Source organism: Peromyscus maniculatus, chromosome 7 (assembly GCF_049852395.1).
Source record: "Peromyscus maniculatus bairdii isolate BWxNUB_F1_BW_parent chromosome 7, HU_Pman_BW_mat_3.1, whole genome shotgun sequence".
Classification (NCBI taxonomy): domain Eukaryota; kingdom Metazoa; phylum Chordata; class Mammalia; order Rodentia; family Cricetidae; genus Peromyscus; species Peromyscus maniculatus.
Genome location: NC_134858.1, coordinates 62,907,523 through 62,968,470, shown reverse-complemented (window position 1 = coordinate 62,968,470; position 60,948 = coordinate 62,907,523). Strand labels below are relative to the sequence as shown.

The window sequence follows — 60,948 nt, the reverse complement described above, 5'->3', positions numbered from 1 at the left end:
GGTACATAATGAGTTCAAGGCCAGCCTAGCCTAAATGAGACCCTATCTCTTCTTTAAAAAAAAATTCCATTAGTGAGAAAGATAGAAAGAAAAGCATGTGGCACACAGTGGCAGTGAGCAGGTGACAGCAACTCACTGTATCATCAGCAATGTGTGCCAAGGTGACAGAGCAGTTCCCCCCCCCAAAGTCACACCGCAGTGGTCAGCAGCCCAGATGTGCAGCAGCCCAGATGTGCAGCAACACTAATCACAAGAGCCACTCACTGAAATTCCATTTTTATTCCAAATGACTATAATGTCTAGAAATACAACAGCTAACCCACAAAATGGTGTGCTTAACTGGAAACCAAAGTAGCAGATTTGTGGGGGAGTGGCCAGCAGGCTGCCGGCCTTGGCACCCTGGTTATGCCCAAGAAAGCATAAAAATAAATGGTGTTCTTCTTCCAATCTGGAGGTGTAGCACTTACAGTGAGGAACACAGGGAGCAGGAAGAAGACAGAGAGAAAGAAAAATGCCACATGATCCCAAGCCTTCGAAATGAACACACAACGGTGGAGAAGACTTTTGGTAGCAAAATTTTAACAATCCTTAAAATGGGAGTCTTGAAAAGTTCTTCAAATTCAAAAGTTAAAAAAAAACAAAAACAAAACCCAAACAATCCCGGAGAGGGGACAGTCACACTGGCTTGAAGAGCTGATGCACGTCATGTGGATGACCATCAGTCCTGCTTCCCAAACAGTGAGGACCAGTGTGCCTGGTGGACCTGAACTGATTGTACAAGACCGCGATGCTGCTGGCTGTCCAGCGCCGTCTACGGCTCCTCCTGGCTGAGGCCGAGGCGGCCTTTCTGCACCTCTAGCTCCTCCGCACTGACCACTGACGGGTCGATGGCGGCATATTTGGTTCCCTGGAACTGCAGCAAATGTATCTGGAAAAGGGCAGAAGGACGTTGTTAGGGCTGCCTCGTGCACGGCGCTGACGTCGATGGAGGGTTTCGGCGGTGCTTGCAAAGCGCTCCACCCCGAGACCCCATCTCCAGCCCTGCTCTCCTTTGTGAGTGTATGTGGAGGCCAGAGGTCAACACCGGCGGTGGCGTCACTCCTTAGGACTCTATAGAAAATTATCTTTTCCTCCTTCTGTAGACGTGTGGGGGTCAGGACAGCCTGCGGGGGTTGGCTGTCTCCTCCGTGTAGGTTCCTGGCGCTGAACGCGGGCTGCCAGGCTGGTGGCAGGTCTTTCACTCGCTGGGCCATCTCACCGGCCCGCCACCTTGTCTTAGATAGTCTCAAAGGCCTCGAGAGTCTGACAGAAGGCTAGGCTGGCTGGCCAGCAAACCCCAGGTCTGCCTGTCTGTGTCTCCACACCCCCCCTTTTTAAAACTTGGACTATGGGGACTGAACTCAGTCCTTATCCTTGTATAGCAGCATTACCAACTCAACCGTCATCTCCCCAAGCCCAGCACCTTCATTTTCCAAGGACTGTGTTACAGAACAGAAGGCACAGCATGTTATTAATGAGCATGGCGGGCGATCATGAAAATTCCCTACAACTCACACTAATACAGAGTGACTGGAGAAGATCCGGCAAACACAAGAGCATGGGTCTCTATGCAGCTCAGACGGGCCTTGAACTTACAGCAATCCCATGTCAGCCTCAAAGTGCTATGGGTACAACTGTGTACCACTGTGCCTGACCAAGGAATTGACGGGACCTTTGACCCCAAATTGTTTTGTTTTTTAAAGCAGCTTCTCCACATCTGGCCAAGTTTTCATGGACATCCTCACCCACTATGACCCCCATATTTAGTGTATATATATGCACTCTGGAATTTGTAGGCACAAGTGTGGCTTGTGTGTGTAGAGGTCCAAGGTTGATTACTCTCCACCTTACTCATTGAGGAAGACAGTCTCAATCAAATCCAGAGCTCTCTAATATGGCCAGTCTTTTTAACACATACAGGTGATTTGTGTGCATGTCTATGCATCTTCATGCAGTTCCCCCTGGAGGCCAGAAGAGGGCGTTGGATTCCCCTGGAGTTGGAATTGTGAGCTGCCACGTGGGAGCTGGGACTAGAACCCGGGTCCTCTGGAAGAGCAGTCAGTGCTCTTAACTGCTGAGCATAATCAGATCAAGTCGTTTTCTGAGACTCACTGTCCCCACTTAGATGTGGTGTCTTGCTGTGGCTGAATTCCCTGTCTCCAGGAGGCAAGGTCACACCACACCAAGGGCCGCCACCACAGTGTGCGGGTGCAGGCCGCTAATCTAGAGAAGGGCTGTTAGGGAGAGTCACCTCGGGGGTCTCTGAGGCTCAAGGGCTCCCGGGCTGGCCTTACCTGCACATAAAGATTGACCTCTGCACTCCTGCACAGGTACGGGAAATTGCCCCCTGTCTTGAGGTGAGCTCTCCGGGCGTTAGGGTAAAGTTTGTACATTTCTTCCTTGGCTTCTGTTGACAGTGCACTCTGGTCAAACACCTTTGAAGACACACAGAGCTGAAACCTCATGGTATTCTCAGTACAGGACAAAAGTGTCCCTTCGCGTCCCTGAGTGCCAGAGCAGTCAGAGCCACCTCCCCGTGCTGTCCCTGGTCACATCCAACCCAGCAGGTGGGAATACAGCTGTGGGGTACGGTGCTTGCCTAGTGTGTGCAAGACCCCAGTCTCACACCAGAAGAAAATTCTAACCCCAACCTACGACTTCAGTTACAGATTCTGCTGCCAAATGTCTCTTGCAGCACTCACCTGTAGCCAATTAACAAGATGTTAATAGCGACTAATCACTGGAAATGCTAATTTCAAGGAAGATGAAGTCTCAGGGCTGGAGAGATGGCTCAGTGGTTAAGAGCACTGGCTGCTCTTCCAGAGGACCCCAGTTAGGTTCCAAGCACTCACAAAGCAGCTCACAACCGTCTCTAACTCTAGTTCTAGGGGACGTGACACCTCTTCTGCCCGTGAGCACTGCACAATACACTTACGTACACGCAGGCAAACACACATACACATAAGCATATATTTTTTTCTTTGGTTTTTCAAGACAGGATTTTTCTGTGTAGCTCTGGCTGTTCTGGATGCAACCCTGTAGTCCAGGCTGGCCTCAAACTCAGATCTACCTGCCTGTTTCCTGAGTGCTGGGATTAAAGGTGTGTGCCACCACTGCCTGGCTAAAATACTCTTTTTTAAAAATTAGAGACTAAAGGCAGGAAGTTCAGACTTTCTGGGAGTGGGGCTCTGGCAGCTGAGCGCATGTGGTTTTGGATGTCTTTCAGGTGTCGCAATGCAAGCTTGCATACAAGGTAGTTTTTGAAAATATTTTAAAGCTAAGCATATCTTTAATATATATGAGTGTGTGTATGTATACATATATACACACAAACACAGATAAATTTTGTGTGTATATGTATGCATGTTTATGTGTATGTGGAGGCCAGAGGTCAACGTCAGGTGTCATTCTCTTTTTATTTTTTATTTTTTTATGATTTATTTATTATGTACACAGAAGAGGGCACCAGATCTCATTACAGATGGTTGTGAGCCACCATGTGGTTGCTGGGAATTGAACTCAGGACCTCTGGAAGAACAGTCAGTGCTCTTAACCTCTGGGCCATCTCGCCAGCCCCAGGTGTCATTCTCAAGAGCTTGTTTTTTAAGACGGGGACTCTTGGTGGCCTGGAACTCACTAAGCAGGCTAGACTGGCAGGTCAGCATCAGGAACCTGCCTGTTTGCACCTCACCAGGGCTGCTATTGTTACAAGCATGTGCCACCAGGCCTAGGGTTTGTTTTTGTTTTGTTTTGTTTTTTAAAATGCAGGCTCTGGGGCTGGAGAGATGGTTCAGCGATTAAAGGCTAGGCTCACAACCAAAATGTCAGAATGGTAAACGAACCAGAACCCTTGTGCACCACTGGGGGGAAATAAAAAATGACACAACCATTGAAGACATTGTGTCAGTTCCTCAGAAAGTCTGAAGTTGAATTCCATGGGTGCCACTGTGTGTGTGAGTGACCGAGGGGGTGTGGGGCACAGGTGTGGTGCCCAGAAGAGAGCACAGGATCTCTTGGAACTAGAGTTATGGACGGTTGTGAGCAACCATGTAGGTGCTGGGAACAGAACCTGGGTTCTCTACAAGAGCATAAGTGCCCTTAACCAGTGAGCTCTCTCTGCAGCCCCAATTACAAGAGTTAAAAGCAAGGACTCAGATCTCTTTACTCCCATGTTAATAGACACGTTCATATTAGTCAGATGTCCATTGAAAGGTGACGATATCAACAAGATGTAAAGTTTATGTAACAGAGTATCATTCAGCCCTAAAGGAATGATATTCAGATACATTATGGGGCCAGTGAATCATTTTCAATTTTTATTTTGATATGAACAGTTTTTTGTCTGTGCACCACATGCATGTAGGCCAGAAGAGGATGTCAGATCCTCTGAACTGTAGTTAAGAACGCTTGTGAGTTATCATGTGGGCGCTGGGAACTACACTCAGGTTCTCAGGAGCAGCTAATGCTCTTAACCAATGAGCTAGCTCTCTAGAATGAATTTTTTTTCCAGTTTTTTATTTTAAATTATGTGTACATGTGTGAATCTTTGTGTGGGTACATGCATGTGAAATCAGTGTCTTCATGAGAGGGTTAAAAATCCCCTGGAGCTGGAGTTACAGGCAGCTGGGAAATACCAGATATAGGTTCTGGGAATTGATTTCAGATCTTCCAGAAAAGCAGCGAGTGCTTAGCCACTGAGCCATGTTTCCAGCTTGGCTCTACTCAACCTTAAAAGCGCTGTGGTAAGTGGAACAGTCTAGACTTGAACCAATGGTGTACCCAGAGCAAGCAAATTCCCAGAAACATGTAGCCAGTTGGTCATCCACCAGGACATGGAGCATGGGGATCTACTGTCTGGCCAAGAGGTCCTGGCTCAAACTCAGGCTCTTGGGCCTGGCAGCAGGCAGTTTGGGCTGTGGAGCCATCTTGCCAGTCCTACCTTACAGAAATTCTCTACTCTTGTGAGGCAACCTCTTTGTGAAATGTTTAAAACACAGTACCTATCGATGAGGAAATAAAAACACACCAACCCAAGGGCTTGAGGTGTACAGCTGAGCGGCAGAGTGACTGCCCAGCACACGGAAAGTCATAGGTTCTGTTCCCACACCCCAAAGCAACCCTCCCCAAATGGATAAAGATTACTAGGCTTATTGAAATTTGTCTTTGTGTGTTTTATTTAGCCTGCATGAATGTCTGCGCCACATACATGCCTGATATCTGAAGAAGCCGGAGGAAGGAATCAACCTGTGGAACTGGAGTTACAGATGGCTGTGAGCCACCATGTAGGTGCTGGGAAACAAACCCAGGTCCTCTGCAAGAACAGCCAGTGCTCGTGACTGCTGAGCCATCATCTCTCCGGCCTGTGTGTGTGTGTGTGTGTGTGTGTGTGTGTGTGTGTGCGTGTGCGCGCGCGTATACATATATACACATACATACATACACACACATATATTTACTTTTGGTGGCGGGAGAGTTGAGACAGTGTCACTACCACTGGCTGGCCTATGGCCTGCTATGTAAACCAGGTTGTCTCCAACCAGAGTATCTCCCTGCCTCTGTCTCTCCAGTGCTGGGGTCACTGGCATTCACTAGCACGCCCAGCACAATGCTGTCGCTCTTATGAGGAAAAATCCAGGATGAGCAGTGGATTACTTTGTAATTGAGAAAGCCAAGGTATGTTTGCAGAAAAAAGCATGGTTAACATCACAAAATAACTATATCTTGGCAAGCACCTAATATTACTTCAAAAGAAACTTACATCCATGATGGTTACAGGGATGTCCCGAATTTTATGAGGTTCCACGTAGGAATTTTGACAGTTGAGAGTGAGTCTTGACGCCAGTTCACTTTGACCCAGACTCTCCAGCTGCAGGAAGAAACACAGGGAACAGCTGCGGTCATCTTGTTTTTATGCTCACAGTGGGTCCCCAGGTGACATCTGTGCTTATGATGTTGGGAATGTGCATGGGGAAAAGCCAATGTCTGAGAGACTGATCTGGGACTTGAGGGCAGTGGCCTTTTTCCGACTGTGGCACCTAAGTCAGGCTCTGTAACTGGAATGTGGTCTGAAGTTTCCTCTGGCTTCAGCCTGTGCCACTGCCTAAGCCAGGTGCCTACGGGCACAGCACACTAATCTGTGCACCTCCAAAGCGACAAATAACGTGTAAGGATCTCCTGCACCTTGGTCCTGGAACACCAGCTTGCGGACTCATTTATCAGCTTGGCCTGAGTGGTAGGGAAGGAGGTCAAGTGAAAACAGATTCTAGCCGGCCATGGCAGCACACCCCTGCAACCGGCACTCCGGAGGTGAAGTCTGAGGTCACAAAACACCTCGTCTCAAGAGACAACAGAACTTAGCCAGAGGTGGTGGGGCATGCCTTTAATGCTAGAAGCAGGCGGATCTCTGAGTTCAAGGCCAACCAGGGCTACACAGAGAAACCCTGCCTTAAAAAAAAAAAAAAAAAAAAAAAAAAAAAAAAAAAAAAAAAAAAAAAAAAGACAAAACAACACATCTCCCCACCCTAAAGGAGCTGGATTCTCGGATGCCCAAGAACTGCAGATGCATTCTAGTGTGGTCTTGGGAGCTTTTGTTTTTGAAGACAGTCTTGCTGTATTATCTAGGCTGGCCTCAGGTGGAGACCATTCTGCCTCAGCCTCCCAAGTGCAGAGGGGACAGGTATAACTACCATAGCCAGGCTGCAAAAATTTACTTAAAAATTAAAGATTTAATTTTATGTTTAAACTGTATGTGTACAGGTGCCTGTGAGGCCAGCTGAGGGTGTTGGATCCCCTGGAGCTGGAGTTTCAGGTGGCTGTGAGCTCCTTGACATGGGTGCTGGGAACGGAACTTGAATCTTCTGGAAGAGTAGTACACACTCTTAGCCATCTCTCCAGCCTCTAACTTTTGTTTAAGATTTGTTTTATTTTTATATATGACACAGACAATATGTGTATCAGTGAAGGGGGTGTGTACGCATGAGAGAAGATGCCCTCAGCAATCAGAGGTGCTGGAGCCTCCTAGAGCTGGAGCCAGCACCAAGGGTGGGTGCTGGGAACCAAACTCACTTCTGGAAGAGCAGCAAGTGCTCCTGGCCACTGAGTCATTTCTCTGACCCCTGAACTTTTATTTATTTGGTTTTTTGAGACAGGGCTTCTCTGTGTAGACCTGGTATTCTGGAACTCACTCTGCAGACCAGGCTGGCCTCAAATGAGTGCTGGGATTAAAGTGTGTGCCACCATCACCTGGCCCTTAAATTTTAAACTAATTAATAAACAATGTAATAAACGATGGGCACCATCCCAATGTATATACACATTAGGCGATGCTGCATCAGGTTAAATGATCCATGGCCTTAATGCGCACAGTAAACCTTAAGAAACCTACCAGTTTTTAAAGAATCTGTAGTATTTTACTATTGCTGTACATTATAGAAACAAATAAGGCTCACTCCGAAGCCTGGCTGTCCTGAACTCACAGTCATCTGCCCGCCTCTGCCTCCCCTGCCGGAGCTAAGCCCTCCCCAGCAGTGGGGTCTGTTTGGAAGTATTAGCAGAGGCCTGAGTATTAACAAAGACCTCCTCTACAGACCCGGAGACAGATGCACCTCCTTTCACCTGTGCACAAAAAACGCCCAGAACAAAGTCTCCAGCAGGATCTGGATCCTTACCCTGTCCACCATGAAGTCAATGGCATCAGCCATCATCGGGTCCACTGGGCCAGAGGAAAAGTTCCCAAGAACTATTTTCTTGAGCATAAATGCTGGCATCAGCCAAAAGCTGAAAGAGAGAAAAAATACAGAGGCTGGTGACCAACACTGAAGTCTGCACATAAACGGTGAGTCGTCTTCAGCACTGAAGCTCCGTCATGGCCGGGTGGCTGGAATCCTGAGGAAAGCTGAACTGCCTTCAGAAAGCCCACAACCAGCTCCTATGGATACCCCAAAGCCCCCAAGAGCTGCACTTCAACTCAGGACTCAGCAATGCTGCAAAATACCTCAGCACTGAAAGCATTCTGATGACAAGTTTTTTTCTAACTGGCCTCATTTCCAGTGGCTGTTCAGAAAATTCAGCATTAGGAGAAAGATTCCTGGCCAGGCAGTGGTGGCGCACGCCTTTAATGCCAGCACTCGGGAAGCATCAGCAGGTGGAGCTCTGTGAGTTCGAGGCCAGCCTGGTCTCCGCAGAGAAACCCTGTCGTTACATTTCTTCACTGTATGTGTGCGCCCACAGTGCACACGTGGGGGTCAGAGGAGAACTTGTGGGGGTCAGTTCTCTTTTTCTAGCACGTGGGCTCCAGAAGTGAACTCGGGTTTGGAAAGGCTTAGTGGCAAAGCTCTTCATCTGCTGGGCCATCTTGCCCACCTTCTAAATATGTGACCTTTAATTGGTAGGTAGTCCATGAATTTCAAATGCTGAGCGTCACCATGGGAAAACACTCATTCCTCTGAACCTGTGCTCAGGGTTACTTCCCAAAGGCCCAGGCCGTCTCCTGACGCTTACTGAAAGCTGAGCTTCCTCCTGGAAGAACCACTCAGCAATGTCCCAATAACCTTGTAAGCTCCCTCCCGCCCCGACCGCCTCCTGCTCTTAAAGCCGAGGACGCCCTCTGTGCTCTCTTGGCCCCGACAGCATCTTGCTATGGAGCCCAGGCTGGCCTTGAACTTGTACTTCTCCTGCCCCAGCCGTCTGAGTGCTGTGATTACAAGTGTGCACTACGACAGCAGGCTTGACCATTTTATCTCCCCGTCCCCCTCCCCATGCTGGGATCCAGTCTAGGCCCTGTGCATGCTGGGAAGCACTGAGCAGGCACCCTGCTGGGAAAAGGGTGCAGCGCTGGACTTAGGTTTCCACTGTGAATTAGCTCATCTGTGTACATCCTTTTTTAAAAAAGGAAGACGTCTGTTGGGGCAGATTTGAAGCCAAGCGTGGTGGCACATGCCTGTCATGCCAGTGCTCAGAGACCGGAACCGGAAGATCTGGGCTACAAAGCGAGTCTTTCCCAACCTTCAGAACTGTGAGCCCATGTCTTCACAAACGGCATTTATGTATTTACCCTTATGCACAAGTTAGATGTCACAGCGACATGGTACAATCCTGAGGAAACGGAGTGTGGGAATACATGCTCACAATCTCAGCACTCTGGAGAAGGCACCAGAAGAACAAGAGTTTGAAGCCCTCCAGGGGACATAGGGAGATGACTAAAGAAAATCACACAGAAATTCCTCTAGTTGGTTACAGACACATGAATGCTTAAACAGAACAGAACTGATCATTCAACTAGAGGTCTTGTTTACATGATGGGTACATTTCAGCGGTAACCTATAGATCTTGAATCTATTAGCAAAACTGGGTGAGAACTCCATCTGGGTCTGTTAATACAGTTTAGGATTGCTTCATTCTTGATTGTCACCCAAAAGTATGGTCACTAAAAGTTGAGACTGGAATGAACATGTAATTCAGTAAGCAAATACTGCAAAAAGAAATTAAGCTGCATTTTGATGAAAAAACAAAATCATAAAATCATAAAATATATTTTACTGAGACAAATCTTGTTTAAATTTGGCGATTCTGTAACGTCTGAGACTGGGTCTCACTAGATCGCCCTGGCTTGGCTCGGAACTTGCTGTATAGCCCAGCTGGCCTTGAATTCACTTCCTCCAGAGTGCTGGGGTTAAAGGCATGTACCACCACACATGGCCTGAAGACATATATTTTAAGGAATGCAGTAAGGCAGGAAAGAACCAGTACACATGGAAGAGAGAAATATAAAGAAAAGTGTAAGTATGAAGATATATTTTGTGGTGTGGTGAGAAGAGTTTTTTCTAAGAAAGGATTTGTTTGGAAAAATAACATTTTTGTCCTAAAGAAGAATGGTTGGATTGCTCTAAATGGTACAAGAAAGGTAAGGAAACATCAGAGAGCCCAGCAAGTAACAAAGTTTGTGAAGGATAACTAAAACAAACAAACAAACAAACAAACAAACAAAAAACCTAGGAGCGATGAAGTCGGACAGAGTTTGGCCAGGCAGCCACCTCCCCGACAATGCCTGTGGAGGTCTCTGGGTCCTGGACACTTCACGACATCACGCTTGCTTAACTGATAGAACAACAATCTTCCCTACAGAAAGACTTCCTTCAGAGGAACAATTCACCTCTGTCTGCAATGCATCCACTGTACATGCTGTTACCAGATGAACGGAGCCAGTGATTGACAAGGCTGGCAGTGGGCACATCAGCTCTAGCCAGGTAGCCCCCTAGTGGCTGCCTTGATAGAGTACATCTCCAAAGGAGGCATTCCCCTATTAAGCTTTAGCAAGGGGGTGAAGGGGTTTCCAAACAAGACTCATGAGCTACAATAAAGCTCCAAAGATCCATCTATTCCAGTCCCTAGAGAGGATACATCAGTGCTGACCATGAGATGATCACAACACCTGGGAAAGGCGAGCGTGGCCTCTTTCGTTTCACACAGGGTCTCACCATGTACATACAAGCCCAGGCTGATCTCAAACTTGTGATCACCCTGCCTCAGCATGCACCAGATCACGTGGCATGAGCGTGACATTAAGAACAGAGTGGGATACGGCTCAGTTGGTAGAGTGCTTGCCTATCATGCAAATGCCCTGGGTTCGATCCCTAGGACTGCATAAACTTGTATGGTGGTCCACACCTATAACCCCAGCACTTGGGAGGATCAAGACCTCTAGGTCACCTCTAGAGAGTTGGAAGCCAGTCTAGAAAACACGAGAACCTGTCATAACGGAGTGCTGGGGAGATGGCTCAAAGGTCAAGTGCTTGCCCTGCAGATGTGAGGCCTGGGGTTCAGTGGGGTTCAGATCCCCAGTGCCCGAGCCAGTGCGCGGAGCACACGGGAGGTAAAGGCACGGGATTCCCACGGCTAGCTGGCCAGCTAGACTAGCTCTTCAGAAAGTCCTGGAGTTCCAGAGAGAGATTCCGCCTCTATGGGAGACGGAGAGGGTAAGACTTATTAGCCAGGCATGGTGGCATGAGCCTTGAGTACCAGCTCTTGGGAGGGTGAAGCTGGCAGAGGCCGAGTTTAGTGAGATCCGTCTTAATAAAGTACAATTTTAATATTTATACAAATACAGTCCTACCAGACTTGATATAATGTCAGCACTCAAAAAAAACAAAAAATAAAACAAAACAAAAAACAAACAACAACAACAAAAAAAACCCGCCTTCAACTGAGTCTCAAAGTCTAAGGGAAACAGAACTGTCCCGAATCTGCACCCTAGTGCCTTTCACTCTGCTGCCAACTACTACTCTTGGAGACAAGAGCTATTTGCATTCAAGTGGCAGGACCTGCTCAGCAGAGCCTTGCCAACATAGAAGCGACCGAAGGTTACAAACTGCCATGTGCTAAGCCACAGACAAGCACACAACTCCCCTACTTACAATCTTTGTTCTAGAGCAGTGGTTCTCAACCTTCCTAATGCTGCGACCCTTTAATACAGTCCTCATGGTGTGCTGACCCCCCCAGCCAGAAAATTATTTTGTTACTTCGTAACTGTAGTTTTGCCACCATTATGAATTGTAAATATCTGATATGGTACCCTTGTGGGGTCGTGACCCACAGGTTGAGAACCACTGTCTTAGAGGCAGGGAAGTATCTGCCAGGGTATAAACAAGTCCAGACAGCACTTGACTGGATCTGGGGTAAATGGCTGTTTTTGTTTTCTTCCCTTGCAGAACTTGGAATGCCAATTACGGGTTTAATGTAAACCACTGTAGGAGGCTTTTGTTTTGTTGTGTGAGACAGGCCCTTGTTAACCTCTGACAATTTCTCCGCAGTTTTCTGGGTGTTAGGATGTCAGGTTCATACCACCACATCTTGGTTCTACCATGTCATTTTAAGTGACATTAGAGTCTAGAAAGGCCGAAGCCCCGAGGGTGGGGCTGTAGTTCGGTGGCTGAGCGCTCGCCTGACATGCACCAAACCCGTGGGACAACCTTTGAGCATGTCCTCTACCACATCCTTTCCTCAGGAATGGGAAACCACCCCGCCATACGACTGGCCAGTCCCAGTGTGGGATGAGCTACCTCTGCAGGGAATTATACCTCTCTGATGCCACCACCCCAAGTATGACTGCCTATAGATTATTGAACTAGTATGTTCAGCCGTCTGGGCCTCTGATCAGGCTTTGCCTACTGCTGGGACGGGCACATGGTAAAAGCATTCTGGGGAACCCAAAGACAAGAGCGATGGTTCAGGAGGCAAAAAGCATCATATGGGGTGCTAGGCTTAGCCAAGGGAAAGCAGGTTGCTGAAAATCTTGCAGTTACTAGTGGCTGCTCACAGCATCCCTAGGTGACCATAATCTACTGTTACGACCACCAGAAGGGATAATCTAGTGAGTGGAAAGCTGGCTCATAAAGCTGTGAAGAAGGCTGTTGGAGTTGGTGACCGCTCAGTTCTAACTGGACCTCGAATTGATTTATGTCAATATAAACTTTCATATACCAATAAAGAAAAGAAAGGCCTGAAGAACAGGACTTTGCTGTGTGTGTGGTACATGCCAGAGGACACAGCTGTCTTCTATCACTCTTGGCCTTATGCCCTTGAGACAGGGTCCCACTGAAGCTGGAGCTCACTGTTTTTAGGCTAGGCTGTCAGGCTAGCAATCCTTCTGTCTCCACCGCTGCCCCACCCAGCACTGGGGTTATAGGCAGGTGTGGATGTGTTCTGCCTATACATGGGTGCTGGGGACCTTAACTCGGGTCCTTATGCCTGCTGCACAGCACTCTTCCCAAGCCCTAGGATTTCACTGTTGACCTGTAGTCCTGGATGGAAATGCGGTGCTCTGGAGGTCACTCAGCTCTAGGAAGCCCTTGCCGAGACTGTGACAATACATCCCACTGCACAGCAGTCTCCCGATGGGTATGACGATGTACACGGGACTCTTTTTCTACAGGACTGTCTAACACGCCACCCTAAGACTTCATGGCGTGGACCAGGTTTGGTGGTAATACCTGTAATCCCAGCGCTAGGGGAGCAGAGGCAGAAGATTCTGAAACCAGTCTGGGCTACAAAAACTCCAACACCAGGTGTGGGGATGCACACCTTTTAATCCTGGCACTCAGGAAGCGGAGGCAAGCAGACTTCTGAGAGTTCAGGGCTATAAAGTGAGCCCCCCCCCCATCTCCAAACTCCCAAAGCAACAAAACTAGTATGTGTTAAAAATCTGAAGAAGGGAAAATTAGACCTCTGTGCTCCAGCAAAGAGTGGCAAGTTAGTGTCCCTCCAGTGCTCCAAGACCTTTGTGAGTTTTGTAGATATATATTTTCTAGGTGGGTAAAGGCCTATTGGACTTGGATTATCAAAGAACTCGTAAAGAAATATCCTGGAGGCCAGGCGGTGGTGGCGCACGTCTTTAATCCCAGCACTCGGGAGGCAGAGGCAGGCGGATCTCTTTGAGTTCGAGGCCAGCCTGGTCTCCAAAGCGACTTCCAGGAAAGGCGCAAAGCTACACAGAGAAACCCTGTCTCAAAAAACCAAAAAAAAAAAAAAAAGAAAAAAAAAGAAAGAAAGAAATATCCTGGAATCTGGCTTCCTTAAAGCCAGTGCCAGGGGTTGGGGAGGTGCTTGGCAGTTCATAGCACCCACTGCTTGGTTCCCATCACCCATTCCGGGCAACTCAGAAGTGCCTGTAACTCCAGGGGATCTAATGCCCTCTTCTGGACTCCATGGGTACCCACACTCACATGCGTGCACATAGTATTTTTAAAAATAAAACCTTAAAAGAACAATGGACCTTCTTGTGCCCCAGCTGTTACCCAATCAGTGTCTAGAATACTACCTATTACTTGGAAATTACACTCTTCTAGGAGGCCCTGGGCAATGAAAAAGACCAGTAAGAAAACCGTTACAAAATCTGTCAAGAAACCATCTTGGAATAAATAGTATCTGGGGTGGCTCAGTGGGTAAAATCATTAGTTGTGTAACCTGAGTTCTGTTCCTAGAACCCATGAAAAAGTCACACATGGTGGCAAGCACCAACTCCTACTGTGAGATGGGAAGCAGAGCCAGGAGAAGGACCCAAAAGCTTGCTGGGCCAGTCAGCCTGGACTATGTAGCTTGTCAGAAAGAGAGACACCCTGCCTCAACAAGGTAGGAGAGAACAGACTCCTGAAAGATGCCCTTTAACCTCCCAAAGCGCTCTGTGGCACATGTGTGCCCTACAGTCACACATCATATACAACAATAAATGTAAAACTCTCCTATAGGGCAGGCCACTTGAGATCTCTTCCTCTGTAGGAGAACAAGCTGACTTAGTCAAGGACCAGGGGAGACTGGGTAGGAAAAACACTGGAGTAATAGTAACCTTTATCCGAGTTTGCCTCTAGCAGGTCTGTATAAACCAGGGCCATGCCATCCATTTCTGCCCGGTGACCAGGTCCTACAAACCTCCCAGGAACAGGGAGCAGACCATGAGCATGCAGCAAAGTGAACCAGCCCAATTCAAGTACTTCTGAGAAACCCATCTGTCAAAGGGTCTAGACCTAGCTTAGATTGTGGATCCATCGCCAGGACAGTCAGATTCCCGAACTGTCACTCAGCAGAGGCTTGGTGACACACACTGGTGGCACTTGTCCTTTCCCTCTGCTAGCAAACCCCTTGCATTCTGACACAACCTCCTATGTTTGGCTAGGAACACCAGCCTTGGGGAAGATGGCTTATGCATCAAAATGCCGGAGTCCTACAAGACTTCTGCTCACTATTTCTCTTTAGTGTGGGATTTATGAGATATATTTACTAAGGAAGACATATGAACAAATGGAGACGATCTCTTCTGAGGCCTTACCCAGAAACTATACAGTGAATGGGGATGGTGCAAATCCATCTCTGCCCTGGGCTTATTCCAAAGAGGAACTGTGGGTGCCCTTAGGACAAGGGAGGCAAACCTGACTTCACCTTTAACCTGGCCTGTAGTTAAAGCCCCGAGCCAGAATGACGCTCAGTAAATGAGGCCAAGAGTTGGTTTTGCTGGGATGGTTACAGCAGAAGTTCACCTACCAGGGCAGACTTCTACCTCCAAGTGAAGCAATTCCGTTTTGAAATCACCTCTCTTTTCTCATTAAGTAACCCCTGGAGTCAGTGCCCTGTCCCACAAGGCTGTGGACTGGAATCTAACACAGGAAGAAGAGAATAAACGCACCACTGGAATCCTTGGCTGGAAAGGCCCAGGCTTCCTTGAGGACACAGCTCTTTCTCAGCATTTAAACCAGCACTGCTAATCAACACATTACCAAGTTTCCACAATAAAAGCTTAAAACCTGTTCTAACACATAGTAAAATAAAAATCTCTGTTAAGGTGATCGTTCAGGACCCTAGCCTTCAGATCTTCTGGGTCTTGCTGACTTACCAAGTAAATCCTTTCCTCACAACTTGTCCTTAATTCACTGGGTCTTTTTCTAGTGGAAAGTAAATGGACTTGTGTTCAAAGTAGAGACTAGCCTTCCTGACAATAAGTACACACTGGCCTTAAGATATCATTTAATTTATCAAGTAAAATGTTAAAACCGGGCTGGGGAGACGACTCCATGGAGTAAGTGTCTGTCATGAATTTGGCGAGGATCTGAGTTCAGATCCCTGGAACCCGCACAAAGCCAGAAGCAGTAGCACCAGCCTGTAATCCTACAGCACCCACAGCAAGAAGGGAGACTCCCCAGAGGCTCATGGGACCAGCTACCGTGGCATACACACAGCAGGGAATGTCAGGACTCAGACCCAAGGTGTCCTGGTTGCCACAGTGCACCGTGGCTTGCACTCACACACGCAAAGATTAAAAATAAAACGTTAAAAGCAATGAAAGGATCGTTGAGGGGAACCTGGTACCTCACTGGTAGCCCCTAAAGTAATTCTACTATGTAAATTCTGAAGCAATTCTGAAGAATGGGACATGAAGTATCACGATCACACCACCACGAACTAAGTGTTCTTCACCTTTGTGCAGAAGATCGCCCCTCAGGGCAATAGCCCAGAAAGGAAGGAGAGCAAATTGTAAAGACTTATAGCAGAGCACAATAGAAAAATGGGAAAATCCACACGAAATTGTCAATTTAGAGGAACCGATCTTACGAGGTAAGCAGGACAGAACAGCGTCTGCTACTGTAGACCCCCAGAGAGAGACTGTGAAAGCACGTGACTACACGCTGAACCCAGACTCAGAAAGAGAAGAGCGGAGTGTGGCATGCACAGAGTTCTGTTCTTGTCCATTTTCTGTTGCCGCTGAATCAAACTTCCCCACAGCCAACACTGAAAAACTCCCGTTCTTACCTGTTTGCAGTCCACGTTTGGTTGAAGATGGATGTGTCACTGAAGGCATTGCAGAGGATGAGGGAGTGGACTCTCGGAGACTTGTGCGTGTATTCTGCAAATTTCTGTGCCAAAAAGCCTCCCAAAGATGCCCCAAACAGATGGACCTAATTATAAACAAACATAAGGCAGATCCTAAAACACTGAGTTGTTTCAATTTTTATGAATCACGGAATATGCCATCACCACCTAGCAGGCTGAAACAGCTGCAGCAGTTAGAAATTTAACAGACATTTAAATACATGTATTTGCCCCATCAAGAAAACAATGCACAAGATTAAAACATGACTCAGCAGCTAAGAGTGTTTGCTGCAGAGTCTGGATCCTAACAGCCATGTGACAAGCCAGTGTTCCACACATACCTGTAGCCCCAGACCCTGCCTCACAGGAATAGGTGGAGAATGACAGAGGACACCCAACATCCTCTGCTGACCTCTGCAAGTACTTGTATCTGTGCATACACTAATACACGTAAGTCTCGAGCAAACAAACAAAACCCCCGGAAACAACACACTGGATATGGTTGTGGGGAGCGGAGGTGAGGGAATGTGTACGACCGACGCCAGCACAGCTTGTCTAGGACCCATGGGAATGGCAAAGCCTTCCCTTGGACCAAATGTAAGTGTTGATGAACAACTGACCTTCAGCTGTGTGCAGACACTATCAACCACGGCTTCCTCCTCCTGGGTAACTACAACCTGAAACTGCTCCCCTCCACCGCCTCCTTGTTCAGGGGTATACAACCAACTGAGTTTTTCTGGAGCATCTCCATCAGAGCTCATGGCCCACCCGATCCCAGCTTTTCTGTACACCTGTCTGTCCTATCATTCCCTCGTCACCCCAGTCAGGTTTCTAGGATCCAGTCTCATGGGTTGCAGAGTGTGGTGGCTCATGCCTCTAATCCTCCCAGCACTGGAAGGTAGAAGACCTGGAGTTCAAAATCATGCTTGGCTATATAGTGAGCTTGAGGCCAGCCTGGGCTACATGAGACTGTCTCAAACAAAACAAAACAATGATCTAATGCCCTTTCTTAGTCAGGGTTTCTGTTGTTGTGACAAAACACCATGACCAAAAAGTTGGGGAGGAAAGGGTTTGTTTGGCTTACACTTCAGCATTGCTGTTCATCATTGAGGAAGTCAGGACAGGAACTGAAACAGGGCAGGAACCTGGAGTCAGGAGTTGGCACAGAGGCCATGGAGGGGTGCTGCTTACTGGCATGCTTCACATGGCTTGCTCAACCTGCTTTCTTATGGAAGGCAGGACCACTAACCCTGGGTGGGCCCACCCACAATGGACTGGTCCCTCCTTATCAATCACTAATTGAGAAAATGCCTTACAGCTGGATCTCATGGAGGCATTTCCTCAACTGAGGCTCCTTCCTCTCTGATGACTCTAGCTAGAGTCAAGTTGGCACACACAACCACTCAGTACATGCCCTGAAACCAAACCCTTGTTGAGGACATAATTCTGATAAAATCTCAGATTTTACAGCATTTTGGATCTTCAGATCAGGGACACTCAACAGATAGAGTGTATGCAACTACTCCAAAATTTGAGACACCATCTCAAGCATTTCAGATAGAGATACTCAACCTGGGCTGACCCATGCTACATTGGAAAGAACCTTAGACACATTATGCTAAGCAGAAAAAGCTAGTTACAAAGGGCCATATCTCATATAATTATACTTAGGTAAAATGTCCAGAGCAAATAAGGTCATAGAGGTTGCAGAGCTAGGAGGAAAGATGGGGTGTGACTGATAACTTTTCTACTTGCATTTAAAAAAAAGTGTGTGTGTGTGTGTGTGTGTAGACGCAGGCACACTTGTGCCATGGCATGCTTGTGGAGGTCAGAGGATGTAGGAGGCACAGAGGCCCTTGTGCTCTAGATAAGCACTAGGGAAACCAGGAATGTTAAATACGAAGGGTTGTCTCTTCAAAGGAAGAGATGTATAACATGTTTTCCGCCCCGAAGGCTGGGAGGTGGTTAACAGCTTGGTGACCTTTGTGATACCTGTATGACGGAGACCACACCAGATCCTCCCGAGACCCTTATGATGTCACACGTAATCAATCTATAGAACCCATCTTTATGGAAGATGTCAAAGGTACTTTCTGAAAGTTTTTGATGTACTCGTGCCTTAAGCTTTATTGTGCACACAGGACGAGTTAATTATTACCAGCAAACTTTTTTTCAAATGGTGCTGTGCTTCAATATGCCTAAAATAAACTGCCCGGTGTCGGGCTCTACACTCGATACTGAGTTGTACTGACCCTAAATGCTTTTTTTTTAAAAAATCTCACTTGGACTGTTATTCTACTAAGCTTGGTAGTCACAGAGACCCCCACAACTGGCGCCCAACGTGTAACCGGCACCATGACAAGCTACAGTTCTCATTTACCATGTGGCCCCTGGGCTGGCTTGGTGGCAAGTGCCTTTACCATCTCATTGGCCCAATAAATTTCCTTTTAGGGGGTGGAAAAAAGGCTCCCAAGTTGATAGTACTGACAGCTACAAATATATCTTGGAATTTTAAATATGTGACTGCCTACTACTTTAAAAATGATACACTGTGTGATATGTGAATCATATCACAATAAAGCTATTATTAAAAAATAAAAGACAGCCTTAGCCTTTATAAGATGCACAGTACAATCACATGTTATTAGTTTAGGGTACTCACTTTATCCAACTGTAAGTGGTCTAAAAGTTTTCTGAATCCATCACAGAACTCAAGATGGTCCCAATAAACTGGATACTGCAACTGAAATAGAAATTTTATGTTAAAAACTTAAAATGCAACTCATTTTTTGAATAGTTCAGGAATCACATAACATTTCCATTGCCCAACCTTTGCTTCATTTTCAAAATGTGTGAAAATAACATCTTTTAATTTTTTTTACTTTTTAGACTTATCTTTGTGTTTGTGTTTGTGTCTGGAACACACATGCATGTGGGTACCAGTGGAGACCAGAAGAGGCCGTCAGATCTCCTGGGGCTGCTGCTAGGGATGGCTGTGAGCTGCCGTGCTGGTTCCGAGAACTGAACCCGTGTCCTCTGGAAGAGCAGCCAGTGCTCTTAACCAGAGAGTCATCTCTTCAGCTCACACACAACAAGTTCAGTACACATCAACTTCCTTTTCAAATAGTCTGAGGGTCAAGAGCAACTACTCCAGAATTCCTCAGGTAAAGAAACTCAATTTCATTCTGAATTGAGAACACGAGGTTCAAAGAGCCAGGAGAACTGTGGATAAATTGTTTCTCAAGACCCTCCCTCGATTTAGTAGCATTTCTTTAAGGAATTATTCAATAAAATGATCCTTTGCAATTTTCTTAGTTTTTTTGAATTCCTGTACTTTCACTATGACAAAAAAAAGTATGACATGGTGATGACAAGGACAAAAATATAAATTCATTTCTAGGGACTGAGACTTGTTCCCTAAGAATTTCTGTGTGTGTGTGTGTGTCTCTCTCTCTCTCTCTCTCTCTCTCTCTCTCTCTCTCTCTCTCTCTCTCTCTCTGTGTGTGTGTGTGTGTGTATCACTGAGCTCTATCTCCAGTCTCCTCATTTAAAAATACTCAAAACTCACCAACAGTCTTGTTTTAAGCCCTCAGATTTATATTGCCATTAAAAAAATCAATGGGATAGATACTGCTGTGTAAATCACAGGATAACTTTGAATTTGATATATTTTATTATTAAAATTCTCTTTGTGGATAAGGCTTCTAAACTAGGATGTAGACAACACCCTAAAAGAAAGGGGGATGTATTTATAAAGGCTTTAATTGAAAGTCTTACATTAAGCTAAGGGCATGACTCAGTGGTAGACTGTACGTTCAGCATACACAGGCTCCGAGTTTAACTTCCAAGACTGAATAAACCAAACCAAACCCAATCCCATATGTAGGTAATAAAGCTGTACACAATTTAATTACCGCCCCCTCCCCCCACTGAAGTCTTGGTAAAGCTGAATAAATCTGAAAGACTACATTAACATGCTCCAGGGCTGGAGAGATGCTCGGCGGTTAAGAGCGCTTGCTGTTCTTTCAGAGGAGCCACGTTTGGTTTCCAACATCCACACTGGGCAGTTCACAACTGATGATAAGTCCAGTTACAGGAACTCAACCCCTCCAGCATACACATGTGCACAGACAGAGACCGAGACAGAGATAGAGAGACAGGCAGGCAGACAGACACACACACACAGTCTCTCACGCAAAATAAATCTTTTTTTTTTTTAAGAATCCTGTTTTTTTTTTTTTTTAAGATTTATTTATTTATTATGTATACAGCATGTTTGCCTGCAGGCCAGAAGAGGACGCCAGATCTCATTACAGATGGTTGTGAGCCACCATGTGGTTGCTGGGAATTGAACTCAGGACCTCTGGAAGAGCAGTCAGTGCTCTTAACCGCTGAGCCATCTCTCCAGCCCCTCAAAATAAATCTTAAAAAAATAAATAGTATGTTAGCAGCAAATTTACATTAGCACCTCAGCAGACAGACAATTCAAACACAGGCTGCCTATGGGATCCGGCAGCAAAGTATGGTGCATGGCAGAATCTACAATATATGAATACTAACACCACTTCACGGCTGTCGGTGAGAACTCTGTTTAAATTCAAAAGCGGGCTGGGGACGTGGTTCAGTGAGTGAGGTGGGCGGGCACAAGCATGAAGCCCTGAGTTTGGATTCTCAGCACCAACGTGAAAGCTGGTGTGGTGGTGTGTGTCTGTAACCCCAGGGTTGGTTAGAGGCAGATCCCCAAAATTCGCCGGCCAGCTAGTCTAGCCGAATCCTGAGTTCCAGGTTCAGTGAGAGACTATTTCACAATACAAGGGGGAGAGGCCAGCAAGACGGCGCGGCAGGTAAAGGTGCTTGCCGAGGCAGCAAGAGCTCTGTCCACTGAGCTTTCCTGCCAACCTGCTAACTATCAAATCTTGCCAGTTTTGAAGATACTTCTGGCCTTTTCTGCATTCACCCTAAGGCTACAGGAATGGGGACAGGGGCTGGAGAGACGGTTCAGCATGGACAGGGGCCTCAAGCCTGAAGACTGGAGTTGTTCTCCTGGGATCCACGTGGTGGAGAGAGAGAAGTAATTCTTACAAGTTGTCCTTGGACCTACACACACACACACACACACACACACACACACTACACATACACACACACACTACACACACATACTACACACGCACACACAGACACACACGCACACACACACACACACACACACACGCGCACGCGCACACACACACACACACACACACACACGCACACAATAAACAAGCAAACAAACAAACGTCATTTTAAAAAGAACCCTGCACAGTATGCTGCCTCACACCTTTGGTTCTGAGGAAACAGAGGCAGGTGGATCTCTGTGAGTTTTCGGCCAACCTGGTCTACATAGCAAGCTCCCGGACAGCCAGCGCTACAGAGAGAGAACTTGTCTTACTCTCCACCCCTTCCCCCGCCCCAAACCAAACCCAAACAAAAAAGAACCTCAAAGGCAAAGAAAATGCGACAGAACTAAGGCCTCGGAGCCTGGAGCCGGCCAGCGTGAGGCAGGAAGCCATGCCGGTAGCTGTTTCCTAGAGGACAGATTCCTGAGGGCAGCTCAGGCTCCACCCACGGCTGTGGAGGGCTAGGGTGCTCACGCTCCTGGTGTGTGTGTGTGTGTGTGTGTGTGTGTGTGTGTGTGTGTGTGTGTGTGAAGGATGGCTGGACACCCAGGACACATGACGATTACCCTCAGGCTTGCCATCTGAGGAATGGCGGAAGAAATGAGAGTTGAAGCCAGAGGAAAGGCCTGGATGCAGCTCGGGTACCACACGTGCCTTCAAGAGAAGGGCTGTCAGGAGAAAGAGGACTCGGGTTTGTCGGATGGGCCCCCCACGCAACCCAGTTTCCTTCCGTGATAGTTAACACTTTGTGCTGTCACCTCTGGAGGACCTCGGTCACCCTGCAGGTCAGCCTCGGGGCATGGTGGTGAGGGATTATCTAGGCTTGCTGAGGAGGGCAAACCACCCTGGATGTGTGGGGCACCATGCCCTGGACTGGGGTCATAGACTGAACATATAAAGGAGAAAGCAGGCTGGGCACCCACGTTCTCTCTGCTGCTAACTGCAGATGCAACGCCAGCACCTGCCCCACGCCCCTGCAGCCTTTACACCCCACCATAATGACCCGCGCCCTTGACTGCGAGCCAGAACAAACCCTTCCCTCCTCACTGTTCTGTCAGGTGTTCTGTCCCCGCAACATGGGGGTAACTAACACTCTTCCCACAGACAGAGAAGACCCCTTTCTCTGCCCCCAGACGGTGACAGGAGCAGCGCTCCACAGGCAGCTGGGGAACATAACAGTGCAGGTCCCAGAAGCCACCGTGGCTACACCACCTCACCGACCTGTGCTGCGGCACAGGCATCACAACCCCGTCACAAGCAACGGAACCTTCCCCACAAACACTCTTATTCTAGAGGGAAAAATTCAGAAGGAACGGAGGGAAGTGAGATCAAACCCCAACTCTGTTAAGAAATAACTCTCGGAAACAAAAGGCCTTTTCGACGATGACGACGACGACGCCTTGAGGAGACTTTAAAAGGGGAAAGAAGGGCACTCAGCTTAGTGGTGAGGAGCTCTCAGCCAAGGGTTTGATGCCTCACAAGAAAAGTGAAGCAGGAAAATACGATCTTACTTCGGACGAAAAGCTCCCGCTAGAAAAGTCAGTGAGGAGCAGGAGGACAAAGCCTGGGTTTCGGTGCTGAGGCAGGGCACACTTACAGCGATCACCCGGTAACCCCATCCAGTCAGAGCCAAGATCTGCTGGAAGAACACGTCTGCAGTCCCGCTGACCGGAGGGAGGAAGATGAGCGGGCACCGGATGCTTCTGGGGCCGGCGTCGTAGAGCGACCAGATCTTACTGTCGTCGTCGTCCACGATTATCTGGGGGAAAGATGAAACTCTGCTGACCCGGAGTTTGAAGGCGCTGGTTTATAACAGTCACTAGCAACTCTAACAGAGCTGCGTGTTTCTTCCAGGGTAACGTGGGGATCACCGACTAGCATCCCGCAATAAACTGTTCTGGTTTCCTTTTCTTTCTTCAGTGTGCTTTATAAACTTCCAAAGAGCCACCTTTTCTGTTTTAAATTGACCTGCCTACCCAGAGTAACAGGGAGTCTATTTGGTTTACCATTAAACAGTAAACTCTACTTCATGGTGTTTTATGTTTTCCCTGCGAGTGCATGCGTGAATGTGTGTGTGTGTGCACATGTGTACATACATGAGAGCAGTTTGCAGTCATTCTTGAGTGCTGGCCCAGAGGACTGGCTAGGGTCAGCAGGGTCAGAGACTGAACAGGGCAGACCAGGAGGAACTGAGAATCCAGGCTCCGGGGAGAGGCTAGGCAGACCCCAGATGCTTCAGGATCCAATCTAGAGCAATTTGAGAGGGAGATGAAGGACCAGGTAGGTAGGTGTGTGTGTGTGTGTGTGTGTGTTTGTGTGTGTGTGTCACTGTCCTAGGAAATGCTTCAGACTATTCACTTGAGGTTGGGAAGTGGGAGAAAGTCTTTTTTTTAGGAATGGGAGGAAGGAGAGGTCATCAGAGGCCTTTGTGATTTAGTGTTCTTATCCTGTCAGGGAAGAAAGAGCATGAAATGAGGGAGTCAATAACTTGGCCAAAGCTTGGCAGACAGGGAGGTAGTCAATGCCAGCTAGCTGTTATTATACTTTATTGCCCCCACACTCATCATCAAAGTCAGTATTCACCCACTGTTTTTCTGAATTCTCCTAGCTAGTAGGACTGTGAACTCCACAGTGTCCCTCTGTGGGTAGCAGTTGACTACCCAGGGTTACTGGTGTCACCAAGAGATGACAGATAGGACAAGGCAAAGTCCAGGGACTCAAAATAATTTCCACCTGGCCTTTCCCAGACAGTGACCATATAGCTCATGGTTTTGACCTTTTGTTTGCCATTTGTTTTGAATCTTAGGCATCCTTTCCATGTGACTGTGGTTTTAAAAAGCACACAACAAAACCAATGACCTTTTTAGCCCACACAACAAATCCCAGTCTTGTAAGAATCATGTAAGACCAAGCAGAGACCTCAATCTCCGAGGGCTTGGTCTCAGTATCTAACCTGGAAGGAGAGTAACACAAATATCAGGCTCTGAAATAGCTGCTCATGCACATATATTCTGAAGCAGCATGTTCTATGAAGTGACAGAGGCATTCTGAACATAGGCCATAAATACCTAAGAGTAGTCAACTTCAACTTCCTCTGAGTTCTCTGGATGGCAGTTTCAAGAGAACTTCTTCAGAACACACAGTATCTGCTGGACAACCTTTTTTGTTTTGTTTTGTTTTGTTTTGTTTTGCAAGACAGGGTTTGTCTGTGTAGCCCTGGCTGCCCTGGAACTCTCTCTATAGGTCAGGTTGGCCTCGAACTCAGAGATCTGCCTGCCTCTGGGATTGAAAAGTGTACCATCAATGACCGGCTCTGCTTGACAACTTAAAAACCAAAGCACTGTGAAATTTCAAGCAGATTTATCATGATAGACAATTGGGAAGAAAACTATCAATAAAAAGACTTCTAATAATATTTAGGTCAGTTTGGGTGTCTTGGGGCTGGTGATCAGCTTGCTGAGGGAGTGAGTCTACCAAGAGAAATTCATGGGAATTACTTGAAGGGATGGGATGAGGTAGATGCCACTTCTTCAATGATGGCAACAGTCTCTTAAAAAAGCATAAAGGGAAGGGGACTCCCTTTGTAAGAAGCCCGAGTCTGTCTAACTTTGAAGCCAGATTAATTTGATTTTCAAGCCAAAGTCTAGTAACTAGGTGATCTCTCTATGCTCATTAACAACATGGACCTCAGGTTTCTTTTTTCTTTCTTTCTTTTTTTTAAAGCTTCTTCTTCTTCTTCTTCTTCTTCTTCTTCTTCTTCTTCTTCTTCTTCTTCTTCTTCTTCTTCTTCTTCTTCTTTTTTAAAGATTTATTTATTTATTATGTATACAGTATTCTGCTTACACACCAGAAGAGGGCACCAGATCAAATTACAGATGGTTGTTAGCAGCCATGTGGTTGCTGGGAATTGAACTCAGGACCTCAGGAAGAACAGCCAGTGCTCTTAACCTCTGAGCCACCTCTCCAGCCCAGACCTCAGGTTTCTTGTCTGTGAAGTACGCACCCTAGCACCCACCCTGTCAAACTGCTGGAAGAATTAAGTAAGCTAGCTGGGGAGTTTCTAGAACAGTGCCTGGCCTATCAGCAGGAAGCCTATGTTTGGGCAAAATGTAGATCAGATGTCTCTATGAATTCAGACTTGCACGATACTTTCTTAGCTGTCTGTCTTGCTAAAATGATTATAACACACAACACAGATGGTCCTGAGACCACATTCTAAGCGAAAAGGCTCCAGAGGATGACTAGGGCTGAGTAAACATGCATCTGTGGTGTTGGGATGAGGCACTTGAACACTTGGTCCCCAGTTGGGGAAACTGTTAGGGAAGGATTAGCAGGTGTGGCCTTGTGAGACGTGATGTGTCACTGGGGGTGGGCTTGGAGGTTTCCAAGGATTCTCAGTGTGTCTTTCTTTACCTCAAGGTGTAAGCTGATCAGGATGTAAGTACTCAGCTACTGCTTCACACCATGCTTGCCTACCACACTCCCTGTCACGAGAGTCAGAGACTCTATCCCTCTAAAACCAAAAGCCCCAAGTAAACTCTTTCTTTTATAAGTTGCCTTGGTAATGGTATTTTGTCACAGTAACAGGAAAGCAAGAAAGCATCACTGCACACAGAGTTCTATGAAGCTTCAGTTTCAGGAACAAAGATAGAAATGACTGAACTTACTATATAGATGTTGTTGTAAGCATTTCACTACATTATCCAAGGTTGAGTATGTAAAAGGAATTGTAAACAAGAAAATCATCACACTTGATTCTACTCCAGTCAGTCTCCAAAGCTGACTGCATGTGACAGGGAACCAGTGAACGTTACACTCTGCAACATCCAGTCACAATATTTGGCAATAACCTTCCGCACTCATAGTACTAAGGCCCAGCTTCTAAACCACACACAGATATTAGCTTTTGTGACTATGAACTGCAGGAAAAGCATACTTGCCTTTTTAAGGGGAACGGTACTTCTAAACCAATTGTAATCTGGAGAGACTTTGATCTCTCCCATGATGAGCAGAAATGGAGGTGAACCCTGAAATAAAAGCAGATGACAGTTTCGAGGCAAGAATTCTCATTACATACATCTCAACTCAATGCAGAGGCTGGCCTAGCTGCACCAACAATACTTTAACCAAAGAAACAGGTTGTTTACCTCATCAGTACAGACTTAAACTAGAGAAGACGACAGGGTAAATCCCTTTAGCACCTCCAAAAAGAGGACTCCGTTCTTGCAGAATTAAGGAACCAGATTGGGTACAGAATACTCCTTTCCAAGCCTGTCCTGCCTGTCCTACTTAGGAGACTCCAAACTGCAATCTGGCTGATGTCTTTTGACAGCATCTTAAGAATCCATTTTAAGTGGGGTGGTGATGGTGTACGCCTGTAATCCCAGCACTTGGGAGGCAGAAGCAAGTGGATCTTTGTGAGTTCGAGGTCAGCCTGGTCTAAAGAGCAAGTTCCAGGACAGACAGAGCTGTTACATAGAGAAAATGTCTCAAAACAAACAAATAAAAAGAATCCATTTTAATAAACTTCCCATCTGCCTATAGGACATTTATGATAAAGGGTTAGTAAACCTGTCACAATATGCCATGAATCGAACTTTAATTCACATGTAGTTAATACCCAACGAGGGAGGTGGGGGTCAAATATATCAGTCTCACTGCTACTAAAAGGTACATAAGTTGAGATGTAACTGGGTGTGATAGAGCACTTGCCTGGCATGCACAAAGTTCAATCCCTAAGTGCTGAAAAGTTACAAAAAGTCTCTGAAATGCCTGTGATATAAATGCAAATGTTTGTCTCTAGTTTTGATGGCTCTGTGACCTCTGTGCTCCTCTGCCCTCTGTGGGCTTCATCTTTGTTTCCCTGGAGTCTGGAATGGTTTGGCAGTCAGCCCGCCTCATCCGCTGACTAAGGGATGACTGAGTCCTAAAGAGACTGACCTAGGCCCTCGAGAACCCCTCCTGCTCCTGTTACCGCCAGGCTGGGAACTGGGTATCCTTTGCTCAACCGTGTAATGCCTAATGTCGTAACACAGACTCGAACAGGTTCCTTTTGCAGATTTTTATTGCCAGCAGAGGCACTTGCACCCACCTACCTGGAAAGATGGTGCCCCCTGCTTCGAGGGCAGAACTAGGGTTCCTAGCAGGGTTGAGGTGAGAGTCCAGGACTCAAGTCTAGGCTGATTTTGAATTTCCATTTTAGAAAAAGCTCTCTGGCCTGGGAAAGGGCAGAGGATCTAAACTCAACAGAACACTGCCTCATTATTTGGCCCTCTCTGAGGGACACAACACTGGACTGCTACCTTTGAGAATCACTAACCTGAACTTCTAGGAGACAGTAAATGTAGACAGTCCAATGTTAAATTCTAATTACAGTACTGATAGGATCACGGTCTCTTATCTCAGAGCAAAGGAGATACTTTAAGAGAGGGCTGTTAAAATTGTAATTTGTTTTGTTTTGTTTTTTTGAGAAAGGGTTTTACTTCGTAGCCTCAGCTGTCCTGGAACTCACTCTTAAGACCAGATTGGCCTTGAACTCACAGAGATCCACCTGCCTCTGCCTTCGGAGTGCTGGGATTAAAGATTGTTTTAAAACACAAAATAAATCACCACCAATCTTATGCTGAAACCAATATGCACAGATTTGGTTATTAACACTAAAACAAAGAACACAATCCTTTACAAAATCCATTTCATCTTAAATATTAACATGTTAAAAAATATCTAAGCTGTTTAAACTATTTTTGTAGCAAAACTTTCACTACTTTTAAAAATTCTTATTAGTTGACAGTTTCATGCATTTATGTAATAAATTTTAGTCAGTTTACCTCTCCTGTCTTCCTTAAGCTATTACTTTTTAAATGAAAGCAACTAGCAGCACATACAGTGAATTCTGGAATATTTTATACAGACTTGAAATACCACCATACATAGCATTTACACACTACCAACTGGAGACAATTTCTAGAAATAATTTCTGCAAGAGGGAATATTAAAAATATGTGGAACAGCCAGGTATGATAGCACACATCTTTAATCCCAGCACTCTGTGAGTTCAAGGCCATCCTGGTGTACATAGTGAGTGAGTTCTAAGCCAGCCAGGGCTATACAAGTGATAGGTGGGACCTTGTCTCAAAATAAACACACAAAACCAAAACATCAATCAATTTGCTCAAGTTTACTTCTAGAATCAACCAACTTACAATAAAAATTATTCCTAGTTTTGGAATCAGCTGCAGTTCGCAAACCAAATTACAGCACGCACACACACAGGCAGGCACACAAGGGCACTGAGTTACCCGCTTCTTTCCCACAGCAATGGGCAGAAGGGTAGTCCTTACCAAAAGCCTTCAGTATAACTCACAACCACCTCAGTACCGCAATTCGTTACAACTAGAGATTTTACCCAGCTGCGAGTCCACTTCTGCAAAGACAAGTGATCCTAACACTTGTGCTAGTTTGGCTGTAAGGAAAGGCGAGACAGAGACCAAATGCTGCATGTGACCAGCTGACGGCTATCAAGGGGGAAAAATCTGCTGCAAAGGGAAAGCAGCTGTAGCATTATGAAAAGGAAAGTTTGTTCTCACTCTTTCATCCACTTAAGTCGGATGCTTTTCCAAGTCACAAGAGAAACATTGTGTCCACCGCCCATAAGGTTAGCTGAAATTGTGACCAAACCGTTCAGGATGAAGAAAGAACGTGGGCAGTGAGTTCAGGACAGACTTGACCAGTTCTTTACAAAACAAAAGCACTGGTTCAGGCTGGTGAGCAAAGGGCCAGAGATAAGCTTTTATGTGATTAAAGAAACCCCTCCTCCAGGATGCTGAGGCCACCAGATCCTTTCTGGACTTTGTGTTGCTGGACAAGACATCCGCTAGTTATGAGCATGCACTTGTCCTTCAGGGTTTCAGTAGAACCTGCCCTTTACAGTTGAGGAAATCACCTTTACAAATGTCTAACTCACATGGCCAGTCACATATTGCTGGTCCTTTATCTCAGTCTATAGCGGACTTACATAGGGACAATCTGTGATTGTTATTACAACCAATAAAAAAGTATTGGAACTTGGGAGCTATTGACACAACGATTCTCAGTGCTGGGGATTGAACCTGTGGCCTCGGGAAGGCTAAGCATGAGTTTTTGCCACTAAACTACACCCAAAGCCCTGAAGATCTGCACCCCTCACCACACCCGTATGTATTAAATAGCTATCTTTGGGGGGGGGGGCGATTTCTTCAGGGAAGAGTTATCCCTCTTTCTCCAGGAACCTATCCACTTATCTCTAAATGTCACGGCAGGAGAAGCTGCCTGCATGGCATCTTTTGACACCTCAAGTTCCTGTTGTAAAAAGGCTTTTGAAAACTCAGACATAGCTATTAGATGACTTCCCAGTCCGTAGAATCCTTGCACCAAAAGGAGCTGGACAACTGCAGATAGAGACAAAGCCAACTGCCTCATCACCTAACTTCTAACTCCCTGGGAGAAGAGGGGAAATGAGACACTCCAGCCCTGCGACGTTCCTCATGACTCATTAACGAGCCCCACACTGGGTCTAAGGCAGGATCTCCAGAACAGTTAACCTATACTCGCAGTCCTTAAAAGTTTACGGAAACCAAATGTTCCTGAGCGTCTGCCCCACGGCCCCAGGTTGGGTTGGTACCAGAAAATGAGGACGTCCGATGAAGGCTTTTGTGCACCAACCCCCAGAGGGGCCGCCCTGAGTCCTTAGCCATCGCCACACAATAGTGGGCTCCAAGGCACACCGACCATCCGCAAAGGATCGAGGCTGGGCCTTAGACACAGACACACACGGATGTGGGTCACGTGCATGGTCACAAGGACCGGCCCACTCGTGGACTACGCTCACAAGTCACGCATGCTCGATACACACCCACCCACAACCCTACACGCAACCACACACCCACACTCCGGCTTTCCAAGGCCTGCCCCTCACCTGCCGTGGCCACCCCCGCGTCCCTTTCTCTCCAGCCCAAATGGCTCTTCGCCCCGGTTCGGGCGCTGCGGAGGCAGGCGGCGGGGCGCGGGTGGGCCGGGCGGCTGCAGAGCAGAGGCTCCGCGGGCGCAGCAGGCAGAGGGGCGCGCGGCCGAGCAGCCAGAGGCCACCGCCTCCCAGGTCTGAAACCCTTAGCTCCCCGGGCGCGCCTCCCGCTTCCGGGTTCTGAAGGGGCGGGGCCGGACGGCGAGGAAGGGGCGGGGAAATCTGGCGGTAACTATGACGACGGGGCTGGCGTGGAGCCCCGGATGGGAGCCTCGGTGCTCGCCGCCGAGTGCAATTGGTTTGGAGGGATTGCGGAGGCTGGAGTTGGGCAAGGGTCGATCCGAGGTGACATGAGCACCAGGAGGAAGCCATGGCAGTGGAAGTCTGGGCGGTAGGCTCCGGGGACCTGCTGATGCCTTCGGTTTTCGGGTGTCTTCATGCTTTGAGGACGACACCTTTGGGTTCTGGCTTGTTTGGTGAATAGGGTTTGATATATTCTTTGTTTGGTTTGTTTTTTTGTTTTTGTTTTTGTTTTCCGAGCCAGGGTTTCTCTGTGTAACAGCTCCGGCTGTCCTGGATCTCGCTTTGTAGACCAGGCCTCGAACTCACAGAGATCCGCCTGCCTCTGGCCCCCCACCCCCACCCGGCTATGTATTCTTTTCTTTTTTAATTAGTATATATAAATTAATTCATAACGGTGGCTTCGTTAGGACATTTTCATACCTATTTAAAGTATTTTGATCATCACCCTGTTAGTCTGTCTCCCTTTCATGCTCCCATCTCCTTCCTCCTCTTCTCAACTGCGTACTTTTTCTCAGCAAGACTGTTTTCACCTTTGTACAGTTACAGAGGCCCTCCTCGGATCTCCTTTCGAAGCCCTGTCTCATTTTGCGGCCTTTTCCTGATGTTGTGGGGAACATACTCAACACTAGGCTTCCCCCAGGCACAGATCCTCTTCTGTAAGGCACGTTCTAATCATTGTTATTACAAAAGGTGTTGCAGATGTTGTGATTCCTTTCTTTCTTTCTTTAAAAAATATATTTTATTTTGGTTTTATGTGCATTTGTGTTCTTGCCATGGGTGTCGGGGTCCCCTGAAACTGGAGTTTCAGACAGGTGTGAGCTGCCACGTGGGTGCTGGGAATTGAACTCAGGTCCTCTGGAAGAAGTCTGTAGCCCGGTTTGGCCTCAAACTCACAGAGATCCACCTGGCTCTGCCTCCCGAGTGCTGGGATTAAAGGCGTGCGCCATCACTGCCCGGCATTGTGACTCCTTTCAATAAATACAGTTTTGCTCCGAAATAATAATGTATGATCATATTGAATGACGTGTAAATCTTGTTTGAAAAATTGTAAAAATCCTAAAGCAAACCCAATGTTTTAGGGAGAACTTAAAAAATACATTTTTATTATTTTTAATTGTGTGTGTGCTGGGCAAATATGTGGTCCACACACAGTGTAGTGTGTAAGGAGGGCGGAGGAGGGTATTGGATCCCCAAGAGCTGGCATTACAGGCATTTGTGAGCTGCTCAACATGGGTGCAAGAGCAATATGCACTCTTAACCTCTGAGCCTTCTCTCAGCTTCTAGATTATCCTCCCCCACCCTCGTGTGTGTGTGTGTGTGTGTGTGTGTGTGTGTGTGTGTGTGTGTTGGTGCCTGCAGAGCCCAGAAGAGGGGCTTTGGATCCCCTGGAGCTAGAATTGCAGATGGTTGTGAGCAGCCTGACTTGAGTACTGGAAACTCAACTTTGGTTCTCTGGAAGAACAGCAAGTGTGTTAACTATTGAACCATCTCTCCAGTCCTAGAGAGCACCTATAGCCTGTTAATAGGGCCTGTGAACTTTGCACTTACTCAGACAACTGTTTTGAAATTAATATCAAGGTAGATGCCAAGTAAACTACACCCTTAGTCATGATTGGCTAGGTGTGTTAGTGTTCACCTTGAACCCAGCACTCAGTAGGCAGAGGCAGGTGGATCTTTCTGAGTTCAAGGCCAACCACTGATCTATGATTCACAAGTCTTAGGTTCCAGTCTAGGACTTAGATAAATCCTAGACACATTTCCCCCAAAGCATAGTGATGTCTCAGCCCTCAAAAGGCTAAGGCAAAAATGATCTCAAATTCAAGTTTTAGTGATTCTGTATCTCAAAGCTAACTGAGTTGCTCAAAATTATAGCAAAAAGTGGCAGGCACAGAATCTGAAACCAAGTTCTACCAGCTCTCAAAACTGAGAGCTCTTCACCAAACACATGGCAGGTAGGCTTTGTTTCATATATAATTTTATTGCAATATAAAGGATCTAAAATAATGTGTTGTGTCCCTCAGGGTTATTCATGTCCTCAGTTGTTCTCCGACACATGGCAAGCACACTCTCCAGTCCTTGACTCCCACACAGAGCATTTAACATCGGCGTGTCCAGCTGTCTGGTAATGCACAACTGTGGGCAGCGGACTTCTGAGCCAGGCAGGCCATAGAGCCGGCAGACCTGCTGGGCAGAGTGCTAAGAGTTTGCAGCTGTCCTGAGCGGCGGCGTGTGCCGGATGTTCCCACAACATCTGCGCCTGTGTGAGGCTCTCGCTGGAAAGTTGGAATGTTCACAAAATAGGCTGCGAATACCAAGCAAAGCAAACAGAGGGCCAAGTGGCTTGTGAAAGTGTCCCAAACTTTTGGTGGGTGGAATGAGAATGGGGTGTATGTCTTAAGACAGAGTTTTATTCTGTCGCCCTGGTGGGCCTGGAACTCAATATAAGGGCCAGGTGTAACTAGCTCTCAGACCTTAGCACAACTGACTCCATGATGGAAGTGCCATTCATCAGTCTGTAAAACTCGGCATGTACATAGCACCGCCTGCCAAAAACTAAAACAAAGACCTAATCCATCAAAGTCCACAGTTCTGGGAAAGTCTCTAAATGTGCTGACCTTGCTTTTTGGCTTCTGTAGTTCTGCTTCTGGCTAACTGAAGAATGTCAACCAAGGACATGGGTTTTGTGTTTAAAAGCTCACCCTGAGAAAGGCTTGGGAAACTCTGGGATCCCAAACACTCAGTGTAGTCAACTGGCCAGCTATCTATTGGCTTAAACACATGTCCGAGCAATCTTCTCTAATGAATTCCCCCCCAACACAGGTTTACCTCAAACTCACAGTGATCCTCCTGCTTCCGCCTTCTGAATCCTGGGATTACAGGTGTGTGCTGTCACACGGGGCTTGTTTCTCTTTGGACAAGATAACATTTGTTTTAAATCATACAAATCAATTCTAGATATAGCTATGCATGTCTGAGAAAGATATACATCAAAGTGCTGGAGGGATTGCCCAGTGGTTAGGAACCATTGCTACTCTTGTAGAGGACCTGAGCTCATTTCCCAGCACCCATATCAGGCAGCTCACAACTGCCTACACGCAGAGATCTACCTGCCTCTCCCCCCCCCACCCCCCCCCCCCACTTGCCCTAGTGCTGGGATTATAAGCATGTACCACCACTCCCTGGTAATTTTTTTAAAATGATTTTATTTTTATTTTATGTGCATTGTTGGTGTTTTGCCTGCATGTATGTCTGTGTGAAGGTGTCCTGTCCTCTGGAACTGGAGTTACAGACAGTTGTGAGCTGCCATGTGGGTGCTGGGATTGAACCCGGGTCCTCTAGATGAGCATCTCCCCAGCCCCTTCCTGGCAATTTTTTGAAGATATAAATGAAATAATGTAATTGTTAGACCTGCAGAGGAATTGAGGATGAAAGTTTTTACTGTAGATTTAGTGTATGAGTTTATATAAAAATCTACTCATGAGGTTGGAGATGGCTTAGTAGTTAAGAATACTGGCTGCTCTTTCAGAGAACTAGGTTCAACTCCCAGCACCTACATTATGGCTCACAACCACCTTTACCTCCAGTTCCAAGGGATCCAGTATCCTCCTCTGGCCTCGGTTGGCACTGCATGCCTGTGGTGCACATACATACACTAAGGCACACACACATAACATTAAAAAATAAAAAATCTATTCATTTATTACTTGTGATTAACATAATTAAAACAACTACATTAAGAACTATAGTCTGCTCTAAATCCTTCCATAGCTCCCTTTCATATCTAATATGAAGCCTTGAGCAGGTCTGGTTCTCCAATCAGCTCTCTGTGAGCCCAATGTGGTCTAGCCATAGCAGCTACCTGAGGGACTCCTCCCCTCCCTCACCTGCTAATGTCTTAGTACTTTTGGCCTTTGTATATAATATACTTGGCCTTCGACCCAGGCTGGCTCCCTTTATTGGACCCCTTTGAGTATCCTCAGAAACCATGGATTTGTGAAGAAGTGACTGGATTTCTTTCTTTTTCTTTTTTTTAAATTCTAAGTCTTGTAATACCATCTTTTTGTTGTTGTGAGACAGGATCTCACATCATAGCCCAGGCTGGTCTTGAATTCAAATGTGGGCCCTTCCTGCTACAGCCTCCTGAGTGCTGGATTTACCAGAACATGCCACCACACCCAGCTTGAATACTATCCTGTGTGCTGTGTGTGTGTGTGTATGCACGCACTAGTGGGTGTGCATGTAGAAGTCATTGGTTAATGTCAGGTGTCTTCCCTGATTGCTTCCCACCTTATGTTTTGAGATGGTTTCTCACTGAACCTGGAGCTCACTGAAAAGCTGGCTGGCCAGTGAGCCCCAGGATCTTCCTCCTGTCTTTATCTCCTAATTTTTAGGACAACAAACTTCCAACTTCCTGCCCAGCTGCTGGAGATCTGAACTCCAGTCCTCATGCTCAAGAATCACAGTCCACTGAGCTATCTCCACAGCAGCGTTGAACACCACCATCCTCTTACAGCTCTCCAGGACACTGACTGCAGTGGTAACATCCCGAACGATGCTGTTTTCCTATTGCTAGTCGGAGTCTGTCAGTGCAGTGGGTTATAGGGACCAGACAGTAGACAGGTATTCTAGAACGGCCTGAGAGACATGCTGGCATGCCTACTCTCTATTTTGTGACTTAAAGGCCCCATCAGACAGAATACTGAAGATGCAGTTATTTGTGATTAATAATTTATTAGTTGCCATCTGTGAATTAAGAGCCCTGAATTTGAGGCTGAGGCTATAGCTCAGTTCAGTGTGCTTGTCTAGCACACACGAAACCTTGTAATTCTAGCACCAACAAACAAGCAAACAATACAACACACACACACACACACACACACACACACACACACACACACACACCACACACACACACACATAAGGCAGTAATATTGGAGGCCAGAAGAAGGCGTCAGATCACCTGGAGGAGAGAGGGAGAGAGAGGAGGTGTGGGGGAGACAGACAGACAGACACAGAGAGCCATCCCTCTGGTTCTATTCTTGGACAAGGCATTTCCCCTCTCCACAGGTCCAGTCCTTTGTTGTAAAATTAGTTTGTTTCTACTAAATCTCTATGTTCTTTCTAATTCTTTTTTGTTTGTTTTGTTGTTGTTTGTTTGTTTGTTTTTGTTTGTGAGACAGACATAGTTCCTCTATGTAGTTTTGGTGCCTGTCCTGGATCTTGCTCTGTAGACCAGGCTGGCCTCGAACTCACAGAGATCCACCTGGCTCTGCCTCCCGAGTGCTGGGATTAAAAGCTTGTGCTACCACCCGGTTGTTCTTTCTAATTCTAAGATCAGAATTTTATAAACTTAGGGACTGTATTAAGGATTGTTCCCCCTAGAGCTAAAAATGAAATCCAGGACCTCTCTACCACTGAGCTAAATCCAAAACCCCAAGGATTTTTTTTTTTAAGTCAGGCTCTGGTGTAGCCCAGGCTGGCCTTAAAACTTGCTGTATTAGCCGGGCGTTGGTGGCGCAGCCGGGCGTTGGTGGCGCACGCCTTTAATCCCAGCACTCGGGAGGCAGAGCCAGGCGGATCTCTGTGAGTTCGAGGCCAGCCTGGGCTACCAAGTGAGTTCCAGGAAAGGCGCAAAGCTACACAGAGAAACCCTGTCTCAAAAACCAAAAAAAAAAAAAAAAAAAAAAAAAAACTTGCTGTATAACCAAAATGTCTTTGAACTTCAAGATCAGAAACTGATCTTCCTGCCTCCACCCTCTGCTTTCTGGGATTACCAGCATGTACCACTAATTTATGTAGTTTTGTGGATCAAACCTTGGGCTTCATGCCAGCTAGGTACATACTCTACTAACTGAGCTGCATCTTCCACCCCTATTAAGGAATATATACGACAGCTTTCCCTCAGAGTTGTTCTGATAATCCTCCCAGCTCCCTACTCGTAAAAGAGCAGCCCAGGGCCGGGGGACACAGCTCCCAGGTACAATACTGTAGCATGTGTGAAGCCCTAGGTTTGACCTCTAAACAGCAAAAGAAAACCATAAAATTAAAAGAAAAAGAAGTGGTCTAAAATTCTGTGGGAAAATAATAGGAGATGCTGAGTTTCATAGACATGTACTAGGAACCCTATAAAAAGTAGGGGGGCAGGGTGGCTCAGTGGTTAAGAGCATTAGCTGCTCTTCTAAAAGTCCTGAGTTCAATTCCCAGAAGCCATATGGTGGCTCACAATCATCTGTAATGGGTTCTGATGTCCTTTTCTGGCCTTCAGGCATCATGCAGAAAGAGCACTCATATACAGAAAATACATAAATAAATAAATCTTAAAAAAAAAAAAAGCAGCTATGAGATGGGGGTGGGTGAAGGGTGGGGAGTAGGAATGGGATGAAAGGCAGCTTGTATCTCCCGTAGTAAAGCCCTTGGAGGGCCCTGGGTTCCATTCCCAGCCCTGAAGTTGGAGGGAAGACAAGACAAGGGAACCTTGCTGCTTTGTAAGCTAGTCAAAACGTTTTAAAGAAGCCCACACACAAAATGCGTATTTACTGAAAACAGAATTTTAAATTTTATGGATTTGTGTGCGCGCGAGCGAGCGAGTGCGCTTGGGGACCAAATCCAGGGCCTCCAGCATGCTAGGCAAAGTACTTTTCCACTAACTAGACCGATTACCCCAAAATAGTGTTTTAACTTTATTCTTTTTGGTCCTGGGAATAAAATCAGATCCCACACAGAACAAAAATAAGCACTCTACAATGGAGTTACACTCTGCTGCCCCCTCAAGTCCTATTATTCTTTGTGTATTTGTGTATGCATATATGTAGGTATGTGTGCATGTTTATAGTGTGCATGAATGTATGCATGTGGAGGCTTAGAGGTCAAACTCAGGAATCATTCCTCAGGAGCTATCTACCTTGTTTTGTTTTGTTGTGTGTGTGTGTTTGTGTGTGTGTACACAGAGGTCAGCTTAAGATATCAGATACTGTGTTAGTTGTATATTAACTTTACACAGGCTAGAGTCACGTGAAGAGAACTCCTCTATTGAAAAATTAGTTTCATAAGATCAGGCTGTTGGCAAGCCTGCCTGTAGGACATTTTCTTAATTAGTGATTGATGTGGGAAGGCCCAGGCCGTTGTGGGTGGTGCCATCCCATGGCTGTTGTGGATTGTAGAAAAAAGCAGGCTGAGCCAGTCAGGAGAGGTAAGCCTGTAAGCAGCTGTTCCCCATGGCCTCTGCAGCAGCTCCGCCTCCAGGTTACTGAACCTGAAAGCCTTTGGTGAACTGTGATATGGAAGAGTAAGTGAAAATAAACCCTTTCCTCCCCAAGTTGCTTTTGGTCATGTTTTGTCAGAGCAGAAGCCCTAACTAAGACAAGTATCTTCCTCCATTCCTGTCTTATTCCTTTGAGACAGGGACTCTCATTGAACCAGAAGCTTGTGGTTTCAGGTGGGCTAGCTGGCCTGTAAGCCCCTGGAATCTGCCTATCTCAGCCACAGCTGGGGTTACAGACACCCATGGCCATGCCTAGCTTTTATGTGGGTGTTAGAGACTGGACCTCAGGTCTTCATGTATGGCAAACATTCTTTTTTGTGTGTGACAGGGTCTCATTATATACTCCTGGCTGGCCTGGAACTCAGAGATCCACCTGCCTTTGTCTCTTTAAAGGCATGTCCCACCACACTTGGTTCACAGAAAAAATTTTTAACCAAGGAGCCATTTCTCCAGCCCTCACATTATTATTATTATTATTATTATTATTATTATTATTATTTTGGTTTTTCTGAGACAGGGTTTCTCTGTGTAGCTTTGCGCCTTTCTTAGAACTCGCTCTGTAGCCCAGGCTGGCCTAGAACTCACAGAGATCGGCCAGGCTCTGCCTCCTGAGTGCTGAGATTAAAGGCGTGCACCACCACCACCCGGCTACCTTGTTATTTTTTAAAGATTCTTATTTTTAAGTGTGTATATGTGCTTGTGTGGGTGTGTGCACATGAATGTAGGTGCCCTCAGAGATCTGAGATGTCAAATCCCCCTTAGAGTTGGAGTTAAAGGCAGTTGTGAGCCACCTAGTATGGGTTCTGGAAACAAACTCAGGTCTTGTGTAAGAGCTCTTAACCACTGAACCATCCCTCCATCTTCCCCCACCCCCACCACCTTGTTTTAAGACAGTCTCCCTTCACTGGAACCTGGGACTTGCTGATTAGACTAGGCTGGCTGGACAGTACCTAAATGACCCAGTTTCTACCTCCCTGGCACTGGGATCATTTTAGAAGGGTACAGAGATCAAATCCAGATAATACTTGTGGAACAGGCACTTTACTAAGTCCTTTTTCTAGCCTATCATTCATTGTTTTTCGATTTATTTTTTCATTTTTCTTTTCCTTTTTTTTTTTTTTTTTTTTGGTTTTTTGGGACAGGGTTTCTCTGTATAGCTTTGGGGTCTGTCCTGGATCTTGCTCTATAGACCAGGCTGGCCTTGAACTCACAGAGATCCACCTGCCTCTGCCTCCAAGTGCTGGGATTAAAGGCGTGCATCACCACCGCCTGGCTGTTTTTGGGGGTTTTGTTATGCCTTTGAGACAGGGTCTCATTATGAGGCTTTAGAACTCACTGTGTAGATCAGGCTCTGGCCTTGAATTCACAGAGATCCCCCTGCTTCTGCCTCCCAAGTGCTGGGACTAAAGGCATGCACCACCATGCCTGGCTGGAGATTTATTTTACTCTTAAATTATGTGTATGTGCATGTCTGTATGTATGTATGTGTGTGCAGGTGCACAAGGAGTCCAGAAGAGGGCACCAAATCCCCTGGAGCTGAAGTTATAGGAAGCTGTAAAGCTGCCCAGCCTGGACGCTGGGAACTGAACTCAGGTCCTCTGCAAGAACATCACGCGCTCTTAACCCAAGCCATCTCTCCAGGCCTCCTATCACTAACTTCTAACAATTAAAGTCCCTAAGGCAAAGTATCTATCTTCTCCATCATCTCACTAATGATTCAACAATACAAAGAGCAGTGTTAAGGCTGGCAAGATATTCTAGAAAGCAGTAAATGTCAGAGGTTTAAAAACAGTGATCATATAGAAACTAAATGCTTTTTAAAACTGTCTAGTACCAAAGTCCAGCACATTGAGTTCTCCAACCAAGAATAAAACTCACAGTCAGATGGCTGTGGTTAAAGGCATGTTGTCACCAAGCCTAATGCTCTGAGTTCAATCCCAGAACTCACATGGTAGGAGAGAACCAAGTCCTGAAAATTGTCCTCTGACCTCCACATGCACACAGTAACACACACAAACACAAAATAAATGTTACATTATTTTTAGGTCACTTGCAAATGGATGAATGGTAATGAATAGATTAAATCCATGGAAAGGAGCTCGATCATCAGAGCTATTTAACATTCTGGAGAAATGATGGACAATTCTGTTCTGCAGGACTACTGTGAAGGCAAAGAGAGTTCAGGCCATTAGACAGCTGGCTGGCACTCAACAAGCACTAAGTTATACTAAATATACTGAATGACAGACGAGACCCAGGCTCCGAGCTGGGTGCATCCCACGTGTGTCCTGTGCCTCCTGACACCAGGCTCCGAGCTGGGTGCATCCCACGGGTGTCCTGTGCCTCCTGACACCAGGCTCTGAGCTGGGTGCATCCCACGGGTGTCCTGTGCCTCCTGACACCAGGCTCCGAGCTGGGTGCATCCCACGGGTGTCCTGTGCCTCCTGACACCAGGCTCCGAGCTGGGTGCATCCCACGTGTGTCCTGTGCCTCCTGACAATCTGTACAAAGCGGGCACAGCTGTCATTTCACAGCATGAGACAGATCAGAGAGGGTAGGGAGCAGCTTAGGTTTACAGTTAGTGTAGGGCCAGGGCCAGGGCCAGGGCCAAGGCGAGGTTTGCTGATTCCATTTTCTGCCACTCAAAATTATGTCTACACATGGCAACTGTTTGATGGATATAAAATACAGTGAAAGCATATTGTATTTCCCTAAATACAAAGTATAAAAGCAGAAGTAATCTTCTAACAGCTGTTCTTCCAAGGGCTGGATTTTGTGCTCAGAAACATCTGTCTCCCAAACCAAGTAAAAAGTCCTTAAAAAAAAAAAATCTAGGGCTGGCAAGGTAGCTCAGTGGACAGACACTTACCAGCAAGCCTGGCAACCAGGACCTACATGGTGGAAGCAGAAAACTGACCTCTACATACCCCTCCCTCCCCCCACATAGATAAATTAACAAATTAAAAAAAAAAATCTATGGCCTTGGGTTCTGATTCTTCACAACACAGCAATGCCTGAATTCGGTCCTTTATCTTTGAAATTCTGAGTTACATAGATCTTTTCTCACTCTAAAACCATTTTCACCCTGTTGGGGGGTCCCCACAGCTGTGGTGGCCCCCAGTGGAAAATACTGTAGAAGGTCTAAAAGTGGGAAACAGCAGTACCAGAATGCTGTATGTAGTAAAGTTCTGCAGAGAAACAGAACAGATTTATAATGAGTTGGTTCACATGGTTATGAAGGCCAGTGGGTCCCCAGATCTGCAGTCTGCCAGTCCGCTAGAGGGCCACTGGTTTACAACTCCAGTTCAAAGGTCAACAAGGTTAAGTCTCAGAAGAGCAAAAGTTTCTACTCAAGTTTAAAGTCTACTGTACCCTCTGAGCTCTTTCTCTCCTTCCTTCTTTCCTTCCCTCCCTCCCTCCCTCCCTCCTTCCCTCTCTCCCTGAGACAGGGTCTCTTGGTGAACCTGGAGCTCACTGAACTAGACAGGCTGGCCAGTGAGTCACTGGGGTCCACCTGTCTCTGCTGCCCTCGTACTGAGGTTACAGAAGCATGCCACCATGTTCAGCTTTTATATGGGAGCAGGGGATCCAAACTCAGGCTCTTACACTTTTGCAGCAGGCACTGTACCCCCAAGCTATCACCCCGGCCCAACCTTTAGTATTTAACTGACTTGATAAGGCTCACTTACATTAGAAAGGCAGTCTGCTTTACTCAGTTTACCCACTAAAATGTTGTTAACCTCACCCAGAGACACCTTCAGACATACCCAGAGTGTTTGATGAAGATAAGGGCACTCTGTGGTCTAGTCAACTTGAGAGGTGACAGCAAAAGGTACCCATTATTAACTATCCAGTGTGTGCCAGGTACTTCCCTGGGCATTTCCTGTGTCAAACCATTCTGCAAGGCAGGCATTTATGACCCGTGATATTAAACTGAGAACTCAGGGCTTTAAAGATTTAGGTAACTTGTCCCTAGTCACACAATTAGAAACTAGCAATGGAGTTCTTTTCCATTTGCTTTTGTTTTTAGACAAGTTCTCGTGTATCTCAAGCAGGCCTCAAACGTGCTTTGTAGTGATGGCTTTGAATTTCTGATCCTCCTGCCTCCATCTTCCAAGTACTGGGATTACGGGCACGCACCACCATGCCCCATTTGTGTGACGCTGTAGATGGAGCCAGCACTGTGTACACAAGAGGAAGAATTCTACCAACTAGCTACATCCCAAGCCTGAGTTCAGTTTGAAGTCTGAGGTAAAGCGAACTTTTTTTTCCAGCAATGATAAAAATCCAAAGAGGAATATATCTTGCGGAACTTGCTATATAGCCGAGGATGACTTTGAACTTCTGATCCCCCTGCTTCCACTTCCTGAGTGCTGGGACTACAGGTGTGCACCACGGAGTGGTTTCTGTGGTGCTGGGGATCAAACCGAGAACTTCACGCAGGCTAAGCGGGCACTTTACTTAGCTTCCTCCAATCCTTAGACACAGCATTTGTTTGTTTGTTGGTTTTGAGTTTAGGGTTTCTCTGTGTAACTAAGGCTGTTCTGGAACTCACTCTGTAGACAAGGCTGGCCTCAAACTCACAGAGATCCACCTGCCTCTGCCTCCTGAGTGCTGGGATTGAAGGCATGTGCCACCACTGCTGGCTACATGCACCATTTTTGAAACAACCTTTTAGAATATATACATACCATTTAGTGTCTTGCTCTTCAAAAGACACAATCACCTTTAAACTGAACATTATAAATACAAAATTTTATTAAACTTCTTTTGTTATTCACAAAGGCTGCTTGTAACTGTTACACACAGCAAATGGAGAGCTCAAGACTTCCACTGTCTTGATAACCATTTTCCTTCCCTCCAAGGGTGTCCACCATCTTGACAACCATTTTCCTTCCCTTCTAGGGTGTTCACCATCTTGATAAACATTTTCCTTCCCTCCAAGGGTGTCCACCATCTTGATAAACATTTTCCTTCCCTCCAAGGGTGTCCACCATCTTGATAAACATTTTCCTTCCCTCCAAGGGTGTCCACCATCTTGACAACCATTTTCCTTCCCTTCTAGGGTGTTCACCATCTTGATAAACATTTTCCTTCCCTCCAAGGGTGTCCACCATCTTGATAACCATTTTCCTTCCCTCCAAGGGCATCCACCATCTTGACAACCATTTTCCCTTTCTCCAACGGTGTTAACTTTCAAAGTCAGTTGCTTGTAAATAAAGCTTTTAATAAATTACAAGTGTGTAATAGTGTCTGTCTTCTTCCTAGCTACTTAATGTACTGTTGCATAGCAACAACTTGGTTTTCTGATGCATCTTTGTTGGAAGTCTGAGAGTCTGAAATCTGCACTGGCTTGGGTGAGCGTGGGGATTCTTCTGGTACCACGCATGCAAATATCCATTGTAGAAATCAGTAGCTGTTAGTGTTTTCTTAAGCATTACTGATCGAACACCAATCCAGCCATCCTAAAGGACAAAGGACAGACAGTGACTAGACAGTGGGAGCAAAACTTGACAACGAAATAAGCTGTACTTTACAAAATGTGCCAGGCACGGTGCCCTAGCCTTTAACCCCAGCACTGGGGAGACAGGCAGGCCAGGAGAGCTCTGAGTTCGAGGCCAGTCAGGGCTACACAGTGAGACCCCATCTTAAAACAAACAAAAAAAAAACCCAAATGTAATGCTTTCACTAAACGCACAGAACTTTGTACTGAATGACACGTAATGCCTTGTCTCTAAAGTTCCTCACGAAGGAAGAATAACAACTGCCCTGACCTATTTCAACATAGGGGATAGAATAAAAAGTTCTATTTGCGGCCGGGCGGTGGTGGCGCACACCTTTAATCCCAGCACTCGGGAGGCAGAGCCAGGCGGATCGCTGTGAGTTCGAGGCCAGCCTGGGCTACCAAGTGAGCTCCAGGAAAGGTGCAAAACTACGCAGAGAAACCCTGTCTCGAAAAACCAAAAAAAAAAAAAAAAAAAAAAGTTCTATTTGCAAAGTGTTTTAGTTTTCTGAGTAGGTCCATATATCTTACTATAAATAGTTATCAAATCATAGCAAATCAAACCCGAGTTGGCTCAACAGTTAAGAGTGTGCACTGCTCTTCCAGAGGACCAAGTCTGATTCTCAGCATCCATTATCAGGTAGCTCATTGCCTGTAACTCCAGCTCTGGGGGCGGTGTGTGTGTGTGTGTGTGGGGGGGGGGTGGCAGCTTGTGAAATTCAACACCTCTGGCCTCTGTGGGCACCTACATTCACAAGCACTCAGAAGCGCGTGCGCACACGCGCACACACACACACACACACACACACACACAATTTTTTCAATCTAAAAACAGTCTAAAAGGTAGGCATCAGATGTTAGCACTGGCTGTCCAATGTCAGCACTAGATTAGAAAACTGATGCCTGGGATGGGAAGGCTCTTCCAGAGGACCCTGGTTCAATTCCCAGCATCCACATGGCAGCTCATTAACTGTCTGTAACATCAGTTTCAGGTGATATGATACCTGCACACAGACATGCATGCAGGCAAAACACCAATGCACATAAAATAAATCTTATAAAGAAAACTAATGCCTGCAGCTGGTGGGTGATTTGTCCAAGGTAACACAATGGTAACAGCCAAATTTACATGTTCCTCAGTCACAGTTGCTTCTGTGAGAGGCAAGTCCAGACACAGAAGATGCAGATACACAGAATCAGAGCAAGGGAGGTCACGTGACATGCTTCAGAATCAATCGAGAGCTGAGCAGTGGGGGGGGGGGGGCTCTGCACCCATCATCTGTGTTGGTAGATTGGTCTATCACACACTTTAAAACATGCTTTGTGAGTATGCAGAATCTAACATAACTACCGCAGGAGAGAAAATACTCAGGAAACGGAAGAGATGTGGAAGACCTCTCAGAAACACGCCGCAGCTTTGTCAAACAATGGTCCCAGTCATTAAAGAAATCCACTAGAGCAGCCAGGTGTGACAGCGCACGCCTTTAGTCCCAGCACTGGAGGCAGGGGCAGGTGGATCTCTGAGGTTGAGGCCAGCCTGGTCTATAGAGTGAGTTCCAAGACAGCCAGGGCTAACTAGTTGAAACGATGTCATGAAAAACCAAACCAAAAAAAAAAATCAAATAAAAACCCACTATGAAGCTGGGCAGTGGTGGTGCACGCCTTTAATCCCAGCACTTGGGAGGCAGAGGCAGGTGGATCTCTGTGAGTTCGAGGCCAGCCTGGGCTACCAAGTGAGTCCCAGGAAAGGCGCAAAGCTACACAGAGAAACCCTGTCTCGAAAAATCAAAAAAAACAAAAACAAAAAAACAAACAAACAAACAAAAAAAAAAAACCCACTATGTAGTTCAGGATGACCTGGAACTCACTATGTTTCTCAGGTATTCCTCCTGCCTCAGCTTCCAGAGTGCCAGCTACACCATGTTCTCAGTCACTTTAAACTTCTGAAAGAAGTATTATTATTACTGGGTATGAGTGCACAATGGGGGAACACATGCAGAGGTCAGAGGTCAACTCTGTGGAGCTGGCTCTCTCCCTCTGTGAGACTTGTGAGGATTGAACTTAGGTCATGAGGCTCATGTGTTAAGAGCCTTTACCTGCTGAGCCATCTCGACGGCCTCTCCAGCCACTTTAGATCATTCAAAACCTCAGGCGAAGGAGATGGCTCCGTGGATAAAGCATCTGCCATGCAGAATGAGGACCGAAGTTTCGGTCCCCAGAACATACATAACAGCCGCGGAGGGAGGCAGACAGGAGAACGGAAGGAAGCTCAGAGGCCAGCTACCCTGGCATCTGCAGTGGAGCACAGAGACTGTCTCAGATAAGGTGGACAGCAAAAACGGACACCCACGGTTTTCCTGACTTTCATGTGTGCTGGGGCATGCAAGTATCTGCACTCATACCCTACACACATACACATTTTTTTTTTTTTTTTTTCCCACTGAGACAGGGTTTCTCTGTGTAACAGCTCTGGCTGTCCTGGAACTCACTCTGTAGACCAGGCTGGCCTTGAACTCAAAGAGATCTACTTGCCTCTGCCTCCCAAGTGCTGGGATTAAAGGTGTGCGCCGCCTCCTAGCTTACACAAATATTTTTTAAAATTATTTTAAAAATTCCCTCTGGACATATGAGACAGATCAGTGAATAGAGGTGTTGGCTGCCAAGACAGTTCATTTCTGGGATACACACAGTGCAAAGAGAGAACCAACACCTAAAAGCTGTCCTCTAAGCACATAGGTGGGCTATTTTCTTGGTTGTTAATTGACGTTGGAGGGCTCACCCACTGTGGGGAGTACATCCCCAACCAAGCAGGCTTTGGTTGTATAAGGACGGTAGCTAAGAGGCTGGAGAGATTTGATAGGAGATTGGGGTTCAGTTCCCAGCACCCACATGGCGGTTCACTACCATCTGTAACTCTAGTTGCAGGGGACCCAAAACCTTCTTCTGACCTGAGTGAGCATCAGGCATGCCCATGCAGGAGAAAGACTCATACATGTAAAATAGGAAGGGAGGGAGGGAAGGAGGGAGGGAGGAGGCAGGCGGGTAGCCGAGCATGAGAGAGAACAAGTCGGTAAGCAAGCACACTCCTCTATGGTCTCTGCCTCAGTTCCTGCCTCCAGCATCCTGCCTGGAGCGCCTGCTATTTCCCTCAGTGACGGACTGTGACCTGGAAATGCGAGATGAGACACAGCCTTTCCTCCACGGCTGCTTCTTTGTCACGGTGCTTCCTCACGGCACCAGAACACGACGAGGACCATGTCCTCGCTAACTCTGTCGAGGTTAAAGTGGGACTCATGCCGTGCAGTCATGATGCTCTGTTGACTGATACCAGATATCAGAGCTTATTAATCAAGTTAATTACTAAAAATCACTCTTTCAGAAATCTACCATTGTGGGTAGCAATGATAAAAATGTCATCACTTTCAAAAATTATGCTGGAGATTCCACTTTTCTTAAGAAAATTGTCTATTAGCTTAATCTGATAAGCCATTAAGTAAAATCTTAATGAAAATGGTGTCCTTTTTTAAAAAAATTATTTATTTTGTATATATGTCTGCAGGCCAGAAGAGAACACCAGATGGTGTTCATTACAGATGGTTGTGAGTCACCATGTGGGTGCTGGAAATTGAACTCAGGACCTCTGGAAGAGCTGTCAGTGTTCTTAACTGCTGAGCCATCTCTCCAGCCCCAAAGTGGTGTGTCTTAGTGTTCTATTGCTGTGAGGAGACACTATGACCAACGCAACTCTTAAAGCATTTAATTTAATGCTTGGTGCTGGAGAAGTAGCTGATTCGCAACCAGAGAGAGACTTGGGCCTGACACAGGCTTCTGAAACCTCAAAGCCCATCCCCATAACATACTTCCTCCAACAGGGCCACCCCTCCTAATCCTTTCAAAGAGTTCCAAGCATTCAAATATATGAGCTCACAAGGGCCATTCTCATTCCAAACCACAAATGGTAAATGGAAACCCTGGTATTTCCAATTGTACAGACCTGCAATTCCAACACTCAGGAGGCCGAGGCAGGAGGGTCACTTTTAGACCAACCTGGGCTACACAGTGAGTTCAAGGCTGGCCTAGGCTACTTAGTGAGACCTCATCTCAAAAGAAAAGGAAAAAGAAATACAAACCGCAGATTCAGGAAAACACCGACCGTACCCCGAGGCTGAAGTCACATACCTTGCAGTGAACCAGCAGCATCTGTGACGGTCTGTGATACACCACTGACCCTGGAGCCACAGCTTGTCCTGTTAATCTGGGATCTAACGGGGAGCGGTGAGAGGGGGGCAAGAGAAAGAGAGAAATAAATCACGGCAATTCTTAAACATCAAAAACATCTTAGTGGCTGGATATAACCGGTATGGCACTTGCAAGACCCTGGGTTCCATCTCCAGCACTGATAAACAAAATTTAAAAAATGAACAAAAAGGAATCTTCGGAGGCAGAACTAATGATAGGAGGGACACACTTACTGAGGCCCCAACTCTGCAAAGCCAAACCTCCTGGAGCCAGGTGACCTGGCTACAGTATGGACCCAAAGGAAGTGCTTCACCCACGAGAGGCTCCAGTCCTCTGCTCCATCTCCCAGGGATCCCTTCAGTGCTCAATCTGTCAGTTTAGTACTGTCTGTCATTTTGGGATTAACTGCCCAGCAGTGGAGCAACTCACACAATGTTTCAGACTTACTCTGGTCCTTCCATTCCCCACAAATGGGGACCTCCCACTGCCACTGGACTAGAATAGCGCCCCCTGCAGCCCACGTTCCAGCTTATCTCATCCAGAGGATGCTGAGGGACCTCAGAAGGAACTGTAGGGTGAAATGCTGTCCTCTCTCTGCTCTGTCCATACATTTTCATTACAAGATTCACCAGCGTGCAATCAACTGAGTCATTCCACAGCCCTCAACCCTAATACAAGAAGACACAGAGCTAAAAGCAGGAGAGCAACGCTGCCTGCCAGCTTCCTGGGTTCATGTGATGACTGCATGAGAAAACGCACAGGAATGGACGCTGCAAAGGATAAGACAAGGGACTGTGAGGTGTTACCATTACTGTACTGAAAAAAATAAAACACAAACCCTTATGTCTAGTAAACGTGGGAATATTAGAAATATGGGGGGGGGGCTGACACATTTTTAATGGACTGTAGTGAAAACAACTTGTCAGCTATTCAAGTTAGTACCTGCAAGGATGGAGCTGTTAACTTCTACTAGATCCAGAAGTTTAATGGTATTCTCCAACCAGACTGTCTGCAATGGAACCTGCAATTGGAATGGAAGGATTCATGAAGGAATGCATTCAACTCCCAAGGCTTTTTGGACACTGCTGCATATTAATCCACTCTGACTTTTCTTCCACGTTCAGAGGAACTGGACACTCAATCACTAAATCTGCTGAAACAGAGCCTGAATATGACCCTCTGTATCATCTCTGTAGTATGTATAGGGTCTTAAGTCTTATGCAAGTAGCCTTAATCTTTCCAATTAAACATTTATGCTCAGTATGAAAGCAAGAATTAAAGTATTTTGTTACAAGTTTTAGAAAGGGATAGTATTTTATATTTTCACGACAAGAGGAAGCCACCATTAACAGTTTGATATGTACATCCCCATACTATTCTCACTGCACCAAATGTTATTATTAAAAAACCTAGAGCATAGCTGTCGGTGTGTGTCTCCTTCACCTGTGTGTACACAGCATCCTACCTGAAGAACTAATCATAGTTTATACAATAATACCTTTATAAAAGACATTTATTTTCAATTTCTTGCCATTTCAGATAGCAGTTTCTTGCTGCTAGTTTCTAACTGGCAGTAAACAGCTTTGTGGGGCTGCCTGGCTCAGGAGGTGAAAACATTTGCCGTTAAGCCAGATGGCCTGAGTCCTATCTGATGGCCACACATGATGGAAGAAGAGAATCGATGTCTGAAAGCTGTCCAAGCTATCCTCTGACCAACACATGCACATCATGGCACACACAAGAAATAAACAGACAGCTTTGTAGAGACACCTTAAAAAAGGTACATACTTTTTTTCCTTTTGTTTTGTTTTGTTTTGAGACAGGGTTTCTCCATGTAGTTTTGGTGCCTGTCCTGGATCTCACCCTGTAGACCAGGCTGGCCTTGAACTCACAGAGATCGCCTGCCTCTGCCTCCCGGGTGCTGAGACTGACGGTAGAAAGTGCCTAGTGTCTGCAAAGACACTGGTTCCATCCCCAGCCCTGGTCGGGGTTGGTGGAATCCAGCTACAAAAAAGATTCCTCCCGCGTCTAAGCAGGCATGGGGGTTCACACCTAAAACCCCAGCACTCAGGAGGATGAGGCAGAAGGATCTCCATGAGTCCAAGTCCACCCTGGACAAAAGTAAGATGCTGCCTTAAACAACAACTAAAACAAACAAAATTCAGAGCTGTCTATCTCTTATTAATTTATGAGAATTTTATACATATTTCGGAAATTAGTCATTGAATTCTTGTACATGTTATAGATCTTTTTTCCAGTTTGACAACTTTGAGTCTCATGACTAGTCACTTTTGCATGAGTAAGTTTTAAATTTTTGTGGATTTATATTTACCAGTCTATTCTCACATGACTTCATTAGTTCATAACCATGTTTTAAAGAAAAGGCCAGCTTGTACTTTAAGATACATGTAATTATAAAGTTATCCAATTGTGCTGTTTTCCAGTCCTTGTGGTTCCACTCCTTCTGTGTGTAAATAAATACTTGACCATCTTTGGTCTTCCTAAAATAAAAAGCATGCAACGTGAGTTTTACCTATTAACAAATTTCAGGTATATAATACTGTTAACTATATATTAACTGCGCATGTATACAGAAGTTCTGTTTGTTGTTGTTGCTTGTTTGTTTGAGACAGGGTTTCTCTGTGTAGCTCTAGCTGTCTTGGAGCTCACTCTGTAGACCAGGCTGGCCTAGAACTCAGAGAGATCTACCTACCTCTGCTTCCTGGGGGCTGGGATTAAGGCTGTGCACCATGCTGGGCTTAGCAGTTTGATATAAAAAATATAGAATGGAGAGAAGGCGCAGCAGTTAAGAGTACTAGCTGCTTTTCCAGAGGACCTGGGTTCAATTCCCAGCACTCACATGCTAGCTCACAACTGTCTATAACTCCAATCCCAGGGGATCCAATGCCCTCTTCTAGACAACAAGAACACTAGGGACACATAATGATACAAAAACATACATGCAGGCAAAATGCCCATATGCCTAAAATGAAATAAAATAAAGATAGAGTTCTTGGGCCTCCATCTGAGACTAGAGAGATGGCTCAGTGGTTAGGAAAGCTTGCTGTGTAGTCATGAGGATGGGAGTTGGTATCCTAGAAGGAATGGTTGTACATATACCCACACAACAAGCCTGAAATCTAGGGAACCACTGTGACTCCAGCTCTGAAGCATCAGATGGCCTCTCCTGGTCTCTGTGCATGCACGGGCATGTGTACCTGAACACACATACTCATATACGCGGACACACAAGTACACACATAAAGAAATTAAATAAATCTTTAAAAAAGGGGGCTTCCACTGGCAAGGGCTATCCACTCACCCCAGGAGTACTATTTACTGGTTAATCCACTTTCCCCTCAGGTGAAATGCCGTCTTTGCTACTTTAACACATTTACAATACAAACAAACACAACAAAAGCTGACTGAAGGTGTAATAAAAATCAACGTAACAGGAAATGATTTCTCTCAGTTTCTCCGAGTTCACCTATTTTCAGACTGTACGCTGATGCTGAATTTTAAAACATTATGTATATGTGTGGAAACAGGAGGATCTAGAGTTCAAGGCTAGTCTGGATTACACAGTGAAACTGTCAAAAAAAAAAAAAAAAAAGCCAGCCAGCAGTCAGGTATTGGCTCCTATCAGTAACCCCGGCACTTAGAAGGTTAATGCAGGAGAATGCCTGAATGTGAGGACAATGTGGGCTACACAGTGGGTTCCAAGCCAGCCTGGACCACAGTGAGACCTGACTGCCAAACAAACGAACAGATACGGGGCTGGAGATGACTTAGTGGTTAAGGGCAAGTCTGCTCTTGCAGGACTCGGCCAACAGCAGGATATCCCAGAGGAGATCTGGGGAGGGTCCAGCGTGGATGCGTAGTGGAAGCCCGGGGCCTTGAACCAGACCAACAGCTCACTGCAGTGAACATTTGCAAGTAGCGCTGCTGGGCAAAAGAGTGACTGTGTGATACATTGCAGCTCCCGAGGCCTCTATGACAAATGAATAGGTGATGGAGAGTGGAGCAAGATGGAGGAGTGAAGTGTTCTGTTTTGTTTTAATTATCTTTATTGTTCTCGTATTTTCCTTCTCTTTTGTGGGGGAGTTACAAGAGTGGAAGGCAGACATGGAAGGACTAGGAAATGAGTGGGATTGGGGTGCATGATGTGAAATTCCCAAAGAATCAATCAAAAATTACAGTTAAAAAAAAAAGAGCAAGTGCTGTTCTTGCAGAAGATCCAAATTCAGCCCTAACGCCCACAGTGGATGGCTCACAATCATCTGTAACTCCAGCACTGGAGAGATCTGATGCCTTTTTCTGGCTTCCATAGGTATGGCAATTATACACATGCGCACACACACACACACACACACACACACACACACACACACATCGCTTACCCTGAACACACATATACACATAATTAAAATCTTTTGGAGCTGGGCGTAGTGGCGCACACCTTTGATCCTAGCACTCAGGAGGCAGAGGCAGGCAGATCTCTATGAGTTCAAGGCCAGCCTGGTCTACAGAGTGAGTTCCAGGACAGCCAGTACTGTTACACAGAGAAACCTTGTCTCGGGGAAAAAACAAAGACAAAAACAACAGCCACCAAAAAAAAAAATCTTCTTAAAAAATACTGACCAGAGGCAAAAAGATATACTAACTCTGACTTAAGGTTCACTGCTTACTGACTTGTGACACCTAAGTTATTTATCTTGTTTTTATTCTCCTTGTCTATGACAAGAGATAATTAAACCTGGTGAGGAAATACTGCAGAATGTACATTTGAAAGCACTTTGTGAATTCCAAGGCCTCTATCAAAACTTAAAATTTAAAGTTTAAGAAAATTCCCCAGGTTTAGTTTATAAGACTCACTCCTAAATAAAAACACCCAGAAAGGAAACAATATCCAACTTTTCAACTCACTATGTCCCCGATGGCGAGGTGAAGTCTGAGCACTTGCTCTGAGGTCTGCTCCTCCCACCTGACGCAGTTGGTGCCAGCAGAAACCTTAGGGGCTGAGAGACAAGAGCATGGGTGAACAGGGGTCCGTGTTCATGACTGACAGCGAGGCCGGATTACAAGCAGAAGAGAATGTTCAACTTTGGCATACGTCTACATCTTGCTACACTATGAAATAAAAGTAATTAGACCTACTTTAGAAATCCAGGGTAGAAAATACCCTTCTAACTATGACACAAACTCCAAAGAGGGCAGGCAATATGGCTTAGCTTGCCTCCAAGTCTGACAACCTGAGTTCCACGGCGGGAGAACCAGCTCCTGAAAAGCATTCTCTGGCCACAGAGCCATGGCATACACATCGCCTTTGTACAATAAATGAAGGGAACAATCAGCCTGGAGCAATAAGATGATTATGTTAGACTACATAAAAACAAACGTTTTAGCAGACTGTGATGGTGCACACCTTTGATCCCAGCATTCTGGAGGCAGAGGCAGGCAGGTCTGTGAGTTTAAGGCTAGCCTGGTCTATATAGTGAGTTTCAGGACAGCCAAGGTGAACATAGTGAGACCCTGTCTCAAAAAATAAAAATGAACAAATAAAATAAAGCAAGCATTTTTAAAAGACAAAAATAAACAACATAAATTAAAATTAAAACATGTCAAACTGAAAGAACATGCAGTTCATATTACAGAGCTAAACTTCAGTATTATATAAAATACTCCTAATAAGTGAAAAGGAAAAAATGAAAATCCTGACAGAGAAAAATGGACAACAGTAAGGTTCCTCCCTGGAAAAGGGAATAAAAAGCATACAAATTCTCCTTAAACACATAAAAATATCATCAACATCACTCACAAGAATAATGTACATTAAAACCACTCCAATATTTTATTTACTTTTTTGAGAAAGGGTTCTACTATGTAGCCCAGGTTGGCCTGAACTGGAGATCTGCCTGCCTCTGCTTCCTGGGATTAGAGGGATGCACCACCACATTCGACTCCAGTCTCCTCTGCTGGATTAGGAAGCATCATGTGCATAAAGTGATGGAAGACTGGAAACCCCTAATGGGAATCTGCTGTCTCAAAACAACAACAAAAAGGAAACTCAAAACACACCAAAAACTGTACATATTTTGGTGACTAATTAGGATTATACTAGCAAAAAACAAAGATTCAAGCAGTCTTGAAAATGTGTTCCTTGGATCCTAGTTTTGTGTGTGTGTGTTTTAAAGATATAAAATAGATTTTTGGACATTTAGGAAAAACCTGTATGGACTGGATATTAGACACTGCCAGGACATGTTCAATGCCTTTGTTTTACTATTGGTCTTTTTTTTTTTTTTTTAATTTATTTATTGGTGTTGGTTCTCCAGGAACTGGAGTTACAGACAATTGTGAGATGCCAAGTGGGTGCTGGGAATTGAACCTGGGTCCTTTGGAAGAGTAGCCAGTGCTCTTAACCACTGAGCCATCTCTTTTGGCCCCGCCACCTTTTTAAAAAAGGATTAAAAAAACTTATTTTATTGTACACATATAGGTGTTTTGCCTGCATGTATGTCTCTTTGTGGATTACATCCATGTGTGCTCACACAGGCCAGAAAAGGACATCGGATATCCTGGGACTAGAGTTACAGATGGTTGTGAGCTGCCGTACTGGTGCTGGGTGTCTAACCTAAGTCCTCTGCAAGAGCAGCCAGTGCTCTTAACCACTGCGTCATCTCTCCAAGACGTGCATGCTAATGAAACTGGAGATGAACTTCATCATTATACTTGCAAATGAGCAATCAGAATTTAAAATATATCCACTAAATATCCACACAGAAAGATTTGAGGCAAACAGGTGCTAAATACTCCTCAAAATAAAAAGCCGGGGGGATGTGGAGGACGAAGCTATGGCAAAGGGGGAGAGCTTACCCAGCATTCTGTGGGAAAGCACACACAAGGCAGTGATGGAGTCGGAGCCTTCAGTCACCATCACGACAGAGGAAACCTTTACAAGAGGTGAGCGTCTGTGGCTTTCACTCACCATACGTCACTCCCTCGGCTGGCTGTGGCCTCCCGTTGTTCAGACTTTCAGGCAAACTTTTCAAAACCGAAATTAGCTACAAATACAAAGAGAGAGAGCACAGAATATATTCAACAGAACAAGGCAGAAATATCACAGTTCAGTGCCATGAAGTACCTGTCCCAGCAAAAGAGGGGGGAGGGGGAGACTGACTTCAGGCACCAAACTGCTCCCAAACTGTGAGTGTTGGCCTGGGCCTGGCTGCACAGGCTCTCACCACCAGGCAGTCCGTGCAGAGCTGCTAACACTCTCACCCTTCACAAGGCAGCGGGCCTCAGAGGAGCACGTTCCAATCCTATCCCCATAACCTACCGGTGCACTCATTCTGGAAAAGTTCCCTGACTTGTCTTTACCTCTCAATGTTGTGTCTGTGAAATGAGTGACAGCAGCGATGACCTCAGAGGTTTGTTGGGAGGGCGCAAAAGAAAATTCACCAACTATCCAGAATAGTCTTGATAAATGGCAGCCACCATAAAAAGTCACTTCCAAGGGAATGCCCAGAATAGGAAGTACTAAGCATAAGCTGGGAAATGAACAGATTCCTAGGGTGTGGCTGCTAGCTGAGTGAGAGAAGTAGGCAAGGGGTGTCTTAAGAGAGCAAGAGATGGCACCTGAGAAGAATAAACTAACTATCTCACTATGAAATGAAGGGGACCACTGCAGATGGCCTATTTTATTTGAAAGCTTTTAATTAAGCACCCACTCTGCAATCCTCAAAGGTCACAAATACTGAGCTAACTTTCAGGAAGCGAGGGACAGGAACCACTTTGCTGGTTGTTAAGAGAGAATCTCCTTACCCTGGCTGACCTGGAGCTCATGATTCTTCTGCCTCAGCCTCCTGAGTGTGAGATTACAGGAGAATATAACCATGTTTGGTTCCAATCTCAGTCCTAACCTCTGTCTCTCTCTCATGTTATTTACAGTGTGTGCATGAACCCATGTGAATGTCAGAGGACTTTCAGGAGTTCTTCTCTTCCCTCCTGTGGGTCCTGGAGACGGAACTCAGGTCATCAGGCTTGGTGGCAAGCGCCTTCCCTGCTGAGTCATCATCCCACTTCTGTGTCCCCTCCCTGCTACCAATGAGGCTTAAAAGTTACAAATCATCAGATCATTTCCCCTCGTATTGCTGAAGAAGCCTTCTAAAGGAACGAGAAGCCGGGGTGGGGTGGGGAACTGTACCATGTTGGCACCGAGTTTCGACAACACTGCTTCCAATTCCTTTGATGTGCTCTTGGGAGGCACCGGGATCGTTTCCTGCTTGAGAATTGGGCCTATATCAAACCTAGCAGGGGAAAAAAACAAAAACAGAAACAGAAGCAGCCAACATGATTATCTGTTAAGACCAATATACTTGTCCACATAGCACAAAGACAGCTTATTGCAGGCTACTAATCCAACTGTTAGTCATTCCAGTTTAAGGTCACCCTGGAATATATAAGACACTTACTCAAAAGTAAGGTCAAGAGAGTGTGGTTGCATACACTTTTAATCCTAGCATTTGGGAAGCAGATACAGGTGGATATCTCTGAGTTTGAGGTCAGCCTAGTCTACATAGTGAGTTTTAGGCCAGCTAGGACTACACAAAGACTCTATCTGAAAAATAATATAAAATAAAATAAAAACCCAATAAAAACAAACAAACAAGCTCCAAATCCATTTGTCATTTATATTACTTAATAGAAAATCAGGTGTTTAGAGCCAGTCAGTGGTGGCACATGCCTTTAATCCCAGCACTCAAAAGGCAGAGGCAGGTGGATCTCTGTGAGTTTGAGGCCAACCTGGTCTACAGAGTGAGTTCCAGGACAGCCAGGACTGTTACACAGAGAAACTCTGTCTCCAAAGACCAAAAAAAGAAAAAAAAAAGAAAAAAAAAAAGAAAGAAAAGAAAGAAATCCAGGTGTTAATAATTGCAATGACCAATTACAGGACTTTCAAGAGACCCTGTATGAATCTCAAAGGCACGATTATTATGTTAGAAAGCAGGACTACTCAGAGCAACTACAAAAACAAAGGGTGGCACTGGGAATCACCCAAGTTAACACACTCCAACCATGCCCCCACCACCAGGCCAGACAGCCTGACGACAACATTTCCAGTAATAAGCTTTACCTTTTGGGTCTAACTTGCATAATTGTTACTCCGGTGACTGTGTCTCCATGAAGCACTGTATGGATTATCGGGGCAGGACCACGCCACCTCGGGAGGCAACTGGGATGTACATTCAATATGCCACTGAGTCAGAAAAGGTGGAAATTAGTGTGGGAATTCGTTATTGCTACCAAACTAACATGCACTTTCATCTTAAACTTGCCAAGAGCCGGGTGTGGTGGTACGTATTAATCCTAACACTTGGAAGGCTGAGGCAGGAGAACTATCGTGAGATCCAGGTCAGCCTGTGTCACAGATTGAGACCCTGTTTCAAAACAATCATCACCCCCAAAACACCTAACAGCTTTTATCACCTAAACTATATAACCTATAGGGTTAAAGGCGCACGACCTTGAGGTCTGTATCCCCTACAACAAAGCCAGAGGTGAGTTCACTCTCATCATAAGCAACCAATGAAACTTAATCGAAAACAAGCAAAGGCTAAAGACATAGCTGAGCAGTTAAGAGCACCTTTCTGAGAGGACTGTGGGAGCCCGTTCTTGGGGTCCTGGTGGCTTTACCCAGCAGGTCCGAATAGAGGATGATCAGGACCACGGGCCTGAGTGCAGGTGTCTGAGATGGTCTGCACTTGGCTGTGCTGGGGGAGGAGGTCTTTTGCTCCACCCCTTGGCGTCTCTATAAAAACCCTGGGCCAGAGACAGTCGGGGCCCGTTGGAATAGGTTCCAGGCCCTCTCCAGGCTATCCTTTATTTTCTGTTTATCTCCGCGATATTCTCCGCAATAAATCCTCCTATCTAATATTTCCTGCTGATTGCACTCAAGAAAACTCTGGGGAACTGTGGGGGTGGTGGGTAAACGCCCCACAGAGGACCACAGTTCCGGTTCCCAGCACTCCACACAGTAGTTTGAAATCACCCATAACTCCAGTTTCAGGGAATCTGACACCCTCTTCTGACCTCCCTGGACACCAGGCACATACATGGTGCACACACATATTATGCAAGAAAAACACTCATACATATCTATGCAAAAATTTTTAAATTAAAAAACTGCCAGGCAGTGGTAGCACACACCTCTAATCATAGCACTCGAGAGGCAGAGGCAGGTGGATCTCTGTGAGTTTGAGGTGAGTCTGGTCTACAGTATGAGTTCCAGGACAGCTAGGGCTGTTACACAGAGGAACCCTGTCTGGGGGTGGGTGGGAATGGGGGATGGGGGCACCATCGACACACACCAAACCAACTAAACAAACAAAAAAAGGATACTTTATAAATATGTGTCATCAGGAAATATCCCTATTCAAACATTCTGTTGAGGGTGTAATTTACACAAGTTCAGACAGCTATCACATCACGAGGCCATACCATTTTATGGAGTAGCATCATATACACTATCTACTGTTGACTGAAATGCCATCAAAAACACGAAGAGCTTTCCAGGTAAAGGGAATAGTACAGAGATTTTATTTAACTTTTGTTCTTCTCAGCTGCGGACTCCTGAGTGCTGAGATTGAAGGAATGTGTACAAGTTTGGCATGTATAGAGACCTTGAGGAAAGAAATGCTGGGATTACAGGCGTGTGCAGGGCCAGAGATCTTAAAGGTAGAAGAACATGCTCACCCTGTTCAAGGGATGGCATGGCAAGCTCAGCTGGTGTAGAATGAGTCAGGAGAAGCCACAGCATCCACAGAGGATCAATGGAGGTTCTGATGGGCTGACACAGGGCTTTGACTCTTATTCTGGGTGGGATTGCAAGCTACCAGAGAAGCCTCACGGCACAGTGACGTGGTCTGACAGATCCGTCACAGGGATCGCTGTGGTTGCTGGGTCGGCAGAACACCGACGGCCAAAGGCAAAAGCAGAAACCAGCTAGGAGGTGAGTGCAGTACCACGCACGGGCAGGAGTGGAAGCCGGGCAGGTGATGAGACCCATCAGCATCTTCGGGGTTTTGAAGGCACAGCCATGAGGATTTCAGAGTGGACTGGATGTGGGACACAGGGTAACTGGAAAATGACTGATTGTTGAGGCCCAAACAACCAGATAAAGATCTGCAGAGGTGCTGAGCCTCTTCAGAGAGATGCCTAGGAGACATCCAAGCAGAGCTGTGGACAAGGTGACCCTGGAGTTTAGAGTTGGGCGGGGGCTGTTAACATACACATGAAACCTATAGGAGGCCAGATGAAAGCCAAGGAGTAACAAAGAGCTTAACATAGTTGATGTTTTGTGCCAAAAATAAAATCTTATTTTAAAAGAAGACAGCAGAAAAAACACAATTTAATCTGGGCCTGGTGGCCCACACCTTTAATCCCAGCACTTGGGAGGCAGAAGCAGGCAGATCTCTTGAGTTTGAGGCCAGTCTGGTCTACACAGTGAGTTCCAGGACAGCCAGAGCTACATAGAGTGGGACCCTGTCTGGAAAAGATAAATAAGAGAAAAAAAAGCAGTTTAAATTATGGCATTTTAGGTACTAGACCCATTCATAAAGACATGATCGCTACACTGTTTTTCCTTATAAATAAAACTTACTAGGGAAATTTAAGAATAAGAGCCTCACTCAAAAGTCGGCCAAAGGAAGCCACTACTCCAACGTCATATTCTCCGGATCCCACATCAGGCCACTCGTACACCGGGAGCTGGGACTGTACAGCATATTGCTTCACGGGCAGTCCTTTGGGGGACAGTGAAGGCACTGTGACTACTTCCAGTCTTTCAATTAACTTTTCTTCTTTGTTGTCTCTGAATTAGAAAGAGTAGAGAAAAATGCAACAGTGTTGAGCTGCTCAAAGCTAAACTACTTCATGCACAGCAAAGTTATTTTTATAATTAAACTCATGACACATAAATAAATAATTAAAATGTTTAAATTTTAAATAATTAAAACTAGTGCAACCAACAAATGGGGTTTAACTAAAAAAACAAACAAACAACTTTATTGGTCTGGAAAGCTGGCTCAGTGGTTAGAGCACTGACTGCTCTTCCTTCGCCTGTCACTCCAGCTCCAGGGAAGCTGGCACCCCCTTCTAGCCTCCATAGGCACTAGCAAGGACATGCTCAGAGACACACACACATACAAATAAATTTTAAGAGAAATAACTATTTGTAGGGAGGCAGAGATGAAGGTGACGGAAACGGGAATGATAAATAACCAAACAACCTTAAGCTAGGAGGGACGTGGGGCAATGGACATACCAGACTTCCAGGAAAGGCTGAATTACAAATAACGTTCTCCCTAGTGGGCACGGTTTGTTAAATCTCATACACACTACACGTATACGAAACTGTTCTTAGAAATGTATTCGTTTGAAAACGGTTCGTTTGGAGGCTGTTCAGTCCTATTAAACACGGACGTGCAAAAGGGTAAGGAACTGGGGCGCAGCAACACCGGAAAGGGACGAACTTTGGAGTCACAGCCCATTTTGGCTAACCAGCCCTGCTCACGGCCTTAGGCACTGGCGGGGCCTCTCCAAGCCCGGGTTCCCAGGCGCAGGTGAAGGTCCTGCTCGCGGGGGCTGCAGGAGCTCCGCGGGCCTGGACCTGACGGCAGCGCCTTCCCGGGACCCCGCCACCCTCGCTACCCCGGGGTCGCCGCCGAGGTTCGCCGTTGGGACCCCGTCGCCCCGGCCCAGTACCTGGCGGCGTGCAGAGCCCGCAGCGTCTCCCTGGCAAAGTGGTCGGTGCCGAGGAACAGCACCCTCCAGGGCGGCTTCTCGCGGACTCGGGAGCCTCGGCTGTCCTTCCCGCCCGAGGATCCGCCGTGCCCCGCCGGTGACTGACACGAGCAGCGAGGCCGCCTTCCCGCCAGCTGCGGGCCCCAGCAGCGCCGGACCAAGAGCATCACCTCCGCCCAGCGGCCCACCACGCGCATGCGTGCCCAGGGGGCGGGGCCTATGGCCGCAGCGCCCCGGCTCACGCAGAGGACGGGGCGGGGCCCGCCGCATTGGAGGCTGATCCCGACGG

At 46.2% G+C, this 60,948-nt stretch overlaps 2 protein-coding genes across 2 annotated transcripts; both read right to left on the bottom strand.

Moving 5' to 3' along the window:
- Positions 1–260: 260 nt before the first annotated feature.
- Spg21 (SPG21 abhydrolase domain containing, maspardin) lies at positions 261–30,725 on the bottom strand. The gene is made up of 9 exons (XM_006979328.4): positions 30,505–30,725; positions 26,492–26,578; positions 23,149–23,310; positions 19,055–19,135; positions 16,333–16,478; positions 7,707–7,815; positions 5,798–5,905; positions 2,334–2,474; positions 261–928 (listed from the first exon to the last, which is right to left on the bottom strand). Exons 2-9 carry the CDS (start codon positions 26,552–26,554, stop codon positions 812–814), a joined length of 927 nt encoding a protein of 308 aa, XP_006979390.1. The 5' UTR covers positions 26,555–26,578; positions 30,505–30,725; the 3' UTR covers positions 261–811.
- A 12,128-nt stretch (positions 30,726–42,853) lies between these two features.
- Mtfmt (mitochondrial methionyl-tRNA formyltransferase) lies at positions 42,854–60,862 on the bottom strand. Its single transcript, XM_076576525.1, has 9 exons — positions 60,621–60,862; positions 59,518–59,727; positions 56,992–57,114; positions 56,062–56,164; positions 54,844–54,919; positions 52,782–52,873; positions 48,798–48,876; positions 47,796–47,878; positions 42,854–43,578 (listed from the first exon to the last, which is right to left on the bottom strand). Exons 1-9 carry the CDS (start codon positions 60,854–60,856, stop codon positions 43,378–43,380), a joined length of 1,203 nt encoding a protein of 400 aa, XP_076432640.1. The 5' UTR covers positions 60,857–60,862; the 3' UTR covers positions 42,854–43,377.
- Positions 60,863–60,948: the final 86 nt, after the last annotated feature.

What these genes read in the sequence shown, in the direction of transcription:
- Spg21 (XM_006979328.4), bottom strand. Translation starts at nt 26,554, where the DNA reads ATGGGAGAGATCAAAGTCTCTCCAGATTACAATTGGTTTAGAAGTACC. An exon ending in ACCACTTACAGTTGGATAAA is followed by an intron (nt 16,479 to 19,054) that starts GTGAGTACCCTA and finishes GTTTATAATTAG; the next exon opens with GTCCATCTGTTTGGGGCATC. An exon ending in CAAACGTGGACTGCAAACAG is followed by an intron (nt 7,816 to 16,332) that starts GTAAGAACGGGA and finishes TCTCTCTTTCAG; the next exon opens with CTTTTGGCTGATGCCAGCAT.
- Mtfmt (XM_076576525.1), bottom strand. Translation starts at nt 60,856, where the DNA reads ATGCGCGTGGTGGGCCGCTGGGCGGAGGTGATGCTCTTGGTCCGGCGC. An exon ending in CTTATTCTTAAATTTCCCTA is followed by an intron (nt 57,115 to 59,517) that starts GTAAGTTTTATT and finishes TTTCTGACTCAG; the next exon opens with TGGCATATTGAATGTACATC. An exon ending in TGCTGCTGGTTCACTGCAAG is followed by an intron (nt 43,579 to 47,795) that starts GTATGTGACTTC and finishes TTTGTCCTTTAG; the next exon opens with GATGGCTGGATTGGTGTTCG.